Below are 72,089 nucleotides of genomic sequence, written 5' to 3'. Positions count from 1 at the left end.
TATATTTGTCGCGGATATTTTACGTGACATTTTGGCGATCCTGCCAGGGTAGTACTCATCGATCTTCGGGAAACTGACGACGCTTTTCTTAGAAAGAGATACTCAGGGTTACGTACTACACCAGAAGACAACAGTACTATCACGAGCGACCGAAGGAAGCGAGAAAACAGCGGATTCAATCAACCAATTACGGGGAATCACCGGTAACACACTGGCTTTGTTTCACAAGTATATAGAGAGAAGACCAAGCTTCTCAAGTCAAGACTCATCAGAGCAAAACTCGACGCACTCGTTAATAAACTCAAGTCCAACACAAAAAATGGAAAATCCTAATAGCACGTATTCAGGCTTACGAGCGATCCTAGACGCTATGCAAAAACAATGAACGACATGAAACTAGCATGAACGAATTAAAACGCATGATGTTAATGGTTAACGAGGAAAATAATCGGAGAGCCAAGGAGATAGAGATGCTGGGGAAAACATTAGCTAAATTGAAAGCACCTAGCAACAGCATACACACTTCGGAGTATACTAGCAATATCGTTACCGACGACGAAAGTGAGGCAACGGCCGTTCGAATGAATCAGAACGCAAGAGTCAACGAAAGAAGACTAGCTGAAGAAACCTCAGATAATTCGGAGAATGACGAGCAGGAAGAACCCAATAATCATCGTCACCCAGCAAAGCTATCGATCCAGTTCATACCTGTTCTACGAGGCAGGGACGACATAGGGGTCGAAGAATTTATTAAGAAAGTTCGAAAAGCTCGCCTAAGATGCAAAGAACAACCAGAACTACTAGATCTAATATTAGCCCAAAAGGTCACTGAGGATGCTGAAAGAAGCATACGCCACTTGGACATTGACAATTTCAATGATCTATGTGCAGTCTTAAGACAATTCGTGAGCATACCGACCACCGCTGATTTAGCACGAGACAGATTAAGACAGGTACGACAAGGTCTAACAGAAAGCGTACATAGTTACACAATCCGATTCAGAAGAACGTTGAACGAACTAATATACGCCTTACAATACGAACATAAAGACGCCATAGAAAGAAAAGTCACCATCGATTTAGAAAACAGACGTTCAGTTAAGACCTACATACTTAACCTTAAAGACGACATCGAAACAAGAGTCTCCGTAAGCTCGCCCAAAGATTTGGTCGAAGCTCGATTTTTAGTAGACTCGGGCTCAGGAATAAATTTAGAGAGACACTAAGACCGAACCTTGCGAAAAACGCGTATTTTTTATGGGAAACGACAAACATGAAGTTAACGAACGAACTAATATTAAACTTTACGGAAAACAAAACACGGTTCATATAGTAGAGTCAGACTTTCCGATAATAGAGGATGGAATTTTCGGACTGCCATTGCTCGAAAATTATAATTATTCGCTCACAAACGACTCATTACATTTAAATAATAACAAGCTTATGTTACAGAGAGAAAACACTTTACGGCCTGGAGAAACGAAAACTCATACCGTATACCTAGAATACCCGTATACCAATACGAATATGCTTCATCAATCCTTGTGAGCAAGATCATGTAATAACCAACGATATTTCAAATTCTCACGATTTCGAACAAATTTCTAATTTCAAGAAATTAATTAGGACACAACATATAGAAAAAGATTTGCGGGAACCTATCGAAAAGATATTATTACATTATCTTAATGTATTCAGCTTAGACACTAATTCCTTACCTTGCATAAACTTAACACAACACACTATAACAGTAAAAGAAGACAAAGTCGTCAACACAAAATCATACCGATCACCTGAATGCCATAAAGCGGAAATCAATAAACAAATGACCGATATGTTGAACAAGAAAATAATTGAAGAAGGTGACTCGCCTTATAACTCACCGGTTTGGGTAGTCCCAAAAAAATCCGACGCTTCAGGAAAGCAAAAGTGGAGAATTGTAATGGATTTCAGACAACTGATCGATTTGACAGACCAAGAAGCTTATCCCTTACCTGAGATAGACGACATCCTTTCACAACTAGGAAACTCCAAATATTTTTCAGCCCTAGACTTATCCTCTGGATTTCACCAAATTCCCATGGATCTTAAATCCAAGAAGTACATAGCATTTTCCACTCCTCAAGGACATTTTGAATTTAACCGTATGCCTTTCGGGCTCAAAAATGCACCCGCAACGTTCCAACGCATGATGGATACTGCGCTACGAGGATTAGTCAATAATCACTGTTTTGTCTACCTAGACGACATAATTATCTTCGGGCAATCAATAGAGCAACATAACAAAAATCTAGCCATAGTACTGCAAAGACTTCGAGAACTAGGATTGAAAATACAACCGGATAAGTGCGAATTTTTAATACCCGAATTGGAATACTTAGGGCACGTTGTCACATCAGAAGGAGTTAAACCCAATAGCAAAAAGATAGAAGCAGTAAAAAACTTTAGAATACCCAGAAACAGCACAGATGTAAAATCATTTTTAGGACTTTCAGGATACTACCGTAAATTTATACGAAACTTTTCAAAAATATCAAAAGCTTTAACAGAACTTACTAAGAAAGATATTGCATTCGACTGGACAGACAAAACTCAGAACAGTTTCGATTCTTTAAAACAAGCTCTATGCTCAGCACCAGTATTAAAATACCCCGACTTCTCAAAACAATTCACGTTAACCACAGACGCAAGCAACGAAGGATTAGGAGCTATACTATCACAAGAAGGTCACCCATGTTGTTACATCTCTAAAACTCTTAACCCGCCAGAAAAAAATTACTCAACCACAGAGAAAGAGCTTTGAGCCATTGTTTGGGCAGTTAAACGTTTGAGGCAATACCTACTGGGCGGGAAATTTTTAACACGTGCCGATCACCAAGCTTTAAAATGGCTGAATAATTGCAGAGACCTCTCATCACGACTTATTAGATGGAGACTTAGGCTAGAAGAATATGAATATGAAATAGAGTACACCAAAGGAAAAGACAATACGGCAGCCGATGCTTTATCTAGAGTTCACGCGATAACCAGTAACGAAGAATTTAAAGGCACAGTCCACATCAGTCATGAGATAAAATTTAACGAATGGGAAAAAGACAACAATAATTTACCTAAGAGACTTAAAATCAGACCAAATCGTTACTCATTTTTTTCAAATATCTATAGATTTGCTAGGTAACTTTGATAAGGCTAAATGGATAATCAAATTAGGACAAATAGATAAAAAATATGACAAGATAGGTGTTATTGCAGAACAATTTAATTTAATGGAAAGAAACGCAATCAAAAGAATTTTTATGTACTTTAACGATCAAGTGAAAAAGATTGTTTACGCGGAAGACTCAATTTCCGAATTTTCGGACTCAGAAATAGAAGAAATCCTTAAAGAAAACCACGACTTGATAGGACACCCCGGAATACAAAAAACGTATGATAGGATAAGATACAAGTACAAAATTCCTAAACTTTCAGAACTAATTGAGAACAGAATCAAAGAATGTGACATTTGCCAAAAGGAAAAACTAACGCGTATTAGAGGAAAAGAAGAACTCATAATTTCTGACGCACCCGAAAATCCTTGTTAGTGCACAGCACTAATGTTCTTTATGACACGAACGTGCCTAGCCGGCTGTTTTTGAGCTTAGGTTTTTTAATAACACCTGGTATGCATTTTTCCGAGAGTACGCATGCTCCATTGCTTGATTTTTGGGACTTTGCTTCTCTCGGCCTCGATGACCAGGACGTGTCATAAAAAAGGAACAGTTCCGAAGGGTCAGCCTGAGATTGTTTTATGACGGTGATGGCTGGAGGAATTTTCCTACCATTGCCGCTCCCACCTCCCATACACCAGCACCCTCCCAGAAAGACGCGTTAAGAGCGCAAAGGAAGGGTGTCTGCTTTAAAACAGACTCACTGATTGGCTATTGCCAAAAATCAAGGAAAAACAATCAGCGAGTATTAGAAATGCGTTAGAGGGGTAGCAGTCTATCACGAAGGAAAATATTCTCTAATGGAACGGAGTTGTAACAGAATTCGTAGAACTAAGACCTCCTGACCAAGGGTGTAGTGTAGTCGCGGGCTGAATACAAAACTTCAAGCAAAATCCGGTTCTTTATTTTTATATACAGTCCACATATATAGCGTAATAATTCGTCGTTATTACTGACGACGCTGTGACGCCCCAACAATCCCAATGATAAAATTTCCATGGACATCCTAGGCCCTTTATTTAAAACGAAAAAAGGAAACCAATATATCTTTTCAATACATGACGAACTGACGAAATATCTGTTGCTTGTCCCTTTAAAAAACCAACAAACGGAAACCATATGGAACCATATTCTCCACCCAAAAGAAAATTCTTACGGACCAAGGTCAAAACTTTATTAGTAACCTTATGCAAAAATATGAAACACATAAAGACCACTAGTTTTCACCCTCAAAGTAACGGTTCACTTGAAAGAACCCACGGGGTCGTTAAAGACATGCTTTGCACAGTCCAGAAAGAAAGAGGCGAAGAATGGGACGACATATTAAATTTTTATTGTTTAGCCTGTAACACGACAGTACACGAATCTACGGGATTCACGCCCTTCGAATTAACATTCGGTCATATTGCGAACCTACCCTCTTCAATCTCTTTAAAGTCACAACGTACTTACGCAGACGAAATGCAGTTCAGGAAACGCGAATGGTACTCGAACATAGAAAAGGCAAAAGAAACATTGCGAAAAAGTAAAGTACGTTATAAAAGAGATCAAAAACGACGAATAATCCGGTCACAAACCGGACAATGTTATTAATTCATAACGACCACAAACGAGACAAACTCGACAGTGAATGGTTAGGCCCATATATATATATATATAATATACACTCAGTACACACACCCTATTATGAAATTCTCGTCAGCGGACAGATAAAGAAAATACACGGTAGCAGGCTAAAACGTTATTTTCCAGGAAGATTGTCATCTTCGCCTACACATGGTACACCGCGCACAGTTAAACAATTGTACCCCTAAAAGAAAACTCAATTTTTCATGAGAAAGACGAAAAAGCCTACTTATATTCCAGTAAAATAGACATATTCATAGGATTAGATATGGAAAACGTATTGAATAAAACCGGAGAATTATACAGAAGTGTAGATGACATAAAAAACCTATGTAAAGACGATTGCAAATTAAAAGAAGAACTAAAAATCATAGACACGGTGAATGCTAACATAGACAAACTATTTGACGACAATAACAAACTAAAAACCATAATTTCTAACCAAACCGGCCTGATAAAGAAAATATTAGAATCCAGTAACCTGAAACAACTTAACTCTTTAGATGAAGAAACACAACGCCTAGATTCAAGAATAACCAAAGACGAATATTTAACGAAATTCGTGCTAAAATTAGAAGGAGCAATATACGATCTACACTTCGCACCAGACGAACTACTAAATGTAATCACGTTAGCAAAACAAGGAATAATTAGTACACAAATTATTGACCCAGACACATTTTTGAAGACATACAAAACCGTCGCTAAGGACTCTTTGTTGAATAAAGCCATTTCACCTAAGAAAGAAAATTTCAGATCATATTGGATATGTCAAATTTAAAAGTTTTCAGAATCAAGTACAAAATGATATTTAATACCAGACAAAGAATGGGATATAACACACCTTTACCCCATACCCACGAAGAAGAACAACGTTTATATGATACCCGCGATAGAACACCAAATTTACTTTGTTGACGGAAGCAAATACATCAATGTTGGCAACGACTACACTAACCAATATTGTAAAAGAAAAGCAGGTATTACCATGTGCAAGCAAATTCAGCCAATTCACGATAGATTTGCGCGACACAATTGTGTCTCAGAATTGATCAATTTTGATGAAAACATAGTATCATGTATGATAACGATCCTTAAGATCGAAGGCGTAATCTTTATACCGCTTAGAACTTCAAATCAATTCATAGCAATCCCTGCTTTACCCTTAAAAATAAACACAATCTGCGGAACATAACAAACTATGCTTTCATCTGTTATGTTGTAAATTTAAAACTAGCAAAATAGATAACCGATTCAACAATACGCAAGCCGCTCCATCAGCTCCAATCAATATACGCATAAAGAACCCAACGAGAAGCATCATCCCACAAACTACCGAACAAGAAGAAGAAACAGTGCTCTTCCAACCACGAAAAATCAAATTCCACAGATCCATCCTCAAGTAACTTGGAGGACAAAGTTTAGTCTAACAACGGGGGAGTGTAACGACCTAAATTCCGCCCATTCCCTATATGAATCACACCCCAAAAATAACCTGTGCTCCGGATATTGATAAGATATGAAATTAACATAAAAAGGCCAAATAACCCTCCTAGCAGTTAGTCATAAGTAAGCGTTGTACCGGGCGTTTAGAATACGCATATTAAAATCAGTATTGTACTCATTGTGTAATAATAAAGTGGATGTTGGGCTACGGCTCAACAATATTTTTTTTTTATATTTGTCGCGAATATTTTACGTGACATTGTCATGGACACATTTGGACTACTTCCAAAACCATCAATGGCAATCGCTACATTTTAACTATGCGAGACAATTTAAAAAAATATTGGTTAGCAGTTGCTTTATCAGATATTAAAGCCATGATAATAGCTGACGCGTCCGCGAGTCATTTCATTGCAATACGTGGGACACCAAAATCCATTTCGATAGATGAAAGCACTAGTTTCTTGGGAAACTAATGCTACATGTTGCCGAGATGGATCGTTAAAAGGAGCCATATATTGTATTAACAGAATATCTAAAACAATACATTGAGTCATATGAAGAATGGGACCTCTACTTACCAATTGCCATGATTTCATATGAATACCTCCGTTCAGGAAGCTACGAATTTCACACCCCACGAATTAATCTTCGGGAAATCCACAAAACAGTCAGTAGTGCGTTCCCCTCAGAAAACAATAAGCCGACTTTTGGATCTTATTTGATTACGTTACAAACTATATTACGATGAGTGAGCTAATCCGACTTAACTTATGGTGGAGTAATACGTCCATGTGTAAAAAGAACCTGAACAAGTAAATCTGATCCACGTTACATCGGGCCATACGAGATAGTAGATGTCGGATATAAATAATGCAATCTTAAAAACAGATGCGACCGGACACCTAATCGCGAAACATCAGGATAAATTAAAACATTCCTTCGTCTTCGATAGTTCGTCCGACACAAATTAAAAATTGGAATCACTTTCAGGATGAAGTAAATCCCGCTGATTATCCGGAGGTGCACGAGGATCTCTTAATATGCCAATGTATAAGGAAAATCCAACTCGTGTTTGAAGCTGAAGAATACAAATTGTGTGAAAAATGTTGATCTCGGGTGGCAGCAGAAGAAAGAGAATTATTTCCTGAAGGCTGCGGGAAACCACCTAAGTGAGGCAGATTTTCATTGTGAAGGATATGGTTCTGTAATCCTGGAAAAATCAAACGCTAGTCGATGCCGAGAATGCATTGAAGAATACATATTTCGGAATGTAACTGGAGGCATTACAGTAATTAAAAAATGGCAAGGCCATTGATGTGGTCACTCAGTGGTAGCATCATGACCGTTGACAGCAACACACGCACATATATAAAAAGAATAACACATATAATCCATAAATCATGATGATAAATAGTTAGAGCCAATTGAACGTAGTTTGAACAACCAACATTTATTACCAGAATGTTCACTGAGTCATCTACGCAAACGGAGATCTGCTAAGATTATTTAATTGAACATAATTTAACATAATATATTTAACATAACCATGACAGGAAGATGTATTTTTCTAAAAATTTCAAATCGGGATAAAAAAAAACATGTACGGGAAGAGCTAGCCAGACCAGGGTCGAAAAGACCAAAACCAAGAAATCCAAACAGAACCAGAGGAAACAGTGTCGAGAAAAAGGGTTGGATCGGCGGTGTAGTCGGAGATCTGCGATCACAACCTACAAGTAATCACGGACAAAAACATAACGGATAAGATAGGCGGATACGAAGGAAATTAGACCACATGTTGTAAGAATATAATAGTCTTAAAAATACATATACATAATGATAATAATAATAATAGTAGAATAGGATTATAATAAATACACTATACACATAACACGCATGCAATAGTTCCACATTCTACTCCATTTCAAAAATCTGTGTAAGGTGTACGCCCTCAGAAAGGACTGAAAGAATCATTTACATGTTTCATCTAAGGAGGGAGGGAGCATACACCCGCTGGCACCAGTCGGCGGGTTCGCTCTTTATATTGTGAGCAATGTACCTTTGAAGGAGTACGATGACGAATTTTCTGGGACCGAAGCAAATATGAACATCCCCATTACCATTTTTCAAAAAAAATTTTGGTATATAAAGCGCCCAAACGCGACCAAAAGCGGGCCAGTACGTATATCGTTACAAGGTTATAAGCCCTCCCCGACTCAGTGCGACAAAGTGAAGCGCGATCTAGAATCCGCGATACACTCACATACATGCAATTGTATATACCAAAGGCTTGTAATATACTAGCTTTTACCAGTCTCTATTTAGTTGTCAAATTCAATTATCCCCCACTTCCTGATTGAAAGCAGTAGTTGGTACAAACTTACATAGATATATAGTGACCCATAAAAATGTTCGTACACCTTTTAAAACGCAATTACTTTTTCAAAAGTGAACTGAATGACTTGAATTTTTTTTAGACGACAGAGAGATTAGTCTACTAGACGATGACTAAAAAGCTTTCTTTTAATTTTGAAAAGAAGACATTAAAAACGCTCGATCTTTAACTTTTTTATCTGAGCCTATAACGAAAATTTAGAAAATACCCTCTTGTAAATTTCGGTAACTTACATGCGTGCTGAAAATTTGATCGACATCGGTTAACCCAGAGTCGAGCTACAGGCGTTGTAAGATTTTGAAAACTGCAGATTTCATACAGTTCTTGGTGAAAATCGTGATAAAACTGCGATTTCTGCGATCTTTAATTTGTTGTAACTCGTAATTGATATTACGAGATCTACCAAAGGCATTTATTAAATTTTTGTTATGCTTATGTCGAGGTTAAATTTATTTTTCGAGTAAATTACTTTCAATCGAATATACGGCAAGACCGGTTGCTTCGGGTGATTTGACAATTGTTCCGCGGTACAATCAATTCATTTTCTATGCGTCGGACGACGATATTAAAAACTGATTCTGATAGCGATCTATCATTATTACTTTTTATATTCCTATCATTAAGGACCTGAGTGTTAAACACAAATGGTGTAACGGTTTTTAATTTCAATTTCTTCAACGTAAACTTATTACCGTTTACGCTAAGTATATCAATGTGTTTGGCCTTCGATTCGCCTCCGCATAAAGAAATCGCAATCTATAAGTGCGTTTCTTAAGCAACGCACTGGTAAAACATTATATTTAAATAAATACTTTAGATCACAACACCGTTGTACATACACAGACACGAATACATACATATAATTATCTTCATCATTTTTTTAAGTGTGTGCTGTCAAATAAATATTATCAAATATTTCAAGATTTAATGAAAAAGTATTTATTTAAATGTTTTACCAGTACTATATAAACAAGGATTCGGACCTGAACAAACTAATCTGGATCGTTGGTTTTCGAACAATTCTTTGCAAATATTATCTTTCATTTCTTTTTTAATTTATACAGTCTTACCAGGTTCTACAATTACAAAGGCCATCGGATTACCGATTTAGATTATATTTTGTATACTATAGGGACGAATATTCAATGCAGTTGTTTATAAGTCTTAAATGGCCACGTGTCAGAGTTCCTACGCGGTGAACTCGAGCTCTGATCCCGGCCGTATAAGAAAGAAACTTTTTTTCTTTTGTGTGCAATCTTTTTCAAATGTCCAATTATCATGAAATGTACTCAGATATACTGCAAATAATTAATTTATACAAGCAGGAGAGTCATCGGATGAAAGCTTTAATACTTTTGAAGAAATACTTCAATGTTTATTTCACGATGCGAAACCAACAACTTCTGATGAATTAAAATGTATGGAATTGTTAAATAAATACTATATGGGTCCCAGGTTAGCAAGATATGATAACATCAATATAAGATGATATTTGAAGTACGACAAATATTAATTATTGTCTTTTTATGAGAGCAATTCACATCCAATTTTTGAGCGAACCAGAATTAACATTCCCACACTGTACTTTTAAAACTGTAAACTTTTAGGATCCAAATTTTAATATTGACATGCCAATATTTTCCATTCACGGGAAAAATGACCATCCAAGTAAGAAATATAATATCAATAGTTTAAGTACAGTGATTTTTCAATATTGATTCAGCCATTAGTAATTATAATCAAAATTATAGGTTGTGGAATAAATGGGCCAAATGGACTTGTTGTCTGTGTCTGGTTTCATAAATTATTTTGGAAAATGGACAGCCACCCCTAAAATGATCATTCCTCCACTGATGATAAAAATGGGTAATACCCATGTTGCAATTTTTGGTTTAAGCTGCATGAACGATGATAAATTAACACGGATGTTGAACGATTTTAAGGTGAACTTATGAGATCCATATATGTATTGAGAGATATTTCCATTTTTTTTTAATGCAAATGATTTTCATTCATAGGTGAAATGCTTTAATGTGTTTGTTAAATAAATAAATTACGTGCACCATGTCTTAAACGTGGATATACTTTGGAAGCCCACCTTCCCTCTTTTGTTGACTTTGTCGTGTGGGGAGGGGAACAGGAATGTCGTATCACACACGTGTTTACCTCTAAAAGACAATACTACATTTCTCAAACAGATATATTTTTAGATTTACTTCTTAATTATGATGCGTGAAAAATAAGAAACTACTGCTTAAGAAACGCACTTAGAAAGAATAAATTGAAATTAAAAACCGTTGCACCATTTGTGTTTGACACTCAGGTCCTTAATGATACGAATATAAAAAAAAATAATGATAGATCGCTATCAGAATCAGTTTTTAATATCGTCGACCGACGCATGGAAAATGAATTGATTCCTAGTACCGCGGAACAATTGTCAAATCACCCGAAGCAACCGGTCTTGCCGTATATTCGATTGAAAGTAATTTACTTGAAAGATAAAGAACGGTTCGATTCGACCATGTAAGATTCTATTAGTATATTAATGAATACAAGTAATAAACGGAAATAAATAATATGTGTATTTTAGATTGGCACAGAAATATTGTGATAAAGTTGCTAATTCTCACGAATTAATTGTATTCTGTAAAACAAGAAGTTCCGGTAAGAAGCGATCGTCGTTTGATTTTGACGGTATTAGTGATTAACTCCAGGATACGGCTGACATTATGGACTATACTGAGGTAAACAAAAATTGCGATATTCTACAAGGTGCTCGAAGGTACAATTTGTTTGGTTTTTTAATTAGGAGAATTAAGGTTTTGTGGAAACCATATACAAGCAAAACTAAAAAGACACTTCAGTTTGGATGAAAATAAAAACCTATGAACAATACTAACAGTGAATGATCTAAATAAAGCATTAGGTAAATTTGTTAACAAAAATAACACTACCGCTTTTAATAACCTACACAGGTAAAGCATATACAATGTAATATTTCAAAATATTGATTTGCCATTATAAGCTCGATTGTATTGTTACTATTAATTCTTTACATATAGCCGTGAAATAAAAAAACTTGTGCCATGTTTGGAAACTAGTGAAACAACTGTAGATATTGCAAATATCAGGAAAGAAATTAAAAATTATTGTGATAAGAGAAAGGAGGAAGCACAAAAAGAAAAGACAGAAGTAAATGTATACTTGCAAACAAACTCATTTAAAAATGATAATATACTATTAGATTTGACAGATTGGATAATCGCATGCTATTTTTTATAGATGCAAACATTATTCGCTAATAGACCGGTAAAACCCTTTAATAATGACAAGATAATAGTTATTGACAGTAGTAGTAACGATGAAGAAGAAGCGGAAAAAAACAGATAAAGCTAATGGCAGTGGAGCATGTAACAAAAGCAAAGAAACCGATAAAAATAATGAAAATCATAAAAGTTCTGTTGCTGTAACATCTGAGAGGTAATTTACTTCAACTCAAAAACAGACAACAGCACAGGTACATCATCGAACTCTATTAAACGATTCACAGTTTATATGCTTATGTCTTTGATTTACTATTAACCATGACATTTTATCATCTGTTACAGGATCAAGCATCGGGCGGTGATGTAATAAAGAAAATAAATTGAGGAAAGCCTAATAAAATTCGGTTCCTAAGCAATTTCGATTCCAATTTAGATTGGTTTGTCCAGGTCCGAATCCTTATTTATACAGTACTTGTAAAACATTATATTAAATAAATACTTTTCATTAAATCTTGAAATATTTGATAATATGTGACATATATATTATATATAATTCGGACATTCAAGTTGCAACAAAAAAAAATACATAGTATAAACAAATCTTAAAGTCGTATACAATAGAGATTTAAAAACGACATCGATCTTAAATAAACACTAATGATAGAGGAACTAGTACAAGAACTAGTAAAATACCGTTTATCTGGACTGTGTTTATCCAACATAGTAACCCGTTACCAACAATTGGATGTCAGGAACGATTGCTCCTCTTATCCAACTCCAGTCTACGCGACATACCCATTATTCAACACACTGGTTTTGTTTCTTAGTTAGAAATCCTAGCATAGTCTTCCTGCATAGAATGTAAGATAAGTAACGATTTAATTCAGTTACTTGTATCTATGTGATTCGTCCAGAAACTATATTCTCATTACGTCTTCACAGAAATCAAACGAAAAGAGAAAACGAGTGGTGCTTTGTATTGAAGAAAAATTTGAAATTAATAGACGCTTCAGAAACAATTAATTCCTTGTCTCGTAAATATAACATTGGTAGATTTACTATATATATCATAAAAAAATTATAAAGATAACATATTAAAATGCAAAGAAGATGATGCAGCAAACACGAATAGAGGAATAAAAATGAATAACAGCTTCTAAAAGTGGGTGAAAGTAATTCATCCTTGCATGAAAGATCAGATAGCGAACAAACCGTAATCACAAAGTTATATGTATAACGTCGCAATGTGCATTTCGCACTGCGTAGAGTGCGATGTAGAAAATGTGATTAAAAATGATGGAAATGATAAAGGATTTAATATTCTTAACGACAATAAAATAATATCTCAAGTTATATAGGATCAATCTGAAGTGAATGTATAATCAGGTACGCTATACAGTATGTTATGCAATACTTACGTTAAACAATTTAAGAAATAGTTTCAGATATCTAGAAATAAAGAAATAAATAAAAGATATGCCCATAAAGCGATATTTTATTAGAAAATAAGCTTACATATTGCAAAGAAAATATATTAGGAACATCGTAAGAAAAGAGAGTGGAACGCAGTGTATAAAGAGGTGGGAAAAGGTGAGCACTTAAAATAAACCTAATTATATATGGCGAATAATTAGCCCAGCCGAGAAAAGGTGTCCGAGCCATCGAAATGTAAATGAAGAGATTCGTACTGATAATGAGACTAGTCTCCAAAGACCAACCCCGCCTCCTCGCGGCGGAGACTGGGCAACGCACATCTGTATGGGCGGCGAAATAGGGCAATGGCATCCCTCTGCGTTAGCGGCGAGCGCTTTGTTTGCTAGGACCTGCGCGCAGAGGAGTAACTTGTTAGAATTGGACATGGATCTCGTTATGTTCATGTGCGCGCTAACAGGTGACAAGAGAGGCAAGAGCAGGGGCCAATCAAAGATATAAACATGGTGGTGCATGGCATGATTACAATTGACTTCCCTACTACAGGTCTGTGACGCTGGGTCGACGCGGTGCTTGCGTGCGGCGCTTGGCGCCCGCTACCGTGGTCGACGGTATTTTTGCTACTATCACCCGCGGCCCTTGGGCTTGTCGGTGGTGTATTTCCTACCCGCGGCCTTCGGGCTTGTCTGGGTAGAATGCATTCGCAGCCTTTTGGTTTGTCGAGCGGTGCCAAATTACTCTTATGACACGGGCTGGCTGTGTTGGGTTCAACAGTAAGCTCTATAAATTATACAGGAGCAAATACGTAAATAGCCACCCGCTGGCCTAGCACGCTGTACTATTACTGTCGTGTGGCACTTTGGGGGTGGCAACACGGCAGGAAGGCCGTTGTAACGGTTGGCGTGCGGTGCCGAGCGCCCGCCACCGCGGTCGCCTAGCAGATCGACCAAATCACTACTTTCATATTATTATCGCCGGCATTATTGCCGGCGAAATACTTAAAGCAAACATACAACTCCTTGCAGCCGACAGATGAGTTAAGACCGAGTCTTCTGACTCCCCGGTCCAATGAACTTAACAGCGAGGGCGCGATGGATCTAAGTCCCGGTTCCTTCGCAGCCGTTCACCGCTGATTCAACATCGACGGTCATAAGTGTTATCACGCTTCGTACCGTCAGAGCAGGCTTCGGCCTCATGAATGCTCTCTTTAAATAGACATTAGCTGATAATGAGACTTACCGAAAAACCGATCAGAAATTCCCAGTTACGAATGCGGCTCCTGGCCGGTCACTAGTCTTGACATATCTTTTGAACGGTCGCTGCCAGTTGTTGCCAGCACTGTCCTTTATTATTTCGCCTGCTGTCCTATGGTCTTTAGCGGCTATCTTCCTTCATTCCGTATGAATTAATCTCGGCTCGAATTGTCACAGTTGCACTTATTTCTTCCAAACACCCAACGCTACGGTCTACGCGACAGTGATCCTCGTTCTCGGCAGACTCACGGCTCGGCACGACGCACAAACCCTACGCGCACTCGCCGTTGCTCAGGGCCGGCACCATTCGATTCAGCCCACGCTCCGAGCGTCCTAGATCTCGCGGCATAATTTCAAGAAATTTCAGTTTATGCAAATACGATGACCTCAATAAATGGAAAACCAAGAAAGGAATTGGTGGCCAGAACTTTAAAGGACAAACATCTCGAAATTGAAAACATTTGACATGCAGTGTTTTTTCTTCCAGCCGTAGAATTTTCTTCTTTTCTGATTTTGTCAAAAGACTTACGAATCACTTTGCAAATAAAGATAAAAAATACAAATATCATGCTTTCCAAAACAAAAAAATAAATTATTATATTCAAAAAACTCTATCAAATTGCAGAAAAACAGTCTAGACTGAGCCCTCTTATAGCAAACTACGTGTTACATTTAAGATTAAAGCTCATAAAATTTTCGAAGTTTAGTATTTACCTAGCACTCTTTACAGTGATTAGATCAGTGCACAGAGATTGACACATAGTAATTAGATGAGTGTGCAGATGATAACTAGAAAAAGCTCAGTAAATAGAACGCAGTAGTAAACTTTTCATTCTTACAAGGCACAGTAACTCGATCGAAAGCTACTATTTATATTTTGTTAAATATTTTATGTTCCTTATATATTTCAATTATAACAACCGGGATCAGAGCTCGAGTTCACCGCGTAGGAACTCTGACACGTGGCCATTTAAGATTTATAAACAACTGCATTGAATATTCGCTCCTATAGTATACAAAATATAATTTAAATCGGTAATCCGATGGCCTTTGTAATTGTAGAACCTTGTAAGACTGTATAAATTAAAAAAGAAATTATAATAAAATTCGTATTTATGTAAAAGACATCAACATATATTTTAAATGTTTTTTATGAAGTGCACCATAGATAAAGAAAACCATATAATTTATCGAAAACTTCAGACGCCACTTTAATGGGCACAGTAAGTGACATACTAATCCTATCTTGCTATCATACAGAACTGAAAATTAACAGTTATGGACCTATATACATAATATCGATTTAAAATGTCGGCATTCAACTATCACATTTCTCCTTGGTGCTCGAAGACATCGTCGCTACTCGGCAGTTATTTTGTGTGCGTTGAGTTTTTTGTTTCAGTTGATGTGTCAAACAGCGCGTTCTAGTCAGCCTGTCGCAGTTACATAAACGGATATAAAGGACATAAAATAGCACGTGTGCATACTTCGAATAAAATATCATTATTTAATTGGATACGCGGTATTGCTTTTTGTTTATTTCCATCATTAAACAATGGAACCTGTTTGATGAGAATTTTTGGATTCTCCATAATTCTTTCACGAACTTAAACCGATGTCATAATTGTTTTCAATCTCTGCTTTATGAAGGTATATTCAAGAATGTAAAAGTTTGAATCTTCAAAATTCTGGCAAAAGTTATCCGCAAATCTGTTCGTAGCCTTCATATAAAGATAAAGATAAAAGATGAAAATTATATTCAACGCCACGAATAAATACGCTTTGAATAAAAAATGTATGTATTGGAAATGGATGTAAAATGAAATGTGCGCTGATACTTTCTGGTAGAAAAATATCTTTACTTTGCCACATGTGAAGAAGCTCAAAGAAGAAGAAACTCAACGAGCTTCAGTGCCCGACGAATAGATAGCACACTTTAAAATTAACGTAATTTAGATTTATTTAAGGTAATAACCAAGATTCTAACACTATACAAATTTGTAAATTACTGTTATGAACATACACAAATAAAATAAAATTACGTTACGCCAGTTTAAACAATTTTCCCCCCCCGTGTCCGCTACCTTGTCGTGGTGGGGGGGGCTTCGTGCCCTAATGATCCGCAAGGCTGTGCCAGCGGGGAATTTATTCCCTGGCAGGTTCTACCTAGCTGGAGTGGCTTGAGGTGAGGGGCCTACTAAAGTCGGACACATACCGTAAACCTGTGGTCATGTTTTACAGGAACGGGGGTCTTGCCTTAGCCGGCCGGGCCGCGAGGATGACAACCTCTCTAAAAAATCCCTAACCCCAAGCAGTGTTGCGCGGAGAAGAGGGCGTAGCTGGAGTAAGCGCCAGCTATGGTTGGTGGGTGTACCAATCGTTAGCGGACAACCCCGGGGTACCTGGCGACCCCCCGGGCGTATTAGCCTTCCCCGGGTATGGCGGCTCTACCCGGGGTGACCTACTTTCCGACCACACTCGTGGGATCAGCTATGGATTCATTTACAAACAAAACTGGGGAGGGGGATAACGAGCGTGAGGGAGAGGCGTGCGAGGCTATCGTGCGCCTCGAGAGATATGTGGAGCCGGTGTCGCGGGGGCATTCTGCCACACGCGGCACAAAGAGGCCTGTGGCGGGCCTTGGCGATTGCGATGGGGGGGGGGAGGAGTCGGACTTCTCTGTCTCCTCCCACCACTCGACGCAGAGCGTCCCGGGCACCTCTTCTACAAGGAAGAGAGGCCGGCCACCGTCGACTGGTGTGTACGTTGGTCTCCGCGAGGCCAAACGTAAACAGGCTGAGGCTGAAAAAAGCCTTATCGCGGACATCTTCGACCCGGTTGCCCCGGGGCAGAGGCCCGCGAGATCTGGCGACCCGCTTCCCGATGAGGTGGAAGTCGCTGCGGATTTCCGCGGCCGCCCGACGCGGGACGTAGCGGCGGCAGTAATGGAGTGCCTGGGCGACGTGGCCAGGATCTCCATCTCTGCAATGGGTCGAAAGGCCAGTACGGTCAGGTCCCTGCGGACGGCGGCCCTGAACAGCCGGGTGGGTGTTGCGGAGCTGGCAATTAGGTCAGCTCCCAACGCTACCCGGCTGTCAGAGGCGGAAAACGCCCAATTGAAGGACCAGATGGCGGAGTTGCGGGCTGAGGTTGCCCGACTCCGTCAAGCGGTGGAGGCGGGGCCGGCTGTTTCCGGGATGCGACGTATAAGCCTTAGCTTCAAATCAATGCGAAACAAATGGTTTAGTTTCAAATTTTTGTGTTATACATGATTTAGCTTGAACTGCATGCGAAATAAACGAGTTAGCTTAAAATCCAAGCGAAACACATGATTTAGCTTCAAATCAATGCGAAGTAGAATTCTTAACTCCAAATCAATGCAAAACAAATGGTTTTGCTTCAAATACTTGCGATATACATGATATAGCTTCAAATGCAGGCGAAACAAACGAGTTAGCTTCAAATCCATGCGAAACACATGATTTAGCTTCAAATAAATGCGAAGTAGAAGGCTTAGCTTCAAATACATGAGAAACAAATGATTTATCTTCAGATAATTGCGATATACGTGATATAGCTTCAAATGCCGGCGAAACAATCGAGTTGATATGAGACGAACTTTTCTATTTTTAACATCGGAAGTACATTGTACACATTTTTGTCCGATGTCGCGTTCAGTGATGGTTCGTGAAAGAAATTATTCGTAATGAAACTTAATTCTGTTTGTACTATGCACAGTATTAAACTATAAGAATTACACATATATCTGTTTGAACTGTTCAAACGAACACGGTAACATAAAGCGTATTTATATGCATTATAAAAAGTTTGCTCGAAAAAATTTGAACGCAAATTGTTATATTAAGTTTAATGTACTACACTACAATTCATAACGCCTACTATCGAATAGTTTAAAGCTAACGAGAAGACTTGTGCGACGTTCGTGTCCGCATTGTGTATAGTCGCCTTCTCGTCAAGTCTGAATAATGCATATAGCGGCTTGAGTACGAATCATGCATAATTAAAGTGTGGATAGTAAAGTATTACTATACTACTTTCATGCACGCTATAGCGTAGACAACCTGCAAAATTGACATCACTTTTTTCATCACTTTTTTAAATCGCGAGTTTAAACATCAATATAGAGTATTATCAGAATCTGAATCATAATAATGTTTTATGTGAAATATCTTATATTAGAATGAACCATCTACATCTCACAGTTGTATGTATTTACGTAACCGGAGGATGAAGTTTTGGAAATATGTAGTAGTAGTATCCACGGTCGCGGTGTGAGGACCTATTTATTTCGTTGTGAATATTGAAAACTAAGCAGCACTGAACGTTCGTTACAGTGCACGGGGGCAATGCCCTAATGAACAACGTTGCATGGGAAACGACGGAAAATAGATAATTGATTTGATATTGGGATTATTGGAAGAATAGTCTACGTGATGAATACATTGCAACGATACAAACAGAAGACTGTTTGATGTGTTTAGTGCGGGTTGTCTACCTGGACCGGCGTCGAGCTCGAACAGCTGAGCTCGACTTACTGTAAAAAAACAAACGTCGCGCTAGAGTTCTTATGCATCGATCCAAGTGATACCAGTAAAGTGGAGGTAATGGACTGGCGATCTAAAATTGATTGATTTGATTTTAGACATCGGGGCCATTTTCTTCAATGTACTGAATCTGTATTGGAAAATTTATAGTTGGGTCGGGTTGTTGCTTGACAAATTTCCAATATTCGGAATCGGCAATGCGGAATCGCCAACATCTAATTTCACCACAAATGCATTAAATGGAACATTCAGATTGAGAATACTCAATTTTTTTATTACTGCAGAGCTGTGCATTCTTGGTCTGCACCCCCGAAATAACTAAATGTTTTTCAGTAATGGTTATAATATGGAGGAAGAAAAGCAGTGTAACACCCACTCTTATGTTATTCATCGAAACCAAATTATTGGAAATGCATTAATGATACTACTGCAGCTTGGTTTCAGTAGTCGAAGACAAATATGGCTCGATACGACAACGATACTTACCGAAGTATTAATTACAGGCAAATATAGCCATTTTCAATGAATGATAAGTTAACTTTACAACTATCGACTTCAATTTCCAAAGTATTTCGGAATAATTGCTGATTTATTCAGGGTTACAAAATTTCAAATAGTGTACATAACAAGAAAAATAATCCGCAGTGGTTACATTCTTGGTAAACTGGCAACAAATATTAATCACATAATGAAAAATAGCAAGAATGCACGATTCCCAGTTAATATTGAAGTGAAAATACAGAAAGCAGGAATTTTCTTGCTTGATGATTTACGGTTTTTATCGTCAACAAAAACGGATTGGATCAACATGGAAGTTGAGTGATGCGATTTACATGTCAAAATTCACTTCAGTGTTCAGCAGATATCCAGAGGACTGGTTCCTCAGCTTGAGACTTTGTATGAGGCTATTGCGGAAGTAACCAACAAGAAAAGTAAGAGTACATTGATCTGAATTTCGATGTACTTTTGGAGCAAGGATTTGAGGATTGCTTTTGGATCTTTCATACCAGACTTTCCTGAATTTGGTTAACAGTCTGAAACATTTACTTCTCGGTGAGAACAGGACCGGAAGTGTTTCTCCGAAGCCGTATATTATCTACGAATCAAATTGTGCATTAATGGTACCAAGAGTCATTGAAATCGGATCGGTAATTTTTATTTACTCGTCATTATTTGCTATTGCCTTCCATTAATTAAAAACTTGCAATCATATTTGGATAACAAGCAATACAGCTTCAGAGGATTGATTGCCTTGCTACTTATTTCTACATTCAAATCCTACTGCCACTAGAGATATTGCTTTCTTAAGTACGTTGATCAATTTACTATGTGCTTCCTATTCTGACACGATTGAATCAAATACTCTAGATTTATAATAATCCATGTTTAAAATGATGAATTTGGAACATTCATTCGATGAAATTGATAACGCAGATTGTCTAGTTGTAGCAACTTTTGCGTGGACAAAACCTTGTTGTTGTCTATTAAGTAAGCTGCAAAGTTAAAAAGTAGGTGCGTCGAATCTTTTCAAGCAAACTCAAGCATTTATAGTATTGCAGAGTTAATGCAATTAATAAACTTATTTCTGAGGTTTTTCATAGTAGAGTCATTGCTTTAAACAGGTCTATGATTTATATCGGACAGTATTTATCGCAGTTATTCTTGTGAAATGGAATCGCGTTGTATATTATGTACTTGAGTACTAATGCTGTTTGTACCTGCAATTTGGTACTCTCACTGATTGTGAGACACTGTATCGGTTTAGGTTGAAGTACGGAAAAGATTCGTTCAGGAAAGTAATTTTTCATTCTTATTGAAGGTTTTGTAAACGTTTTTAAAAAAGATAGAAATGGTAAATGGTTATATATTGTTCATATAACAGTGCAATACGTTTTTTGCAATATTTTGGGTCGTAACATTCCAATTTCAAAAAATCCTTGTCGCTAACATTGTTTTTATGTGAATTGATGTTATTTGCATAATTTGGTCTTGATCGAGTTTCGGAAATGCGTTCGAGATTAGTTTCGGAATGACAATGTTTTTTAAGTAATTTTGACATTCTTCAGCTTCGGGAGTTGGGATGCGTAGATTATCTTCTCTTTGAAGCAAGGACGTTTCTTCCATCCTTGTCCTTTTTATTACTGGATCGAATATCGGCGAGATCTCTGACGAGACAGAAGATGCTTTCCTTTTTCCTAATAATAGGTTGTATCTGGAATATCCATCGTTCGTTGTCTCTAGGTCGATGTAGTCGTCTTCTTTTTTCCTAACTACGTCTCGGATCCAAGAGTCTTCTGCTCTTGTCGATGGTATAGTTCCCTTTTTATTTTCTACAATCGTCGGTTGTATAGGTAAGCACAGTTTTGGTGGATTTCTGGATAGAGCATCTGCATTAATGTTGGCTTTGCCCCTTTTATATTCTATCTCGTACTCATATTCCGCTAATTTCGACTTCCATTTCCACAATCTGGATATATGATCTTTAATCGAGTGTAGCTATATTAAAGGTTTATGCTCTGTGATGATTCTAAATTTTTGTCTATACAAATACGGTCGAAAATAAGAAGTACAATACACAATAGCTAAGCATTCTTTCTCTATGGAAGAGTATTTTTGTTCTGCAAAATTTAATACGCGAGAGGTATATGCAATAGGCAAGTCCTTTCCAACAGTTCCTTGATTAAGTATTCCAGCAATGGCAAATCTTGATGCGTCGGTTTTTAAATTAAAAGGTTCATTGAAATTTGGGTATTGCAATATGTGTTATGAAATAAGTGCTTCTTTAAGTGTATGAAATGATCGTTCCTGGTGTTCCGACCAGATATATTTATTATCCTTTTAGGGTAAATCAGTGAGTGGCTTTGCTATTGCTGCAAATTTCGGAATGAATCGTCTAATCCTAATCTGGCTAATCCTAAGAACTGTTTTTATTTGCGTTTGGTTTATGGGTGTTGAATTCCTTTTCAGTATCGAATCGATATTGGTAAAGATTTGTTCCAAATGAAATTTGTTTTTTCCAATCGCTTTAACTTATTTAACACTTTTCGACATTGCGAGTTCCGAATTCATAAAAATAATTGTTGAATCAAATTATAAACTTGATTCCTGTACTCTCTACTGGGGCACGATGGGTTTTAGAATAATCGAAGCGAAATACAAAATGGTACCGAACACGCTAAGTGAAGCTACACGTGCACGACGACGTATTTGATTTTTATTCGTTTTACTTTCAATGAATCGATGCCCCAATAGAAAATACGTGCTCAATCTTTATATTTAAGATGTAGAAATGATAACGACTATTGTGTGATTCTTCATCAATGTAAACATGTGTATTAGAATAATTATGCAAACCACGTTTCACTAATTCATATTACAAATATATATTATAACATTACGCGAACCGCTTACAAGGACGTGAGGAAACGAAGTGTGTAGAAAATATCCGACGCTCCTGCGACTTCCTCTAAAGATTGGCGGCGCTAGTGTCGATGCTCTAGTAATTTTCGTAGTTACACAATTTATAAACAATTTAACTTAACATTATATGACGCCGTTATTTTCGAACTTGATCGATAATAATATACTAATTATTATTTATAATAACAATTTCTTAATTAGATTTATTTTGATATCAACGACTGCACATACCAGTGTGAAATTGTAAAATATAAGAATATAAGATAGTCCGGTTTCGTTAAATAAACTAATTTCCGTTTTTGATGTCTGTATTCTAGTCGATTGGACGAATCGGATGATAGATATATTGTTTCTCCGGTAAATGTCTGTCTTTGTCGGATGCATTGAAATGTTGATGGGGGGAGGGGGGTAAGAGGAGTTTGTTGTACTTTGTCGAACTTGTAGCTCCTGCAGTGGTTGTTGCTGTTGGTGACGTGGAGAACTTCAATGTTGAGTATTCTGTTAAGCAGAGGGAGTATACAAAATCTGCGTGTATGGGCTATAATTGCTGCAGTTTGTTGATTAAGGTGTCGGTGCAGTGCATTCAGTCGCGCAGGAAATTTGCTATATGAGTTGTTGACGTTGTGCGGTGAGTGGTGGTGGTGCTGTGAGTGAAGTCGATACTGCAGTAGTGGAGTGTCCTGGTAAGCTGAAGCGAGATAGAAGCTCCAGTGAGTGTTGCATTGGGAGTGCTGCAATTTGACTGTAAGTGTTGGCTGCGGGTAGCAGAGCATGCGAAAGACTATAAACAGGAATGGTAAAGGTGGTGGATTGGTCAAGCCAAGTTTCAGAGATTAGGACTACGTGTATTTGAAGGACGGAGTTGGCGTTCCAAATTATTTTTTTAAAGAATTTAATTAGTCTAGTGTAGGGAGAACTTGAAGATTGTCTTGGAGATTTTCCGCGTTGGAGTTGCATGTTCGAAATAACTTGTTGAGATGAGTGATGATGGATAACAAGTGCTGAACATTAGATAACTGTTTGAGTTCTTGAATGGCGAAGACTAAGTTAGAAAGATCGTTTAAATCTGCGGAATTGTTGGGAATATTGGAATTAGTAGGTAGCTGAGGTGGGTGTTGGGAAGAAGCTTACAGAGTGGCGGATGTTATCTGAGCGTATGATACACGATGAGAAGATCGAGGGGGTTGTCCGGTGGCAGACAGATCCGGCCGACAAAAGGGTTTGACCTGAGGTGCATGATGTAGGTTGGGGCCCCTGATGTATGCCGTATCGGAAATGACGCCCACTTTTTCCCCCTAATATTTCCATCAGAGAGCCAGGTTTAACCGTCCTGGGAACGTTGTGTGGCTGCTTTGGACCCATAGACTGAGTAGGTATCGTTTTTTATCAAGGTATTTTGCCAAGGCATAGCACTCGCAAAAGTTAGCCGTGTGAGGGCCATTACGGTTGAAGCATTTAGGGGTGACTTCATATGGTTTGGAATAATCTTTGGAGAGATGACGCCCTGCGCATTTAACACATGCCGGGGGCAGATTGCAATTAGAAGAATAATGGCCAAAAGGTTGGCATCTGTAGTACTGAGTGTGCTTGATCCTGGACATGTACTTGTCCCTGGCCCTGAATAGGAATTTAATTTTGTAAATATCCTGGTTTGAGGTGCCCATTGAGAAGTTGACTCTGTAGGCGGTTGAGTCTTTAATGAGAAAGCAGGCTATGGGATTTATTCCTTGCAAAATAATGTGTTGGATTATTTCCTCAGGAGTGCAGTTTGGTAGACCTTTGAGGACCATTGCCAATGCTTTTTCGTTCTCGATTGTGAATATGTAGAAGGTGATATTTTTAGCTTGAAGACCTAATTTTAGTTCTTTGAAATCTTTGGTGGTTGAAAGCTAAATGCGGACATTCTTTCTATTCTACTTTAGTGAAAAACTGTTACCATAAGAGACAGTTAATTCTTTTTTGAATCTTACAGCTGAATATTTGAAGTTGTAAATAAAAATGGGAGGTGGTTTTTGTGTTGTAGCCTCCGGATTGGCAACAATCTTTTGTCTAGAATCGTTTGAAGTTTTGCAAGGTGTTGTCGAGGCGTTTGGCTTAGCAACAGCAGATGTAATGACCAGTGGGCTTGTTGTTGAAAGAGCTAGCATTACTGGAGTCGTTTGGATTGCCGAACGCGGTAAAAAACGCGAAACGGTTATGAACAGGAATGTTAGGAAGAACGGGGAAGTTAATGTTGATATCATTTGAATCTTGATCGGTATTATTACGTGCTGGTTTGAATTTAGTCCTGGATTCAGCTATAATATAGTACGTGTTTTTTTTAGAATTTTTGAGTTTGATGTTAGCGAGAGATTTTTTATTAAAAGTCTCGATTGGTTTGATTTTTACTATCTCAGATGTTCCATCCTTCAACGAAATTTTCGTGCTGCATCCATCTAACTTTCTCCGGGACGAATGACCTTTTCCTTTTATCCCTAAAAAACCGTTATTAACGAGAAATCTTCGGCTCAGCAAGACAAATTGACAGTCCTTCAACGAATGACGTGCAATCAACAGAGGGTCACGTTCGTTGGACTTTCAATTTCGTAAAGCCATAGTCTTCTTCCTTGACATTTCTAAATTTATCACTTTCGAGCCATATTCTTTCCGGCAATGAAGTCATTTCTGCTTTTTTGAACAATGCACACCTTCATCGGCAGCATTTTTTATGACAGGGTTGCTAGCACGCACCGCTTCGGTCGCCCGTCCAGGGTTTCTTGCTACCTGCGGCACTGCGTGCTACGTCACTCTACATCCCCTTCCATCGCGTCACTGACCAACGAATTTCGAGTCTTCTATCCACCAAACTGTATAAAAACTGGACACCGATTCTTCTCTCGATCAGTTGTCACTTGTCAGTTCATTGTCAATAGTCTTTAGTCATTCGTCCGTCTTCGATCAGTCAGTGTCAGTTCAACTCAATTCATTTTAAACCAAATACAATTAGTCACCTAAGCGTTAAAATCATTTGTACATCAACATATCATCCGCATCACTCGAAAGAGTCATACGGAATCACGCAGATTCGGTGTTATATCAATTTGAATAGGAGACTTACGACCTCCGTAGATCAAACAGTCTCACTGTTTGATCTCACCGAGAAAACGTGAAAAAACATCAGAGTTTAGGGATACCTGGGAATTAGGAGATTTGTAGACTAGAGGTTTAGTTGAATTTTGTAGAGCATGACTGCTCTTGAGGCGAGGATTCTAGTTGCGGCATACTGGGTTCATTGGTATGCAGATTAGTGAGATTGTTAAGAAGAACGGTCGTATCGAGAAACAATCGAAGTGTTAACATTGATACAGAACAATGTATCAAGTTACAGTGCTTACCATTATGCGACAGGAACTTCGTTCCTCCCGAAGTAATTTCGAGGTCCTAGTTAATTCTTTCATATCATTTGTAGTGCTTTATTGAAATTTTCACCGTTAAATGTTTCATCAAATAATTCTTTCAACCTTTTGAACTCGACAAATGACCAACAAAGATCTTTTTCCTGGCAAAATATAACGTAATCCGATAATGGTTTCCAAACATCCATGGTTAACACTGTAACTTGATACACTGTTCTGTGTCAAAACTTCGATTGTTTCTTCCACCATTAACGAGTCTACTCACGATATTATCGAAAGTCTTAAATTTTAATTCATTAATTCTTCTACAGCATTCCAATGTTCTAGATATTGTAAGAATAATACCTATTTCCTCCACTATTGCGGTCTTTAGAACAGCTCGAACCTGTGCAGAAACAAGAATGCCAATGAAATGAATAGTAATAAAGTATATAACATAATAGGAAACAATTTTACCGAGGATGTCATTGTCAAAGCCGGATCTCGTACAAAGAATTTTCCATGATCCGATGTAGGTGGAAATTCACCAGAAATAGCATATTTCGATGCCTTCAATGATGGTCGTTCTCCCGGTGCCATTTGGACTATAAATAACTATCACCGTTCGAGAAAATCTAATCATAACTTCATCTTCTTCATCACCAAAATACACCGCGAAGAAAGTTTTCCAACGCTCGACATTATTTCCATTGAAACAATTGAACTTAGGTGAAAACAAAACAACTCCATACGGAACATTCGTGCAGTATTTTAGCTGCCATCTGTAGTAATTAGAAAATTTTGACAAACTAAAATTCAATCTAGCGGTTTAGAAGCGGTAAGTCAATTTCTGAATTTTTGAGCCAGCTAGAATGTATTTGGTCGATTTTTAAAAAACTGTCATTGTGAAAGAGAAGAAATTTATCGAAGACGCCCCCCGAAAAGTCCCGATACCTGTGAAATTTCTTCGGCCCAATTGTCGAGTGCGACAGCGACGCGACACCTTCCAGTGTTTTTGAAGGGGTGGGGATTTCTTCCTTATACGCAGAGACATCTTAAACGCAAATTTTGCTAACCGAAGATTTTGCTAATCGCTTTTCTACCGATCTCGACGAGTGACACGCCACGGCCGAGGAATACGCGGGACTAGCGAACGAAAGACGGTGTCGGCTGCGGAAAAATCGTCGTCGTTTTGGCTGCTCGCGCTTCGAGCCTTATCCTCGAATTTCAGGCGTCCCTCGCAACGAATCCGAAGCCACCTCTTCGAATCTCGCGGCTATTTTGAAACAGGCCACTCACCTGCGTATTTATATCCTCGCTCCTCGTTCTTTCGTTGGTACTGATTTCGTTGGTTGGTGCTGCAATGTTTCCATGCTCGCGTCTCGAAAATGAATGCCTCTCGACTTTCCCGTTCGGATCTTCCACCCTTCGAATCTCCTTCGCCCTTTCTTCCTATTCGTTGCATTTTCATAACAAACTTCCCACTCTCCCACAGACTTTGTTCCACTCTCACACATTTTCTCAAAACACTGTCCCCCTACACTCTACCACTCTGTCGGCATTCATACAATCCTCGTTCGGTAACTTAAGACGCTCGCTCTTAATCGTTCCGCCTTTCGTTCCCGGAATATGTATTTCTAGAAAACTGTCACGTTAATGCTATACATCTATCGCAGCTGATCGAACGGCCGGATTCGGAAAATAAACCAGCGAACGTCTCGCGTTTCAATTTCAGTCAAAAATTTAACTCGAACGAAGGATCAGCCTGCGCAAAGCTCTCGGTTATCGCAAACATATCGGTTGACACCCGTCCGGCTTCGATGTCCAAGTCAAAGGAACTGGACCAATTACAAGTTTCGTGGGATCGCAAAGTTCAAAGGTCGAGTGAACTTTAGCAACGTATTTCGCACCGCAGGATTGCTACGTCGGCAATCACCGGGTGCAGATATCGTCGACTTTCGATAAATTATCGGCGATTTCGAAAGCTGCAGCGGTTTCGCTACGGTCCTGAATGGAGAGGTACGAAGCAGTTTCCATGGACGTAGGTGTCACGGTCGATTCCGTTTCTTCGCGGAACACGGGAGGGGAGAGGTAGCTGATGTATTGAATTTTCACTGTATCCCCTGAGTTGAGACAGCTGAGAACAACTGGTCCTTGTGGCTATTAGTGGTAGAACCCAGGAAGCGGAACTCATGGTCAGCACAGACGAAGGCGGTTCCGTAGTCGTAGTAGAAGGTTGGGCAAGTGCTTCGTTGTGACGGGAAACGCCTCAAAGCTGTCAAAAAGGTGGTTGTACTGCCGTCAGAAACTAATTCCAAGTAGACGGTCCGCGTTGCCAGTTAGATGAAGACCACGATGAACCCCTTGGAGCAGCTCTGATCTCTTCCCGTGCTGTAACGCACCATCACTAGACAGGCGTAGTCGACACTCGATCTCAGGAAAGATTGAGTGTAACGCGGTCCCTTGGCAGCCTGTCCATGAGCTCTGCTTCTGTATCGCCCAGTCATCGGGCGCACTGCAGGCAGTTGTGAATACAAGACTAGCGCATGGCCCCAAAGAATCCACACCTCCTGTCGGAGGGTGGCAAGGGTGAGTTGCGTTTATCTGTGAAAAGTAGGCTGATGGCCCAGATATGTGCTAACCTCAACTCGACTGACAGGATGAACGGCAGCACACCATCGGCGTCGAGGATGTGCGATAGCCGCAACAGCCTGACGCTAAAAGTCGCCCCAGCTGAAGGTTCTGTAGATCGTCGGGGAGCGCCTGCAGCTGGGCAGTCTGCTAAATCGAATAAATGAAAAAAGAATTTCTTATACCATTTTAAGCTTTTTCTGGTAGAATTTAGAGTGTCAACCGTCACCATTGTTTTATTATAATCAAGTATGCATTGTGGTTTTACTATTTTTTCTTTTGTTACGTAGTTTATCTTGTCGGTCTCAATCATATTGGGACAATGATAGATGGACATCATCCACACTTCCCTTTTCTCCATCCATTTCAACGCTAATACATTGTTCACTGAACGAAATATGTATTCTCCTTTGTTTATCTTTTTATCTAATTCCGACCTATTTTTTCCCAATCTGTTTTTTCTTACTGTTCCATATGCGTTGGTTAAGTTTTTATGTAACAGTAAGAACAAACTCGGACTGCTGTACCAATTATCGGTCACGAGTGTATGACCTTTTCAGAGATACGATTCTAGTAGCGTCATTACTATCTGGCCAGACTTTTCTATCAATGTTGACGGTACATCTTCTTGAATATAGCCTGTCTGGCTATCGCATAAGACAAAGGATTTGATCCCAAACCTGTTTCTTTTTGACGGTATATATTGTTTAAAATAACATCTTCCTTTGAACAATAGCAAACTTTCATCTATGCATACCTTTTCAAATGGATAAAATGCTGCTTTGAAGGATGTTTTTAATTTTTCAAGGATTGGACGTATTTTCTTAATTGGATCATCATTTTCAATGTTATTGTCACAAAAATACAGGATCTTTAAGAAAAATATATATCGATCCCTTGACATTATTTCACCAAATGATTCTGTTCTTATCAGCTTGTCCTTACTCCAATAATCTGATAAAGATACTTTACGTACTCGTGACATTAGCATAGTAACGGCCAAAAAATTATATATTTCGGGAACTGTAATTGCCACAAAATTATGTACATTGCTTCTTGTTCCATTTTCATCATATTTATTACTAAGTTCAACAATGAATTCTACAAGCCCTTCCGAAATGAAAATTTCAAAAATATCAAGAATAGATGATTTACTGTTTATATTTGCTTTCTATTCTTGTTATTAAATTTGTGAATTACAGGTTTGAAAACTTTCTGGGTCCAGGAAAATTCATTTTTACGTTTCGATTGCTTTGGTTCTGGTACAGCTACTGTGCTCACTATTGATTCTAATGAAGAGGATATGACACGACATTTTTTATGCATACACTTGTACAAAGGAACTTCAGAATCACTAGTTTCCTCAGAATCAGAACATGAATCATTTATTAAATCATGCTTGCATGTACTTTTATTGGCGATTTCTTCACTTCTTTTTCTTTTATTATCCCTCTTGTTCATTTTAAGGATTAAGGAGAAAAATAACTGAAAAGAATCATATTACTTAACTTGATCGTAATATTTAAATAATATATGACTAACGGAATATGTAATTGTTAAATTAACATTCACTTACGTCTGTTTCAAATGAGATTTATTACAATTATGATAGATAAAATTTCGATAGCTCCTATAGATGCCTCTCGTGGCTGTGAATCAAAATAGGTTAATCGAAATAGGTAATCTACATTACCATGAAAGGTTTACATTACCATAAGAGCAATTATAAAATTTAAAAATGGGCGAAACAGACGAAATTTGATCTGGACGCCAATAGGCGCCTACAGTACCGGGAAGCCAACATGTTTCGGATGCAAATAGGCGCCAACTGTAGTGAAAGGGTTAAAAGCGGACATTCGCATATTCGGGGAGTAGTAGCAGCTTATTAGTATTGAGTCGTCAAGCTGGATTGCGACGTAGCCATCCATGCTGGACAGTAGTTTTATGAATCGCAATCTCCCGATGGCCCTATCTGTGACCTATATAGCAGCTTTTTTATCCTTAGCTCCGAACCAATGTTTTGGAATATACCAGGGTTCGCAAACCATGACAACATCAATGTCCAGTTCTATTGCGTTCTGTTGCAATATGTCATGCGCTAGCCTAAAATTGTTTAGTTCAATTTGGAGGATGTTATATGCTCGTTATTAGCTCGATGATCTTTCCTGTTAAATCTTTTGTTAATTCTCGAATTCTTATTCGAAAGCATGTGCATATATAATTATCCATTTTGAATAGTTAATAAATAAAGTAAATAAATAAAGGTATTTCAGTCCAAATAAGTCTCGATATTTTCAGGCTTCTTAGGTACTATCTATTATTCTTCAAGGGTTTTAGGTGTTCCCTGGGAGTGCCTTCGTGAAATAGTTAGAGACCAACATTACTCTAGAGTCATGTGTTAATCTATATGATCGGACTTGTAGGCGTCGTCAGTCTATGAGAATCAACAACGTCAGAGGATGACAACGGGTCCTTGCTACAGCCAACACTCGTTGGAGGTGAGCTTACGTTAATAACTCCATCTGCGTCGTTTGCATTCTGTTTGTGTGTTTTGGCCATTTTACCAAATGTAGCCGTTTTCACTTTGTGTTCCTCCTACTTGCTACCGTCTACGGGTAGTTTTGCTTTGGGCTTTTTTTTGTATTTTCTCGCGTGCTTCCTTAAAGGCTTTGCAGTAAATAGGGCATCTAAGACTCCCATTTCTATGGCCTTGGACTTTGCAATTTATGCATTTCTCAATGTTATTTTAGGTTTTTCAGAGTGTTCGAGATCCCCATACCTGCGACAGCGTTTTGACCTGTCTTTGTTCTTGCAGGTGGTGCTAAGATGCCCGTATTCCTGACATTTATAGCATTGAACAACCTCAATCCTCTTGAAAATGCGGCATAGACCCCACCCCACTCTGATCTTCTTAATCTTGAGAAGCTTTTCTGCGTTATCGTCAGAAGTAATAATAGCGGTGTTTTGGCTGCCCGCGTACACCGGTCATCTACATTGTTCTCATATCACTTTTCACATTCTTGAAAACTATTACATTCGAATACCTAAGTTTTACACCATAGTCACAATTACGTCGCATTTACAGCCGTACGTTGCATAATAATAGGACTGATATTGTTTTCTGTAGCGCATAACAACATTCGCAAATATTCTGTGTATATATTTATATGATCACTTTTGTCTATATTAACATTTACAAGGATTGTGTGTAATGACTACATGATACAACTATTGAATAAAAAATGAAACGATAACTTGGAAGTAATTTATAGATTTCGGATCACCGAATCACAAGTTTCCCTTGTGTTTTTCCCTTTAGAATTCTGTGTAATTTTGTCCTATCATGTCATTAGATTTTTATGGCATGTAACAGTATTAGTATTACCCTTCTTATTCATTATGAAGATCTTATTAAATTTATTATGGTACATTGGTACAAGGTAAATTTCAGTTCATGTTTCTATTTATGCAACGACTCACAAACGGAATTAATTATTTTTTTTATTTTCTAATATATACATATTGTATATAACTCTTTGATCAGAGATCCATTACGATATAATTTCGATTATGTACAGTTATTTAGTCAATATTTAATATGAAATACTATATAAGTAATAAATATATAAGTAAAATTATAAATTATATATAAAATTATTTTAAAATTATTATCAACATTAAATATATATAACATTAAAATCTTCAACGACATAGTGTATCTATAGTGTATCCATCGCTATCTTCTAACAATTCAACTAAAAAAGAAAAATTAATTTGTAAATAATTCATATTTTCAAATTGGTTGAAAAATGTTTACCATTATATGAATAGGTATGTACTTACCTATATGGTTATTGCACCCTCCTCATGATAAATGATATGATAGTCCGTATGATGTATTGTATGTGAGGTGGTGCGGTTGGAATAATCAGCTTCCAAATATATTGGGTTTGGCCGACTGGAGAAGTTAGCAGGATTAATTAGATTATTCCACGTATCCCGAATATAATCTCCAATATTTGATATCCAGGTAGATGTTAAGTTGTCGGTGCAGTTTTTCAAGGTGTAATTGGAATGAAATTCATTTATTCCTCCGTTATACCTTAAAACTCGTTTCAAGAGTTTGTAACGGAAAATTCTTTTAGTTTTCCCCATAATTCCCCGTTCCATTAGTTGAAGAACTGACGTTGAATTGGTCGGTAGATATACTATTTTAACGTTTTCATCTTCTGGTACCGGAATTTTGTGGGCTTCGGAATCGTCCAACAACAGAATTACTCTACCCGGTATTCTTCTTGGCTCTTGATATTTTCTTATAAATGGTTTGAAGTCAGTTACAAACCAATTTAAGAATAATGTTTTAGTCATACGTGCGTTCGGTTCTGATTTAAAAAATGCAGGTAAGAAAATGTGCCTGCTGCATTTGCACATAAACCAATTGTAATTCTTTCTGTTGTTAGGAACTGTTCGCCAAGAGAATTTTCACTAGTTCCAGTCGATGTCTTTTTTGGAAGTGTGTCCCACAGAAGGGCGCTTTCGTCCATAGTGTAAACATTTTCCAAACTGATACGTTCTTCCTCCAACATTTTTTTTAAATTAACTGCAAATTCATCAGCTACATCCTGATGAACGTACATGTTCGCCAAGCATATGCCGTGACGTTTTTTAAATTTTAATAGCCAATCACGACTAGCTTCAAATCGCGAACACGATGGCAAATTGTCTCTCTGTTCCCTCGCCTTTTTTAATATGAGATTGTTTGTTACGGTCTCTCCACGTGTCCTTCTTTCTACTATACACAACAATAATTCAGTGTCTATTTCGTCGTACTGTGGCGTAATTATTCTTCATCTAAGTTTGGATGTACTTCTGTTTGCAAGTCCAGTGATTCTTGATGCACCCCTTACCATACGAAGGACCGTTCTCAGACCAGCGGTACCGTTCCTTCTAGTTTGTCGAGTCGGCAGTCCTGCTCTTCGCAAATTCCTCAATGCATCCAAGCATTGTTGTCTGTCCGATGTCCTTCTTGGTGCCATAATTCTCACTATTTATATATCACTGTTTATCCTCACCGATAGCAACACTTAACAGTAGACACGAATAATACTCGTAAGAAACTATAACGATGTGTTTCGACGAGAGTTAGAACTGCGGAATTTCAAATGTATATGCCTATTCGCAACGACAGTTGAAACCCAAATTCTTACTTTTCCTTTTTTGGCCGGCTTTTATACAAATTTGGTGACCGAAACGAACACCAATGAACGAGTAGCATTTTTCGCTATGGTAAAATGAGTCGGTACTGAGTTTTGCTGGGGGCAGAGGGGATGGGGGTTGCGCTGGCGGATAACGATAGGCCAAGTGCGCCCTTTACCTGATCTTATACCTGCTTCCTCAAGGCTATTGTCCCATGTTTTCGTGGAATTTTTCTGAACAGAGCCATCGAGACAAATTAACATTTACTTCGTTATTGGTTTTATTGCTTCACGAACATTACCGTTAGTACGCCGTAAGTAATAACGATTCGGGCAATAGCGATGTGTCGATTCTTGTTCTCACAGGTAAACGAGGCTTCGGATCCAACCCTTGTTCTTCGTCGTCACATCTGCAACCCATTTCTTGTGCTATCGACGCGGAATTTCAAAAATCTCGTATCTAAACGGTGTCGTTCTTCCTTGCCGTTCAGTAGGTAAATATATACAGTTCTTCCATCATGGGCGAGGGGAAGGCTGAAACCGGGGGGGGGGGGGGTAAAGGGAAGGAAGCGTCATCGTGAGCGTCACGCGTCGTGTGGAGGGGAAGGAAGTCACCGATAAGGAGTTTTGCGGTTTTGCATCCGGAGAGGCTCTCGGATGCTTTACCCGGAAGTTGCTTATCTTGCGAATCGATATCGGGATTTTGGTCTCGTTTATTAGATTTATTAAAGTAACGTTTTTTATCTCGGTATAATATTGCAGAGAGCGAGAAAGGGGATGCTGCGGTTGTTCTCTCTCTCTCTCTCTCTCTCTCTCTCTCATGCAAACGATGTATCTCGCGCGCGTTGAGGAAGTATTAGGCGCGACACATTTATAGAAGTTTGTGGTTTTGTATCCGGAGAGACTCGCGGATGCTTTACCCGGGAATTTTGGTCTCATTAAGATTTATTAAAGTAACGTTTTTTACCTCGGTATAATATTGTAGAGAGCGAGAGAGAGGGGATACAGTGGTTGTTCTCTCTCTTGCAAACGATGTATCTCGCACGCGTTGAGGAAGTGTTTTGAAGAGAGGTGGTATAATATTGTAGAGAGCGAGAGAGAGAGAGAGGCGATGCATTGCAGCGGTTGTTTTTTCTCTCTCTTGCAAAAGATGCGGACAGAGAGATGTATTTTTCCACCTTGCAACGGTTTGTTGTCATATCCTTTCCATGATTAGTGATTTTTGGAAGTCTCCTTATCCCCGGTTTTTTCTTTGCAGTTACGATGCGGACAGAGGGAGAGAGAGATGTTTTTTTTCTCTCTTTTACTGTTGTTGCATATTTGCTTTTCCCTCTGCAGCGAACGTTTTATTCGCTACTGAGTTGGGGAATTGATATGGAAGTTGGTTCGTTGAACGTGCCATTGTTGCAATCGTTCGCAACGTCTAAGAAGTTTGTGGTTTTGTATCCGGAGAGACTGGCGGATGCTTTACCCGGCGAATTTTGGTCTCATTAAGATTGATTAAAGTAAGGTTTTTTATCTCGGTATAATATTGTAGAGAGAGAGCGAGAGAGAGAGAGAGAGAGAGGGATGCGTTGCAGCAATTTTTCTCTTGCACTGCATTCTCTTTTTGCAGCAGTTTCTCTCTCTTGCAACGATGTTGGTGGAGAGAGATGTATTTTTTAGCTTTATCGTTTTTTGGAGAGAGAGATGCATTATAACGATGTGAGAGAAGTGCATGTGTGCATGTTAATGAATAGACGAAGCATAATGCGGAGCAAATCAAATCGTTGTCGTAAAAAAAAAGTGAGCGTGAACTCCCAGTGAGAGTGAAAAAACATAAAAACTTTTATTAAAAATATTGCATCATGTCGCAAATTGATTTCATTATTGATATGGACGGTTTCAATGTAAACAAAAAATTTGTATGCAAAGAATTGGCGATTGTGAATGTGCACACAGGCTTCGCATCTCTGTATGAATTTGAACTAGACGTCCAATACAGCGATTTGAGTGAAGCTGATAAAAAGTCTGCATGGTACGTCTCGAATTTTATACATGGGATTCCTTACAGAAATTTTTCCGGACAAAAAAATTACAAGCAAAAAGATATTTGGTTACTAATTAAACTTTTTATTCGCGGCTACAAGGATCCCATAATCGCGTATAAGGGGGGCCATGTAGAAAGGGATTTATTGCGCGAAATTGGCGTTCACCATGTAACTTTAGAAACTTTTGGTTGCCTTAAATTCAAATTATTAATCGCGGACCCGAAATATGGGTCAATAGACCCGCCATGCAGGCTTCATTGTTGGACACCTAATTCAACCTCGAAGCGGAGGGTACAGCAGTACCATTGTGCCCTCAGCGAGATACGAATCTTCCGGATGTGGTACCTGGAAGGTAAATTTTTTTTTTTAATAGAAAATTTATTTTAATATTTTTCATTTATGTTTAGCGCACAATGTCTCTATTGTTCCACCAATGTTCCGGCCGAATCGCGGACCGCGGGTCAACGCACGTTCGACTTTCGATGTACGCCGTCTCGCCGTTTTTGTCGAATAAACGGCGAGGCGGCAAGACAATAACACGATCGACGTGCGTTGGCCCGACCGTCAAACGCTCGCCTCGGCCTAAAGGTATACGCGGTGTTTTTGCCTTAGGAGGCAATGACCGGCCTTCGACGCCTGACGATGCTTCTCCTTGAACATCGGCCAGGTGTCTATATATACTGCCGCAAATTTGATAACGGGGGATTCTCCAAGATATCGTTATCGCTTATAGTCAAGTTTAATTTAGCGCCCCTTGCGCCTATACGAAGCCGTGCTTCAATTTTATACTTCTTTCGAAGCCGTGCTTCAAATCATACGTCGAACGGAGCCGTGCTCCAAAGATTGTAAACCAAAGGACTGTGGAGTCCGAATCAATAAATCGTGTCGTTTCCTCACGACTGCCGGCGCTTTAATTTTGTGCCGTGCGCAACATTTCTGGTCCTTCGAGCCGGATCTGGAGACGATACAGGAGAGATAATCCATCTCCATCAGCAGCGTCGATCACGCAGTCGATCGACGCATACGAGTCCGCTATAAGAGCTGCTGGTCAAAATGGAGCAACTCATTAAGGAGCAAGAGCTCACCATCGGGGGACTTTGCCGGATCCTGCCCAATTTCAAGCGCCTGGGAAAGGCGAAATTCACAGAAGCCGCCGCCGAAGAGCGCCTCCGCCGCCTGCGGGCCGAGTGGGACGCGTGCCGACGCCTCCACCTCCAGTTGGAGCTGAAGGCCACTGCCGAAGAACGGGAAACCCGCGAGTACTTCAAGCAGGGGTACTTCGAGCGGGCCGAAGCAGAGTTCGAGCAGGCGAGTGATTTCTTCGTTGAACTGATCGCTTCATTTAGGAGCGGGGCGTCTGCGCTGGCTGACGCGAGCCAGACAAGGGAGCCCGAGTCCTGTAGCGCGCCCGTGGCGCAGCTACCGCGACTCCCATTGCCGAGGTTCGCCGGCTGCTACACGGAGTGGCCAAGCTTCTCGGACCAGTTTGAGTCGCTGGTCGTGAAGAACCGGACTCTTCACGACGTCCAGCGACTACAGTACCTCAAGGGTGCTTTAGAGGGAGAAGCAGCGTCCGAGATTGCTCACTACTCCGTGACAGCGGCGAACTTCGGCATCGCGTGGGCGGCCTTGGTCAGGAGGTATGACCGGAAGCGACTGGTCGTCAGTGCGCTCCTGTCGAGCTTCCTGACCCTTGCGCCGCAGACCCGCGATCGCGACGGTAGCGGTCTCGCCTTGCTGCGTCGTCGCACTAACGAGGCGTTGGCCCAGCTGCGAAATTTGGGGCAGCCGGCGGACCACTGAGACGACCTGCTGGTCCACCTAACGGTGGAAAAACTCGACCCGAAGTCGAGAGAGGCGTGGGTCCACGAAATCCGCGCCGCCGTTGATCCACCCACGTACGCCAGTCTCGACGAGTTCCTGGAGTATCGGGCCGGGTCCTTCGCGGAGCTTAGGATGGCTCCGGAGCCCTCGGCTACCTCCGCGGAGCGTAGGCCGGCCCGACCTCCACCACCGGTACGCTCCCACGCGATGGTGACGACGACGGCGAGCCGTTGCCGGAAGTGCGGCGACAACCACCCGCTGTTCCGGTGCCCTGCGTTCAGGGGCATGGCGCTCAACCTGCGCCGGGATTTCGTTAGGGCGCGCGGTTGCTGCTTCAACTGCCTCCGTTCGGGACACCCCGCGACATCGTGTCCCTCCGCGTCGCGCTGCTCCGTTTGTAACGGTTCGCACCACATCCTGATTCACCAGGATTCCGGGGTTGGTGGCGGGCCAGAGTCAACCGCGGTAGAACCCGGGCGGGAAACAGCGACGAATATCTCCGCATCGTCCGTGGTCCACAACTGCGTCATACGCTGGAGCGGGAGCAGGGCCGTACTGCTCGCGACCGCTCTAGTATGGGTAGAGACACGCGCCGGGGGTGGGGGGTAAGGCCGGTGAGAGCCTTGTTGGACCAGGGATCGGAGGCGACCTTCGTCTCCGAATCCCTCGTCCAGGCCCTCCGCATTCCTAAGCGGCTCGCGGCTATCACCGTGACGGGTGCGGCGGACGCGCCGGTGGGTCGCGTGACTTCGCGGGTCGATCTGGTCTTACGGTTGACCGGGCGCGGGAACGCTTCTATGCCGCTTTCCGCGTTCGTCCTCCGGAGACTTACCGGGTACGCGCCCAAGACGACCGTCGACATTCGCGTATACCCGCATCTGCAGGACCTCGTTTTAGCGGACCCTGATCCGACTAGAGATCTCCCTGTAGATCTCTTAATCGGGGCCGATCGTTACGGTGATGTGATCGGTCCCGGCCTGCGCCCCGGAACACCCGGCCAGCCAATCGCGCAGGTACCGTATTCGGTTGGGTCGTCTCGGGCGCCGCGTCGACACCCGCGAACGATCCCGATCCCTCCGTGGCGTCCCTGCACTGTCGCGCGGAGGAGAAGTTGGAGCAGCAACTGCGATTGTTCTGGGAGCTCGAGGAGGCGAGTCCCAAATCTGCCCTTTCCCCTGACGAGTCGAGGTGCGAGGAACATTTCGTCAACACCGTCTCACGGCGGGCGGGCGGACGATACGTGGTTCGGTTGCCCCTGCGTACCGAACCACCCCTCGCTCTCGGTTCGTCAAAGGGCCGTGCCCTAGCCATGCTGCGTGGAGTCGAGCGGCGACTCAGGGGCGACAGTCAGTTGGAGACCGCGTACCGGGACTTTCTGGCCGAATATGAGGCCCTCGAGCACATGGAGGAGGCCCCTCAGGCACCGCGGGATGGCGCGGTGTTTCTTCCGCATCACCCAGTGGTCAAGCGTGGTGTGGACGGAGCGCCGCGCGTCCGCGTTGTTTTCAACGCCTCTAGCCCCACTTTCAACGGACTGTCGCTCAACGATCACTTACTGACGGGGCCGAAGTTGCAGCGAGACATCTTCTCGGTACTGTTGCGCTGGCGAGTCCCGCGATTCGCCCTCAAAGCCGACATCGAGAAGATGTTTCGGCAGATCCGCGTGCACGAGGAGGACGCGGATCTGCAACGGATTTCATGGCGGCGTGGGCCCGACCAAGAGCCTCGCGAATTCCGGCTCACCACCGTCACATACGGAACGGCCTGCGCCCCATACCTGGCTCAGCGCGTCTTACTGCGGCTCGCCGAGGACGAGGGAGCGCACTTCCCTCGTGCACGAGCGATAATGCGCTCGAATTTCTATGTGGATGACGTTCTCTCCGGCGCTGACGGGATGGAGGAAACCATAGCCTGCCGTGACCAGCTCACACGCCTCCTAGGGCGTGGGGGCTTCAGGTTAGGGAAATGGGCAGCCAACACCCCTCTGGTGTTGGCGAATAGCCAGAAGTCGGCGGCGGTGGACCTCAGGGGGGCTGCCCAACAGCACCATCCCGTGTTGGGGGTGGATTGGAGTCCGGACTCCGACTCCTTCGGGTTCACCGTCGTCCCAGACTCCGCTCCGTCGGTTACGAAGAGAGCGGTGCTATCGGTGATCGCGCGCTTGTACGACCCGCTGGGCTGGGCGGCACCGGCAGTAATCAGAGCAAAAATATTGCTGCAGGAGTTATGGTCGGGGGGTGCGGATTGGGACGCTCCGCTCCCGGACGAGCTCAACCAGACGTGGTGCGAACACGTCGCCGAGTTACCGCTCTTAAGCGCCGCACGTGTGCCACGCTGGTTTGGCACCATTCAATCCCCGCGCGGGGGGAAGCGATGCGAGTTGCATGGTTTCGCGGACGCGTCTTCGCGCGCGTATGGTGCGGTGATGTACCTGCTAGCGCGACCGTTCCCGAGCGAACCCTCGGGAACCCAGGTGACCCTCGTCGCCTCGCGAACCAAGGTTGCTCCCGTCAGGACCGTCAGCATTCCGCGTTTGGAGCTTTGCGCGGCGGCTCTCTTGGCCGAACTATTGCGACGCGTCGCCGGCGAGATCCTCGAGGATCGCCTAGAGACCCACGCGTGGACCGATTCACGCGTGGTGCTCGCGTGGTTGGCCCGGACTCCCTCTACGTGGACCGTCTTTGTGACCAATCGCGTGGGCCGCATTCATGAACTATTACCGGGCACCCCGTGGCGTCACGTGCCCACACGCGACAATCCCGCGGATTGTGCGTCCCGAGGACTGCTTGCCGGCGAGTTGGTCAACCACCCCCTGTGGTGGACGGGACCCCGGTGGCTATCGGGGCCGCGGTCCGGCTGGCCGCAGCCGTCGTGCGAAGCTCCCCCGAGCATCGATCAGGAGCTACGCGTCCAGACGGCTCGCGTAAGTGGCGAGGAGGAGACCTCCCTGGCTCCCCTCGCGTCCAGCGTTTCGTCCTGGGCGAGGCTCCTGCGCGTCACCGCAAACTGCTACCGGTTTGTCGCGGCCCTTCGTCGAAGGAGGAATAGTCCCTCGGATTGCGAGACGCCGATGCGGCGGGCGAGGATCTTTGGCTCCGTTGGCTGCAGGGTGGCGCCTTCGCATCGGAGATACGCGCCGTCCGAAAGTCCCAATTCGTCGGGCGATCGTTGCCCTTGCGGCGGTTGAGCCCATTTCTTGACGAGGCAGGATTGCTCCGCGTGGGGGGACGTCTAGACAACTCGTCCCGCGCGTACGACGAGAAACACCCCATCCTCCTCCCGAAGCACCCAGTGGTGGATTTGCTGGTGGAGGCTGTGCACCTCACGGCCCTCCACAGTGGACCCCAGCTCACCTTGAGCGTGCTGAGGAGGACGTATTGGCTTCTGGGTGCCCGAGACACGGTCAGAAGAGTGACCTGGAGGTGCGTAGCTTGCGCAAGGCATCGCACATCTCCAGCGTCCCAACTCATGGGCACGTTGCCCTTATCACGGGTAAACCCTTCGCGGCCCTTCTTGCACGTGGGCGTCGACTATGCGGGCCCCCTCTGGACCCGCATGGGGAAGGGCCGGGGTTATCGGGCCTAGAAGTCATACATCGGGGTGTTCGTGTGCTTCGCGACCCGCGCGATCCACCTCGAGCTGGTGAGCGACTGCACCACGGCGGGCTTCTTGTCTGCACTGCGGAGGTTCGTCTCCCGTCGGGGTAGGCCCTCTGCTATTTATTCCGACAACGGAACGAACTTCCGCGGGGCCGCACGGGAGCCCGCAGCGATGGTTCGGGCGGTCCGCGACTCAGCCGAGGTATCGGCCTTTCTCGGAGAGGCCGACATCGTGTGGCATTTCTCCCCACCCGGAGCCCCGCATTTCGGCGGTTTATGGGAGGCGGGGGTTAAGGCAGTAAAACGCCACTTAGCACGGGTGGTTGGCCAGCACACCCTCACCTTTGAGGAGATGTGCACCCTGTTGTGCACCGTCGAGGCATGCCTTAATTCCCGCCTCCTAACACCGATGTCAAGCGATCCGACGGACTACGCGGCCCTTACACCAGGGCATTTCTTGACGTAATTAAATAAAGCGAGCGCAAGGTAGTCGGACAGAGAGGAAATGCGCTTATAGAAAACTAGACTGGCAAAGCGAGCTGTTCGCTCCCTGCCGAATTTCATATCTACAATTTTACGAATTGCTTGCTAGTTGCGTCTTTCCTCTGCAGTTAAGAAAAATGTAACACTGAGGTTCGCGTCGATGAAGGCGAAAAAAAAGCGTTATTTTTCCCAATATATAAACTTTATTCAAACTCTATCTTAACTTATCGGTGGACGAATTAACAATTAAAATCTATTATTATAAACAAATATTTCGGTGAGATTTCGAGGTCTAAACAACACAATTAAATTAATCTGTAATCGAAAATAACAAACTCAAATAATCTTTAAAAAATTAACAAAAATAAATTATCCTCTTCTATGTAGGTATCGTTAAAAGCCTGTTCCATTTGCATCATCAAATCGCTTAGTTAACATCACGTGCTTGCAATTCCCGTTTTTAACATGATGGATCCTTTCAAACAGTGGAGAAGTTGATGATAAAATGATCGAAATATTTTCAAATTTGGCTAAAATTGTCGCCATATCTCGAGCATTATATGCGCTCCAATAATTATTTGTGCATTTCTTGTGCAGCTCAAGGAAGAAATAACTGTTTCCACTATTAAATGATTTAGATGAATTTTAGGTGTTTTCACAAGCAGAAAAATCAAGAGCGAGCTCGTGGATTATAAAATTAATTGCTCCTTTAACCAATTGTTTTGGCAAAGATTGCTACGGCCTGCATGTTTGCTGTGCTTCTTCAATTTCACGTTTTTGAACTATAAAAGGAATTACTTGTACCACTTCTTCTATGTTCTTGCTATTTCTCGGGCTATCAAGATATTCTCTAGCTGTCACACTTACTTCTCTTTTATCTAGAAGATCCTAGAGCTTGTTGCTATTTCTACTACCTCCTTTGCTCTTACTCTGATTACTAGTACACTTCCGGGTTTTTCTCTTAGGATCACTTTGTTGTGAACTATCCCAATCTTGTCTTTGGCCCGTTTCTACTAGATATGCTAATCAGATAAATGGCTTAGATTGGTTATTCTATCTTCTACACCAATATTCTGCTCAACTAAGAAAGAAAAGGGGCTTTTTTAATTTTTTTTACTGTTTTATATAGTATATTAAGTATCGCATTCGGCGAGCTATTTTTTATAAGATTATTTAAATAATCTGTTTTATTTCCTGCCTTATCAAAGCAAAGACCATGCAACTTTTCAAAAGTATGGCAAGTACCAAGTCCTCCTCCATATAAAATCTTACATAAATCCTTTGGCATAAAAAGCTCTTTCTCAGCTAAGAAATGATTTAAACAATTTTCTTTATTAAAACAAGATTTATGGAAATTTCTTAAAATGGAAGTAGCATTATCTTCTGTCATGGATAATATGTTAGATAAATTGCATGGCATAAAGCCTGCTTTATGGAAATCATTTAAAAGTTGTGTTTTGTTTCCATTCTCATTAAAACAAATATCATGAAAATCTTTTAAAGCAGTACAAATCTTAGTTGCTGCTCCGTGCAATATTTTAGATAAATTTTTTGGTGTAAAACCTTTCTTCTCAATTAAGAAACGATTCAAATACTTTTTTGTTTCGTTTATAAAACAAAAATCATGAAATTCTTTTAAACTATTCGCTGCTGCACTCAATATACCACATAAATCGCACGGCCTAAAATCCACATTGTAAAAATCCTTTAAAAGCTGTGTTTTCCTTCTTTTCTTATTGAAAGAAATATTATGCAGTTGTTTTAAAGTAAAAGAAGCACGAGCTCCTGTTCCACAAAGTACAGAGGATAAGTTACTTGGTCTAAAACCTGCGTTGTAGAAGTCCTCTAAAAGCTCTGTTCTTTGTCCTTTGCTATTAAAACAAACACTGTGCAACTCTTGAAAAGCACCTTTAGCATTGCCTCCTGCTCTACTTAATATGCTAGATAAGTTATGCAATGTAAAGTTACTTCCCTCATCTTCGCCTTCAATAAAATGTTTTAAACGCTGTGTTTTATTTCCTCTTGCATCAAATCAAGAGTCACATAAATCTTTAAAAGCTTTTGCAGCGTTAGCTCCTGTCACATGCAAAATACTCGACATAGTAGCTAAATTTATTCTTTCCTTCTTTAGTAGCTCCAGACATATTTTTCCTTCTCCCATAATTGAGAAACTTAAAAATTGATAAAATGCAGATATTCCTTCTCTGCCAACTACACTTCTAGCAAATTTGATTTCTTCATCAATATTTTCGACAGTTTCCTGATAACTAGACCTATTATTTTTTATATCTTCCAAAAGTTTTTCCATTATTCCCTTAGTAATAGGGCCAAATTCATGAGATTCTAACCAACGTAACGCTATTTCATGTAATTCTTCGCAATTATACGGAACATTACCCTCTTCTATCTCATTTCTAATAACACTGTTCAATTCTTCCTTGTCACACTGATTAACTGCAAGTATTAGTCTATCTAAAAATTTCTCTTTTATTTCTTTTTCACTCTCGCCAGAAAGTCTTCCATCTTCTTTTCCTTTCTGCCAAAAAGGTGGCAGCTTTAACAAATTTAAAAGTCTTGTCATTTCTTCTTGCGAAAATTGATAAAGATCATTCTCATTTATACAAAAACAATCTTTTAAAATCTTATATCCTTTTTTTAAATATTTATGTTATTAAATTGTAAAGGATAAAAATTTTTAGATCGTTCATATTTGAATTTCTTTTCTGCTGTAAGATTTAGGTCTGCATTAGTATAGATGACAAAATATTTTATGTTTTCATCCTTTTCTAATTTTTCAATGAAAAGAGTGAAGCACTTATTCACAGAAAATGTATTCTTTTTCTCCTGCCGTTTAGAAGGAAATAACTGATAATAACCAATACTATTATTTGTATTGTGAGGCTTTATACAAGTAATGCTATCTTTATAATTGATAGTGACGTCAACAGATATGCCATAGTTTTTTTCCTCAAAATTGATGAAAAAGATGTTTTTACGCAAGAACATATTGTGTAAGAAGGACATTAATAAATTGGATCCATATGTAATTTCAAATATATAACTTCCAAGTTTTCCATCTTTTTCTAAAGTTATTAAATCACGTAATACAATTTTTTGTAATGCTACATAACCGTCGTGAACTTTACTATTTTTTTCCATTTCACTTTTGATAATGCTGTTCAATTCTTCTCTATTAGGTTGATTAACTGCAAATACTAATTTATCCAAAAATGCTTCTTTTATTTCTTTCTAGGAATATTTTCTACCTTTTATTACTGTCCGCATAGTAGACGAAAATTCTAGTCTCTTTAAAAGTTCTTCTCTTATTATTTTATCTCGCGCAAATTGATAAAAACCACGCCCTTGTATATTATCATTTGTAAACAAAAAGTCTCTTAATATGATATCACATTCTTCCATGCTATCAATTTTAAAAGGATAAAAGTTTTTAAATCGTCCTCTTTTTAATCTTTTTCCTTTCGCAAGATTCAAGCCTGAATTAGTATAGGTAACAAGGTATTCTATATCATTTGATAAATCATCTGTCTTAGAGATTAGATGTTTAACAAAACTGTTAAGGTAACTATTAATGGAAAAACTTCGATTTTCTTTAGTAAATAATCTAGCATAACTAATATTATTATCTGTATAATATTTGTCTACATTTTCAATTTGTAGATAAATAGACTTCTTTTCTCGTAGCAAAGAACAATTTTACTAAACTTATCAATATCAGACTCTTCAAACGCTAACGATAATGAAATGAAGGATATTAATGTTTATATATGGACTTCCTTAGTAAGCAAAGAATCGACAAGTCTAATTGATACATAAGTCCAATCAATTGATGAGGAATACGTTGATAAGCATTACTCAATCCATCCCGTCTAGATCCATCTTGTAAATCATTAAGAAATTCCGAATCCTCATTGCTAGTATCATTTATATCAATGTGTCCCCATTTTGGTACCTTACTATCTTTGTCCTTAACAGTATGTTTATGTTTTTTAGAGCTTGTACCAATTTCACGATTTTCCTTACTTGTACTCCTTGAATGACCACTTTGTTTGTGTGAGTTATTTTTAATATCTCATAGTTGCATAGAAATGTAAGATTGGGAAATATTGTTCGAGTATGAATCTATCACATTACCACGAGCTTTCTCTCTAGAAACTTTCATGCTTCTCTTTATATCTTCTTCAATATTACTAAGATGTGGTACAAAATGGTTCCTGTAATTCATCATATAAATAATATTACACCTGGATCTACCTTACCTAATTTTTGCGCCATACTTTTCATATATCATTTTTCCTTCAATTTCAGGTCTTCCGCATAGAACATTTTTCAACATTAGATTTCTTATTTCTGGACCGGAAGCCATATTTTCAATATCTTCTGCAGTAAATTCAATGTGTGAAATATATTCACAAAGTTTTCATATTCTCCTCTTAAAACATTACCCAAACACGAGCCTTTCTTTGACTGATTAACTTGTTGCGCATATTGCTTGCAACTGTCCTGTAAAGACTTTATACTGAATCCTCTACTACCTGTAATCAGATCCTCAAAAAAAACAATCTACTTTTCCCACAGCAGCTCCTATCTAAAGTCTTCAGGCAATTTCTTTCTTAATGTTTCCAAAGGTTGATTAAGCTTCTCTCTTTTCTGTTTATCCTTTACATTTTTCATCTAACTAAAAATGAAAATAGTTTCTCTAATAACAAATCATTTTAGAGCAGCAGCATCAGATGGTAGATCTGGTAATCCATTTAATCCAAACATATCAAATCTACTATATTAACCAGCAGGAAAAATGATTAAAGATTATAATTAAAGACATTATTTTATGTCGAATAATATCACTTTAATTAGTATATACTTTCATATTGAGGAGGTGGGATCGGCGACGGGAAGAAAGAATCGAACCCGGTTACAATCGGACTACTTTTATTTGCAATGACGCCGGTACAAAACTCGCGATGCTCGCGTACCGTTCCCGACGAGGGTTCTTACCGAACTATCCCATTCGCTCACCGATGCATCCCATCCAGATCATTCTTTCTCATTCTCACGGTTCGCTTTCACTCTATTCTGACTAGACGCATTCATTCTACGGGACACTCAAACCAATCGTCTAGACATTCGCTCGACGCTAACGCACAGCATGCAGCCCGGTCCATTCGTCCAAACATTCTTTCGCCTTAAAACTAAACACATGGCGGAGACGTGGCGCCGGCTTGTCGCCGCCACAATATATTTTATCATTAAATTAAGAATATGGTTACTTTTGTTTAAATCAAAACAACTACTGTGAGAACTGTTTCTAGATCAAGATTTAGAAAGGTTTCAACTACTTGTATTATTCTGCCTCTATTGCTCTCTCTTTCGATGATTAGAGGAACTTGCCAGACAAATATTATCTGAAGCAGAACTACATACTAAAGGAGATGATAAAGATTATTCCAATGGCGAGGGAGAAAGAGTACTGAGAAATTTCTTTGAAATTCTTTTTAATCTCTTTGAAGTAGATTTGGATCTGAAAGTCTACCAAATGCTCAAAGAGAAGATCGAAACAAACCTGATTGCTGTAACAATGAAGTTTTTGCATGATAGGCTTAAGAAATTAATCAAAAAGATTTCCAAATATGATGATTTGTGTTGGGACAAAAGGTTGGACAGAAGAGGAGGTTGCAAGACCAAGATTGCAGAATCTATAGCCTACGTCAACGTTAGAAAAATAATATACGTTGCGCGGTTTTTGGAGTGTGAAAGGGGGATAGACGCATCGATACGGTTTCTCTCTCTCTCTTCCGCTTGGTCCGCTATGAACGAAGCGCGGTTTTTGGGAGTGAGAGAGAGATGGGGGATAGATGCGTCGCAACGGTTTCCGTCGCACACGACGAATGCATCGCATTTGTAACGAGCCTGGAGACGATTTCTAAGCGGTCTTCTTGTCTTATTGAATTTAATCATGTGACGTTCTTTTATCACGCTTGCATTTTTACATTGTAGGTAATGTTTTGGAGTGAGAGAGCGAGAGAGAGAGGGGTAGATTAGAGAGGGGGCGCTTGCATTTTTACGACGTTGTGGAGAGTGAAGAGCGCGTGCGTGCACTTCTGAATATGAATTATTTGAATTCGAATTGTGCGTTCGCTACATGGATTTATCCAGAAGCGATCAGAAGTCTGCATGGCATGTCTCGAATTTCGTGCACCGGATTCCATTAAAAAATTTCCAGGGAAAAAGTATTATCAACAAGAGGACATTGGCATTATTATAAAAAATTTCGTTCGAGACTACAAAGATCCCGTCGTCGCGCACAAAGGTGGACATATTGATAAGGATATTTTAAATAAAATAGGAGTTTGCAGTTTCAATTTGGAATATCTCGGCTGTCCGAAATTCAATTCATTTATCGCGGAACCGATGTATCAAGAATACCACGTACCATGCAGGCTTCATTGCTGGACGCGAACTTGGAAAGAGAAGATTCAATATCATTGTTATTTGAGCGAAGTTCGTGTATTTTGGATGTGGCTAATGAAATCGAAAGGTAACACATTTTTTTTCTTTTTTTTTAGTTACAATTATTTTTTATTTCTATCGTGCTTTTTTGTAGAGAGAGAGAGAGAGAGAGAGAGAGAGAACGTAGGAACGTAGGAACGTATTGATTATCGGTGCGAAGAGGACAGGCATCGCAACTTATCTGATAGAGGATGATTTCGTGGAATGCTTCGCGTGCGGCATAGAACTCTATTGTCTATTTAATAGAGCACATGAGGCCGTGGCCTGCTCTTGACTGTACGAAGCGTGATATCGCTTATGACAGTCGATGTTGAATCAGCATAAATCCTAATTGACTTAAAGTTGATAAAGCAATAATTTTTTTAATATTCATCTCAAAATTAGCTATTATTCCAGATATAAATATTGTAAAACTAAAAATTATAAATATATTGTTACGAATTACTACACTTCTCCCGCGTCGCGGCATTTTATTTACAATAGAGAACACGAACTATAATACAACTGAATTAGATTATGTTAGAGATCTTTGAATTAGATGGTGTTGATCGCTCGACGGTCCGATCCCGACTCTTCGATTGTCCGTTGATAAAACACCTCCGTGGCAACCCCTCTCTTCTATTTTTCTTTATGGAGTTGCTCACAACAGGGCAGTTTCACATTACAGCGACTTGATTTGGACAAGTCGCCGTAACAATATATATTATTAAATTACTATTATTAAAAAAAACTATTAAAGCGAATAAATAAATATGTAATGTGCAAGCTGTAACTAATGTAGAAGAATGAACTAAAGATGAAATAGGAGTAGGAGCAGTTATTGCGGCCGGTAATCATGAAGGAAATGGTAACTGAGCTCTTTTAGTAATAATTGCTAATAACAACATAAACAAATATAAAAATCTTAACCTATATAATAATAAATGTCAAGGACCATAAATAGAACTAATACCAATTGATACTAAAATTCCTACATCACCCACCCGATTGTTTAAAATGGTTAAAGTTCCAGAATTTAAACTATTTTTATTTTGATAATAAATTACTAAACAATATGAAATAAATCCCAATCCATCCCAACCTAATATAACTCTTAATATTCTAGGACTTAAAATTATTAAACACATTGATAAAATAAATAATAATAATAAATAAATAAAACGAAGTAAATAAATATCTATTTCTATATAATTTACTGAATAAAGTATAATAAAACCTGAAATAAATAAAACGATTCTACTATATATTAACCCAATTCAATCCAAATATAATAAATAACTAAATTTTGTAGAAACTAAATTATTAATCACTCACATTCACACAAATAATATTATAAATTTAAATATTTCCATGAATATTCTAATTAAAAATAATAAAAAACTTAATATAAATATAATTAACCTAAAAATAATTAAAAGATTTATAATTTGAAATATATACATATTTCTTTGAATTCACAATTCAAAATTTTTATTATAAACTATTTAAATAAAATAAATCCAAATTTAAAAATATTAAATTCAAAGGAATTCAATGTAAAACTAAAACTAAATAATCAATATATTTCCCACCCTTAATTTTTATATAATAATTTATTTCCCCATGTTGGCTATAATAATAAATATATAAAGAATATGAAAATCTAAAAAAACGTAACAATATTAACAATATGATTAAACAATTACTTCATATAATTAATCCTATTAATATTAAAATTTCACTAACTAAATTCAATAAAATTGGGCTTGCTATATTTGAAGAACAAAATAAATATCACATCAACCGTATTTTAGGTATATAATTTAATATCCCCTTATTAATTACTATCAAACGTCTATTACTTCCTTTATAATTTACATTAACTAAATAAAATAAACCAGAGAAGAACATAAACCATGCCCCACTATTATAATATAATAACCTTTCATTCTCTCCAAATGAAATGTTAATATCCTACTAACTAATAAGCCTATATGAACAACTGAAGAATATGCAACTAAAAGTTTTATATCAAATTGCCGTAAACAAATTAATCTTAAAATGATTGAACCTACTAATCTATAAATAATAATTCACACACCACAAATTTCTAATCAAAAATCAAAAACTGTTAACATACGTAATATCCCATAAGTTCCTATTTTTAATAAAATTAAAGCCAAAATTATGGACCCAAACACTAACTATAATATATAAACACTATAATTATAAACCCAATCATCCATGAAACATGAATAAAGGAATTTTAATTAAAAATGATATAAAAAATATATATATAACATTTCATTAACATCATCTTCCAATCAAATAAATTCTAAAAAATCTATTGATATAGTTATCATTCCATCATCAACTACAAATATAAAAATTAATAAAGGTAAAGAAAAATATAAAGTATAAAATATTATATAATAAGAGGCTTCTAACCGACTAATCCCATGCCCTCATTTTACAATTAAATAAAAAATTAATAATAGTCTAATTTCAAACCTTAGATAAAAAAAATATTAATTTAATGAAAAAAAATATATTATTAACCTCATTGACAACATTAATAATAAAAGTATACAAACATTTAATTTTTCACAGTCTAGAAATAAAAAAATAATTCAAAAAATTCATAATCTTATAACGACTAAAACAAAAGATTATTCATGAAGCCCAAATGTAAAATACATAAAAGAATAATTAAAAAAATAATTAAAACCAAATAACAATAAAAGCCTTAATAATACTAAAAAATTTCCAAAATAAACTATTATTGATTTTTGTATTTTCATAATATTCTTAAATTTAAAATTTTTAATCTTTGATTACCTTTCTCATAAATCAATCTAATTAATAATGTAATACCCACAACTCTCTCACAAACCCCTACTACTAATAAATAAAGAAATAAATAATCATTCCCTTCAATTGATTCAATCATAAACCTTATTATTAATAAATATATTAAAATAAAGTCATATCTAATTAATAATATAAAAAATCTTTCCTTAAAATTATATAAAATTGAAAGTGTTTAAAAAAATATAATTAAATTAAATCTTGTTAAAACTTGTGTATTTCATCCAAAGCGACGTGCGGCATTCTCCATTGAATTTTATACAAATCCAGGACAGGTTTCGCATTGTCGGACCAGCTTCATAACGCGTTAGCGTCGTTGCGCGTACGAATCAAAATCAATCCGTGCCGAGCATTTATTACAACGCGTTTGTAATCTTCGCAGAAGCCTAGCAATGTGTTCATAGGCACGCAAAAGTTGAAATGTAGCAAATTCGTAGGCGTTGCGGTGAGAGTTTCCCTCCGTTGATCATCGTTTCTCTATGTTGAAATTTGCTAATTGTTTATTTACTAATAATACAATACAAATATGATACAGTGTTTAATAAAGCATCTAGCGGATATAAAATGTACTTTGTGTGAAGAAAAGTGACTGTATGTGAAGTCGCGGAGATACTGTCTGACAGATCGTCTTCTAGGCTGACGAACGCCTCTGTAGTTCTATGGGAAGTAGCTTGTCGCACTGGAACGTGCGGTCCTTTTATACTATTCCTTCAGAAGGTTGGGCTTGTACCTGCATTTATGAACCTCGGGGTTGTACCTTTATTTATTGCCCCTGTAGACATGTGTATGTGTATGTGTGCGAGTATCGTTGTATATACCGACACCCTTCCTCAACGATAATCACACCAGCCGTAATTTATTGATTGATTAAACCACATTTTTCAGACATATTCTTTAACTTTATTCTATTTAAGGCCTTGGTTAACATGTCCGCTGGCATCTGGTCTGTGGGACAATATCTGTAGTCGACAATTTCTTGATTCGTCAAATCCTTTATGAAGTGAAACTTCGTGTCGATATGTTTTGTCCTGTGGCTGAATTTCTTATTAAATGTGAGCTTAAGGCAGCTCTGATTGTCCTCATATATAATCATTTTTTCTTGATTGTTCCCTAAAAAGTCTTTCAGCAATCGATCTATCCATAGCCTTTCTCCAGTAGTTTTTATTGGATCCAGCTAAAGCCTCCATTATGCTCCTTGGTTCATTATCTTCAGCTTTCACCATGTTTAATGTAGCCATGTATCGGTCTGGCGGTACACCCCTATTTGATCTCTCGGAACGTCTGCATTGATCGAGTTTCATGATCAATCTGTCCACTGTATGTAGTATCGGTCTCATCGATAGACTCTATACTTGATTGCGTATCTGATGCTTCTGATTCTTCTTGGTGATGTTGTACTTGTTGTATCTCTTTATGAAAATCTGTATTTCCTGAAAGAATTACTTCATCACAAGCTGTATGAGTTGGAGATTCTTTTTCGGTTGTTTTATCGAGAAAAGTTACATCTCTCTCTCTCTCTCTCTCTCTCTCTCTCGACTGGTTTTCACTCGATTTGTCTTTAAATCTAAAAGCCTATATGCTATAGATTCTTCCGAGTAACCAACGAATGTATATTTCTCGGCCTTATCATCCAACTTTTTTCTTTGTTCTTTATGCACAAGAACATATGCATCGCAACCAAAAATATGTAAGTTGCTTACATCGGGCTTCTTTGAGTGCCATAACTCATATGGGGTTTTTTCTTTTGCTTTTGTCGGCAATCTGTTTTGTAAGTAGTTAGCTGTATTTACAGCTTCACCCCAATATTTTTTTTCGAGATTTGCATCGAGTAGCATGCACCGTGCCATTTCAATCAATGATCTGTTTTTTCTTTCTGCTACTCCATTTTGCTGTAGTGAATAAGGAGCCGTATACTGCATCTTGATACCTTCATTGTTTAAATACATCGTTAAGTCCTCATTGATGTATTCCCTTCCTCGATCAGATCGTATTATTTTTGGCTTCCTTTCAAACTGCGTCTTTACCGTCTCAATAAACTGTTTAATGAAGGACGCGGCTTCATTCTTTTGACTCATAAAATAAACTGTCGTATACCTGGAATAATCATCTATAAGAGTCAATAAATACCTTTTCTGACCTGGTGTTACTGTCTGCATAGGTCCACAAACATCTGTATGTATTAAATCTAATACTGCACGTGATTTATTGCTGGATTCTTTGGGAAAAGGTTGACGTGCCATTTTTCCCTTTATACAGCATTCACAATTTTCCCTTTTTCCACAGTCTCTTACCTGGATACCTGTGGCTAATCCTTTTGTAGCCAAATCCTTAATTGCATTTAGCTCTCGGTGCCCGAAGCGCCTGTGCCACACATGTTGGCAATTGTCCCCATGCTTCGTTTTTATGGCTTCATTTGCTGCGCAGGCCCTTTCAGCTGTCTGTACCTGGTATAATTCCGGGGAAAGCCTTGCTATTGCCTGTAATTCCCCATTTTTGGTTATCTGGCACTCATTTTCTTCAAATACAAGTTTATAGCCTTCTTTTGTCAGCTTTTTCACCGACAATAAATTAGACCCTAGGCCCGGTACGTACAGGACATCGCGCACATTCATTTCAAAGATTTTTCCGTTACCAACTGCACACTTTATGACACCTGAACCGATGCCTTTCACTTCAGCGATATTTTCATCGTCGGCGAGCCATACATTGCCCTTTTTCTTCGGATCTATATGACTGAAAAAATGCATGGTTTTTACCATATGACTCGTAGCACCCGAGTCGACAAACCATATATTTTCTTTATTTTCTGCAGCTTTCACACGGAAACACGTTTCACCAGATATTTTTTCATCTTTCACTAAAATGCAGTAATCTTGAGAATGATTCTCTGAATTTTCGTGTGACACTTTATTTGCTTTCTCTTGTTTCTTCTGCCAAGCCTTGTATTTTATGCATTCAGGTTTGAAATGCCCAGGTTTCTTACAGAAAAAGCAACTCTTCTTGTTCTGCGTCGCACTTCCATTTCCTTTATGTATTGTCTCCATGGCTGTATCGTTACTCCGGTAACTCTCTTTTACGTCTTTAGCTCCACGACGTCTTTTGTACTCGTCGATCAGCTTACTCTTCACGAATTGAGATGTTAAGTCCTTTTCAGGCCTACTCTCTAATGCTGTGACAAGTGTATCGTATGACTCCGGAAGACTTCCTAGTAATATTGCCGCGATGAGCTCATCTGGCAAATCTAGTCCAAGAGCTATCAACTGGTTTATATTATTTGACATTGAAGTGATATGCGCCTCCATATCACCGTCTTCTTTTAGCACAGCTCTACATATTCGTTTGAGTAACAATACCTTGCTTGTCAATGTTGCCTTTTGGTGGTATCCTTTAAGTGCGTCCCATGTCTCTCGTGCTGTCTTGGCGTTCCTTATGTGCAACAGCTGATAGTCTTCTACGAGAAGTCCGATCGTTGCACGTGCCTGATCATCCTTTTGAGACCATGCTGCATCCACCGGCGTAGGCATTTCTTCCTTGAATTGAACAACTTCCCACAATTTTTCTTTAATCAGCAGGAGTACCACCTTATAACTCCATACTGCGTAATTTTCTCCGTTGAGCTTCTGGATGGCAAATCGAAATCCTGTACCGTCTGCCATTGTAGAATAAACTTTATCATTTCACCTTTTCTTCACGAAAAAAATTGGTTGTTTCACACCTTTTTGTATTATCCTTATTACACTTTATTCACACTAGAGACTGGGCCCATTACCTGTTGGAATTTGCTAATTGTTTATTTACTAATAATACAATACAAATATGATACAGTGTTTAATAAAGCATCTAGCGGATATAAAATGTACTTTGTGTGAAGAAAAGTGACTGTATGTGAAGTCGCGGAGATACTGTCTGACAGATCGTCTTCTAGGCTGACGAACGCCTCTGTAATTCTATGGGAAGTAGCTTGTCGCACTGGAACGTGCGGTCCTTTTATACTATTCCTTCAGAAGGTCGGGCTTGTACCTGCATTTATGAACCTCGGGGTTGTACCTTTATTTATTGCCCCTGTAGACATGTGTGTGTGTATGTGTGCAAGTATCGTTGTATATACCGACACTGTATATCCAGCCCGCGTTGGACAGCGCGTTGCTCTTCGTAATGTTCAGACTGATGTAATTCTTCAAGGTCGTCGTTGTACCGGGATTTCTGGACCGATCGATTTCCACTCCGATCAGTTCGTAACGTATCTCGTCGAACATAAACGCTACCGCATTGTTCTCTAGAGCCACCGTGACGTTGGTCGATCCTCCCGGTAGGCTGAGTCTTCCATCCACGTATAGGAAGCTTTTACACGGAAGAGTGTACAAGTCTTGATGTTGAATGGGTCTTCTTATCTCACCACTGTGAGGAGGTGGGATCGGCAACGGGAAGAAAGAATCGAACCCGGTTACATAGTCTCTAGTGATTTTACGTGCAGCACCTGCCCAAAGGCTTATCCACATGGCCCCCAAGGGCGCGGAATTGAGATACGCTCAATAAGCGCGCTCCCACATGCCAAGCCATGCAGGAGCTACCAGTTACTACGAGGACGCGGACTCTCGTCAGCAGACAACTGGTGGTGCCGAGCCCTTTCTATGCTCTACCGGCTCAGCAGGTCGGTTCCCGAGCTGAATGCCGCAGCTCACCCTCGAGGCCCCCAACAACTTTAGGGTGAGACATAACGAGGAGGGAGGGAAGAGGTAAGGAAAGGAAGGGAAGGAGCCTCTGGCCAACTTTAGCCGTTTACCACTGCCCCCTCGATGGACCTACCCACTGCCGGCCCGAGGTATCCCGGGCCAGATGGCCGGGACCTCGTGGGCACGCCGACACCCGAGGTACCAGTATTTAGAAGGCCGACTGGTAGGACCAGTCGTAGCTACGCTACTACCATGTTCGGAGACACCGCATCTCCAGCACTGGTCGGCTAGCGCTTCGGGGTCGTGTAGTCGCTACTCTACAACGCCTAGTACTTAAGGAATCAGCAGAATAGGACCCGGCAAGCCGTATCCTACCCGCCTTTCTGCCTGTGTTCAGCGCCCTGCGCCACGAACCCGGTTATAATCGGACTACTTTTATTTACAATGACGCCGGAACAAAACTCGCGATGCTCGCGTACCGTTCCCGACGAGGGTTCTTACTGAACTAGCCTTTCGCTCACCGATGCATCCCATCCAGATCATTCTTTCTCATTCTCACGGTTCGCTTTCACTCCATCCTGACTAGACGCATTCATTCTACGCGACACTCAAACCAATCGTCTAGACATTCGCTCGACGCTAACGCACAGCATGCAGCCCGGTCCATTCGTCCAAACATTCTTTCGCCTTAAAACTAAACACATGGCGGGGACGTGGCGCCGGTTTGTCGCCGCCACAACTGTTTCCAAACGTTGTGTTGGCGTACGGATTGTAGGTGTGCAGATCGATCGTAGTTATTCGATTGTCGAAGATTGGTGTCTCAGAGATGTTCAAAACGTCGTCGGACATGGCAGTGAAGCGAGTTCGATTACTTGGTAACGATGAATCCCAAAGATCGCAGATATTCCACGTTTCGGTTAGATTCCTCGTCTTCTTCTTCTCCTTATTGTTGTTGTTATTTCGAAACGACGCGCCGTTTTTTATGTTCGACGTATATTCGATATCGTATTATTATTATTATGAATTAACATAACGGCTATGTCAAGGTTATGAGACGATTCGACGAACGTGCAGCCGTACCGTGATTTCTTCGTTTCGAAAATCAATCAAACGTCCAGACTGGTCCACGATGCGAATCGTTAAATCATCCATTGATCGTATAACGATTGGAAGGTAAATGACTCGTGCTGGCGATTCCGATATTTTATACCCCGGCGACATGTTAGGCGCGAATTCGAGTATCGTGTGAATCAGTTTCCCGTTATCGTACGAACGGGTGGTTACGTTGCATTCTATTCGAATAATATTCGTGTTAACGATATTCACGGAAGTGTGCGATACATGCCACGTGTTCGGTGATAGAATACGATTCCTAGAGAATCCTAGGATTGGACCCACGGTGTCGGGTTTCGTAAAATCTATCTTATATGCTCTTTTAATTTCGCTTTTCATAGTGTTGTTGATCGCTTGTAGGATCAGCGGATATTCTACATGGTTGTTATCTTTTGCTGGAGAAGGATACCGCGCGCTTATCTCACGCCTCAAGTAAGCGTTGATTGCCTCCAGTTCGTACGAGCCGTCCGGGATGATTATCTCCTCACCCTCGTCGCCGAAATAGAATTTATTGTTTCCGATTGTTGAAAAAGAAACTTTAGCCTCGGACAAAAATTAATCTATAGTTTACTTAGGACTGAGATTCGAAAATATCAGATTACGTTTCCGCCGGTTTCGTCAGCGCGCACCGACGGTGATGTAAAATGTATATCAAAGATACCGCCATATACCATCGCCGGTGTCGTTAGAACACATCGTGCTCTGACCGTTAGTGATCCCAGTACCGCGTATACAATGTAAGACGCGATGAATGACCGTCTCTGATTGGTGGAGAAGACCACACAAAAAAGGTATATAAGCAGGCGATTTTCAGTTGTCGGTCTCTCAGTTGATTTTGGTCGCTCAGTCAGTTGGTACATATACCTTCTCTGAAATAAAAGTAAAAATAAAGCTTTTTAAGAAAAAGAATTAATATCATATTTATTTAAAAATAATCCAAGCCATAATCCCAATACCGATATTTGAACTGATGTTTGGTATCGTGTAATAAGTTTGCAAATCGAGCAGGCGGGAAGTACTTGGATGATAACACGCTACTTCTTCCCGATAACGTTAACGTGTATGACATACTTGCGACGGACTATATTAGAGTTCCTCGCAGAAATTTCACTCTCAATTGCCCGCGCACGCTTTCGTTGTAACTTTGATCAATCTTGTGATTGTACGTGATGGTCGGAAATAACGAATCAATTCGATCAGTGGTCGAAGATCTCCAAAACTATCGAAGTAACTGACTCGCGAATCATGCTTTATATACGCGACCCAGTGCGTTCCTGAACCATGACCGCAATCCAGATTCACTATTCCTCGTTCGTTTACCCATATTTGTTTCGGCAATTCATCGCGCATGAAAACTCGGCGAAAATGCGGTAATTTTTTACAGACGATTTTCAATTCAACGTCCGTCGTCGAGTTATCTTTTTTCCTTTCTTTTGACTTTTTTTTCTTCTTCATTTCTTTTCCACGTTTGTACGGCGCGAGATACACTCCGCGACCCTCCATAGCGCGATTGTGTCGTCGCTCTTCTTCAAATTGTTTCTTCGCAGCTTTCGCATCGTTTATTGTTTTGATCACCCCAGCAGCGCCATCTGTCAACGCTTCCAAAGCTCCCAAAGCGGGTAATAACAGCGGTAGAAAACCGCCTCGTTTGGCGATAGGTAGAATTCTTTCGATACTGTTTCTACCTTCTTTCTCTTTCCTTTGACCGTTCGTCGGTCCTCCTCCTTCTTCGTATTTTTCTTCAGACCCATACCTAATCTCATCAGAGCTGTTTTTACCAGTCTGTAACGAGATACAGAACTGTTTTTACCAGTGTGTAACGGTATACAGAGCTGTTTTTACCAGTCTGTAAATGGTATATGGAGCTGTTATGCCAAGGTTTGTTTTATTTTTCTGTTGATTATGAAAAAAGAAAAAAATATACGTACGTCAATTTACATGGAGGTGCGCTCTATCATTGGAATACGGGGAGACTGATATCTACAGTTTCGTACGACAGTCATTGAATATCCGGGTTCCGACCTGCCGCACGTTCGACGATCACGATGAGATATTTCGGAAACACGGATCATTGCTACAGAGTACTATACGGTGCGTAATAAGCGGCCCGCGAGGATGTGGTAAAACGAATGTTATAATTAGTCTGTTGGAAAGTCCGAATTGGCTGCGATTCGCAAACGTGTACGTGTATTCGAAATCGCTGCGTCAACCACAGTATCAATACTTGAGCAACTTGTTCTCATCCGTGGGGGAGGTAGGTTATTTTGCCTACTCGGATAACGCGGACGTGATTCCCCAGGCAGATGCTCGGCCGAATTCGATATTTATCTTTGACGATGTTGCTTGCGACGAACAGGATGTCATGAGAGAATATTTCGTGATAGGCAGACATTCGCACGTCGATTGTTTCTATCTATCGCAATCGTACGCGAGAATACCCAAACATTTGATTCACGACAATGCGAATCTAGTGAGTCTATTCAATCAAGATATCACGAATCATGTGAATACAGATATGTCGTTCGAAACGTTCAACGCACTTTGTACGAGGTGTTGGCGAAACAAGTACGGATTCCTTGTAATCGACAAAGACAGCCCTGCGAATCGTGGTCGTTACAGGCGCGGTTTAGCGAATTCGTCGTGCTGTGATCGGGGCTCATTTGGACTGCAAGAGTCGTTGAAGTCGCATCGTACCGCCCGATATGCGTCGGTCTAAGGAAAACCGGCGAGCCGCGATCGCCAAAGAAATAGCCAAGACCAGTGACGTCATACGTAAAAAGAGTTTAGCTCTGAAGGTTGGGAAAATGAATACGGAGTCGAACATTGAGACGAATTTACGCCCGATCAAGGAGCCGTTGAAACAGCTGGTTCAAAATACAGCTACGGAAGCGAACGATAATATGCCGACCGCGGATCGGCCGTTGGATCCGTGAACGCAGTCACTGTTCTCTATGAAGAAAGTGGAGAGAAAATGGAACAAGAAGAAGAAGAAGAAGAGGAAGCATGACGAAGCACCTTTAACGCCAAGGATGCATTTGAAGAAGAAAAATAAAATATATTCCCCTGTCCCTACCAACGATGATGTTGTACGACGACGACGACGACGACGACAACAACGACAGTGGCAACAGTGACGATAACGAGGCGGGTAGCAATAAGGCGCTCGAACCGATACCTACGATACTTTCGGCGCAACAGGAGAAAGCTTTCGAATCGTCTCCAATGGCTACAACATCGTTGGAATTATCGGTGCGAAACATTTTGAAAAGTCCTGAAACGCACCGCGATGAATACGAACATTTGTTCAACAATCTTGGATCTTTAGCGAGCAAATACTTGCACAATTTCTTTAGCGGACCACCGAAAAATTTGGACAACGTGTACGGAGTGTATTTTCACAATGACAAACTGACACTTGGAAACACCACGTTTGATGTTGAAAACAACGACGATATCGTTATCAATAAAATTAGGTACGAGGGAACTCCAGGTCTCTACGAATTGATATTCAAAAGAATACCCGACGAGAACCTGTACATCGAGCCGCGATCGCCAAAGAAATAGCCAAGACCAGTGACGTCATACGTAAAAAGAGTTTAGCTCTGAAGGTTGGGAAAATGAATACGGAGTCGAACACAATTCTGTTCATTTCATTGTAGCTTGTATCAGTCATAATAGAAGAGGCAATTACAGTATTTCGGTGAAAATTATTTGCGATACACTGCCCCATAATATTAAAAACAAGGAATATATTTTATGATAGTGATAGCGAAAGTGACTTTGAGAAATCTGAAAAAGAATTGTTTAGTGATTCTGAAATTGACAATTACAATGAAATACAAAGGGAAGGTGATGAAGACGATATTGAAATAGAAAATGATGACAATTTTAATATAATATCAAGGTTTCGAAGACGCACAAGACGTTTATCGATCAGTGATAGTGAATTTTCTCGTGAACCAGTATCAGAGGAATGGATTTGGGAGGAAGAAGAAAATGTAGCCGATATAAAAAGTTTTTCTGAAATATCTGGAATTAATCCTTTGAGCCTGCGTAGACTAGGTGGTAATCCTACGCCTTTAGATGTTTTGAAAGAAGTCTTGAATGAAGATTTTTGGAACACTATAGTAGAAGAGACGAATTTATATGCCAGACAAGTGATAGAAAAAGAAGGTTGTGTAACAAAAAAAACCAAAGGGGGTTTCCTGTAAGTTCTGATGAAATGAAAGCTTATATTGCATTATGCATCTTGATGTCGCAAATGAAGAAGCCGAAAATGCATATGTATTGGTCAAAAAGATATGCAATAAGTACTCCAATTTTTGCCAGCGCTATGCCACGCGATACGTTTTTTGATATTTCAGGCTTTCTACATTTTGCGGATAATGAAAAGGAAAATAAAGATGACAGAATAAGAAAGATTAGAAACATAGTGGATTACCTAAATACTAAATTTTGTTACCTTTGTTACGTCCTCCGACGTATTGAATTAGTCGCATAAGAATATATATATATATATATATATATATATATATATATATATATATATATATATATATATATATATATATATATATATATATATATATATATATATATATATATATATATATATATATATATATACCCGAATAGCAATAAGTAGTAATAGTAAGACCATATTATACGAAACACGTAGAGAATAAGTTAGCGATATCGAGTATAGCATATAACCACGTTAACATAAGATAGTATAATCGTACCTCTCGAATCTACTGTATAGAACGAATTATTCTAAGTCCGAAATTCCGCGCGAGCGCGTCAAACACGCGCTCCTAGTTCTGACGTCACCCGCTCAACGCGGCCGCCCCACTCCGGCGACCGACCCACCACAACGACTCCCCACCAGAACCTACCGGCAACATGGCCGCCGAGGACCGGAGGAGCTCAGAGCGGCCGCACAACCGATCAGACTCGTTCCGGGCTCTAGCGAGGGAAGTCGTCCCCTCCTGCAAGCCATTCCCTTAATTCAATTTAAGTTTCTTTCTATTTCCAAGTCTTATTCAAACTCAAATCACCGCGTTAGTAACTAAGTTCTTGTATCGTTAACCCCTTCCCGTACTTTAGCGAGTCAGACTCGCGATGAAGATTTTTGCCCAAGCATGAATATAGCGAGTCAGACTCGCGAACAGATACTTGGGCCAAACATAAATATCGCGAGTCTGACTCTCGCGACCAGATACTTGGACCAAACATAAATATCGCGAGTCTGAGTCGCGAACAGATACTTGGGCCAAACGTAAACATAACAAGCCGAGCTCGCGGACTGATTTTTTGCCCGTTACGCTCGTGAATGAATGTTAGTTCCTCTCAGTACCTCCGAACAGTTAGTCACGATTCTTATCGTTGCTGTTACGAAGCAGTTCAATTATTAAAAGTTAAGAAACCCCTTCAAAATGCAAGGTACAAAAGTGTTTAGTGAAGGCCGTGATAACGAATCTTCTGATAGTGACGTGTTGATGCCAGTTGCAAGCGAATAAGGCATATGATTATAGATGATAGTAGTGAAGAGGAAGGTACGACAGAACAACCATGGATTTGGCGAAAAGTAGAAAACACCAATAGTTTGGAAGTATTCTGAACATCATGGAATAAAGGCGTCTGTCTTAAATAATTTAAGCGACAATCCAACAATACTAGACCTATTCTTTATTACATTTGATAAGAAGTTTTGGGAAAGCCTGGTTACGGAAAGAAATCGCTTCGCAGATCAAACAATACACGACGAGCGATAAAAACGATGTATAGACGACACTTGGTATCCTGTCACTTTAGACAAAATCAAGGCCTATTTTGCACTATGTATTTTGATGGGTCAAGTAAAAAAATCAAGTATTCAACTTTACTGGACTAAAAGAGCTGTATTAGGAACGCCAATATTTAGAGAAACGATGCCATTTAAGATATTTCGTCAAATTTCGAGATTTTTACATTTCTCCGATAATGAAACTGGTGATAGTAAAGACCGACTTCGCAAGATAAGACCGGTCATTGATTTTTGGAATCAAAAATTTAAAGAAATTTACACACTCAATGAATATGTTAGCATAGATGAATCCTTGATGAAATATAAAGGGCGTTTAGGGTATAAACAATTCAATTCGTCAAAAAGAGCTCGGTTTGGAATAAAAATTTACAAATTGTGCGAGGCAACTACCGGTTTCTGCCATGAATTTAAAATATATACCGGCCAGGACAGAACTAATCGACACGAGAGTGCGTCGGAGAATGTTGTTATCGAGTTGTCAAAATCTATAATAAATAAAGGGTACACTTTATCCCTGGATAACTGGTACTCTTCGCCCAACCTGTTTCTAAAATTACACCGTCAAAAGACAAACGGACGGTCCAAGCCGATATGGGCGCAAGCCTCGGGTGCGGCCGGGTCGACTCTCGACCCATGGACCACAGCAAACTGTCCCTATATAGGGGTCTCCAAAGTCCAACCCCGCCTCCACGCGGCGGAGACCGGGCAACGCAAGTCTGTATTTGCGGCAAAAAGGGCTATGGCACCCGCCCTGCCAAGTCCCATCCTTTCCCATCACAAATTCATCCCCAACTCTGGTCTGTGGAGCTGAAACCGCGGTGCGGGACTCACACCGCCCGCTGCCGCGGGCAACGGCATCGCTACGCCCGTCCAGTCCGTCCAAAATGATTGAGCACACTTATTACTCCCCACCCCCCGCTCCAACAGCACGGTCTGGCTGCCTAGGTCTCGGCAGTCAGGTCTTTATGCATGTTGGTAGCACACAGAAGAACTATCACCTGGCCGTGGCACGCTGCAACTCGCTGTCGTGTGGCACCTAGTGACACAGCCCCGAAACCCAAATCCCGACCCTAAATTTACCCGATCCAGCAGCACGGGCTGGCTGCCTAGGTCTCGGCAGTCAGGTCTTTATACATGCTGGAAGCAAATAATAGAATCGTCACTCGCCTACCTAGCACGCTGCAACTTGCTGTCGTGTAGCACTGGGAGTGAATACAGTCGGCGAATGCCGTCTGAGCGACGGTGGCGTGCGGTGCCGAGCACCCGCCACGCGATTTCAGCGAAACACACCATCCACAATCCCTACAAAAAATAGTTGGAGTAGGTAGCACGACCTACCCAACATAAAATAAACTCGAACACTCCTTACACGGACACGAGAGTTAAGACTGGGTCTTCCGTACCCAGCCTAATGAACGAGGAGCGAAGGCGGCGATTTACCCACGTTCGGACCCCTCGTAGGTGTTCCGTCGGGGGGTGGATAACCATTTTTTGTGTATGCCAAATTTGGCGAGGTAACATATCTGCGCCACCTTCGCGGTGGCCAGATTCACAATAAACTGTCCCTATATAGGGGCGGGAGTAGCTAATGTATCCCTTTTCTCGTGGAAGCGGACCGCCAAGACGGCCAGTACGTTGAAGCCAGACAAAGGGGTGCATGGCTAGCAAGCAGCGACCTCTCCGTGGTTCCCGCTATGAGTACCTCGAGGTGCATGGGCCGGGTTTAATAAGTGGCTCCAATCACTCATAATCCTCGGGGGAAACTAATGCTGCCACTGCGAAGGACTGGGGCCTGACTGTGTGTCTACGCTTGAGGGTCGGCGACCTCACCTCCCAGAGCCAAGTAGGGTGTTTGTAGGGCCTAGGCCAGGTGATATCGGGCCTAAGAGAGCCCAAGGGCAGGGTGGAGCCCCGAAATAAAAAGAAAGAAAGGGCAATAACGCCCAAAAATAAAAAGGGGAGTAGTGCCCCAACTGGGTAACAATACCCAGAAGAAAACAAAGGGTTCGAAAGGTCGGACGGGCCCAGCGGAGCGAAAGACAAAGACAAAAACAAAACATAATGGAGCGAAAGACAAGAGGAAAAAATCGCCAGCCGAAAGCCGTACATACACATTCGACCAATGCTATTCTAACGGATACGAAAACGGAAACGAACAGGAAAGGACGCAGGCGGGTAGTAACTCTAAAACCAATAATGCCAGACAGACAAAATAAAGCTAGGGCCTCGGACACAGGGACTCCCGTCCCTGGGGTCCCTGTGGCGGAATTAACAGCTATGGATAGGAGGGACACTGGCAACGACCTAGGCAATACAATAGGACTAGATTCGGGTATACGTTTGGACGGGATCGGTCATCGCGCCGTCCGCGTCCACCTCGTAAGGTGCGACGCCACGAATATAGGGAATAATAGGAAAAACAACCCCCGCGTCCCCCCAACCCCAACGCGAAACCGCGGCCCCGCGATCGCGAATGTAGCCACGGGAATTAGGATCCTACAGCTGAACATGCGACGTTCAGCTGTAGTAACGGGCGAAATCAGGGGGCTAATAGCGTAAAAGCGACTGGACGTCCTGCTCCTGCAGGAACTAAACGTCAGAAAGCAAGGCGCAGAATATCGAGTAAACGGACTAGGGACCGAAGTGAGAGTGGCGGCGGTGAAAACCCACTCCCCGTGGGCCGCTGTCGCCATCCCCAACCCTCACTTTGAGGTCACTTTCATCTCGCAGCTCAGTAACCCGCACTGCGCATGTGCGGAAGTGCTGACCCCCGGCTTCTCCTTCTACGCGGTATCCCATTACTTCCAATACTAAGACGAGATAGAGAAGCACCTCAAGCACTTGGAGACGGTACTCCTGGCATTGAGGGGGAAGAGAGTGATAATTTCTGTCGACGCGAACGCGCAATCCTCGCTCTGGAGCCCGCACAGCACAGACGAGAGGGGAGCGCAGTTAGAAAGATTAGTTTCCGCGTTTAGAATAATTATAGCTAACGACGCTAGTCAACCACCCACCTTCTGGACGCCAACAGGATCGTCATACATCGACGTTACCTTGGCATCCCCCTCCATGGCCCCCTATATTAAAGAATGGAGGATAAGAAGCGAATGGGCGACTAGCGATCATAACGCCATCGACATCCGGCTGCGGGCACCTAGGGCCGCGACGGGAAATCAGGGAACAGCGAACTCTCGGTTCGACACTCGTCGAGCGGATTGGGAGCGGTTCTCGTTGGCCCTGTCCAACCACTCACGGTCGAGGCTCGAAGTCCTGAGTTTGGGGTCGGTGGAAGATGTAAGTAGGATGGCAGAGACGCTCACAGCCGTCATCACTGACGTCTGCATCGCGTCAATGCCTAGGAAGAGGAAATTTAGAAAGTCCAACCCGTGGTGGACAAAAGAGCTAACGAAGCTCAAAAAGGCCGTGTACAGGCAGAGGCGTGCCTTCCAGAAGACGATTGACGGACCCTCCCGCCTCCAAAAACTGCAGGAGTACCGTACTTCGTTGCGGAACTACAGCAGGAACGTGAAGAGGGCGAAACGGGAAAGCTGGCAAAACTTCGTGACGTCGAACGGGAACACGGAGCCCTGGGGCAACGTATACAAGCTCCAGGCAAATAAACTCCGTGTAGAGAAAGTAATAAGCACACTCCGGCGCAACGATAAAAGCACAACCGGTGCTTTGGAAACCGCCAGCGAGCTTCTGGAAGCCCACGTCCCTGACGATCGACCTGAACTCGACTCGCCGACACAAAGGGTTCTCCGGGAAGAGGCGCAAATTGCCCCGAATACCGCCGACGCCTCGCCCTTTTCCTTGGTGGAGGTGGCCGGAGCAATTCGTTCCTTCGGAAATAGAAAGGCGCCAGGACCGGACCTCATTGAGGTACAGGTCCTGAAGGCCTCCGCGAAAACGATCCTCGGGGAACTCACGCGATTATTCAATGGGTGCCTTCAATGGGGCGTCTTCCCCTCCGCCTGGAAGGTGGGCTCTGTGAGAATCCTCCTGAAAGGCGAAGGAAAGGACGAGAAGGACCCAAAGTCCTACCGACCGATATGCCTCCTCTCCGTGATCGGGAAAACGTTAGAGAAGCTCCTTAAGAGCAGATTAGAGCAGACGGCGATGGCGACGGGACGCATCTCCAGCAGACAGTACGGGTTTACGCGCGGAAAGTCGACTGAAGATGCAATTGTCGAGTTCCGCCGCATGGTTGATGACACCGAACATCGGCATGTGATCGCACTACTCTTCGACATTTCCGGAGCCTTCGACAACGTCTGGTGGCCCCTAGTGTTAGGTAGTCTTAGGAATCGAGACTGTCGCGCAACGTCTTCGAGGTAATCTCCAATTACTTCGAGGACCGCAAGGTCAGTCTCACGGTAGGAACAGAAAGGATGTCCAAGCGCGCGACAAGAGGATGCCCGCAAGGTTCCGTCCTCGGCTCCGCGTGCTGGAACCTTATATTCGACGGTCTCCTGAGGTTACTCGAAACCTCAGTTGAGAATAGGTTTGTAGCATACGCGGACGACCTCATCGTCCTCCTGGGGGGAAACAGCCGCAGAAACTTAGAGATCGAGGGTCAACGCGTTGTCGACCAGATCCTAGGTTGGTGCAGGACAGCTAGGTTAGAGATATCCGATTCGAAATCGGAAGCGATCGTACTCCGGAATGGGTACGTAGACAGGGAAAAAATAGGCCGACGGGGAGGATCGCGTCCCGATAGAAAAAGAAAAGCAGTCCGCGTATCGAAAGTAGATTTTCAGAAGAGATCGCCGGTCATTCGGATCGGAGCGAGGTCAATTAAATTCAAGAATACAGTTAGATACCTAGGCGTCCACTTAGATAGGGACATGGGTGTCCGATCCCATTGTCAATATATCAGCGACAAAGTCGGGTCGCTTTTCGCGAAACTTGGCAGGTTGGCGAGACGAGGATGGGGGCTCGGTTTCAGAGCACTCTCGGCTGTGTACCGCGGGATCTTCATCCCGGTAGCGACTTATGCAGCTGCCGGATGGGCCGGAGGGTGCACGGCAGGGGAGCTGCGAATACTCGGAGCCGCTCAGCGCCGTGCTCTCATTGCGGTGACTGGTGCATACCGCTGGTCATCGTGGGATAGCATGTGCGTGGTGGCCGGTACCCCCCCCCCCTATCGGACTTGAGCTACAACAGGCCAAAGCCCTTTACCAGGTTAGGAGAAATATGGACGCCAGGATCGGCAACATCGTGGTCCCAGCGGGAACCAACGATGCGAAAATTAGGATCGTGGCTGAGGTGAAAAGGGTGTGGCAATCCATGTGGGACTCCTCCCACAAAGGCCGCACAACTTTCACCTTCTTCAGCAGTATCGAGAGAAGGATGGCGGCCGGGTGGATGGTACCGAACCACTTCACCACACAAGTCCTCACTGGACATGGGAATTTCCGTTCGCGCCTCTTCGCGTACGGGGTTGCCGACAGCGAGGCGTGTGGGTGTGGTCACGGGTCGGACACGGTAGACCACTTCCTTCTCCGCTGCAAAGACTTCAACCCGCAGAGAGAAGCTCTACGGGACATCACCCCTAGCGGAAACTGGAAATGGCCTGAAGCGGCACAACACTTTGTGTCGTCGGAAAAGGTCTTCCAGGTTTTCGCATCCTTCTGCCGGGAAGCCCTTTGGCTAAAGGGCTTCCGGTAGGAAAAATCCTGATTCCAACACCCATCCCGATTTCCTAGGTCTTCGTTTAGTGGACGCGAGGCGTCGCGTCACGAGTTCGCCTCCCCGTGGTTCCCCGTGGGCGCCAGCAGATGGATGAAAACTGAAATTCGCTGGCGGCTAAAGAACTCGTCCATTGTATACGTCTCAATGGCACGTGCGGATTTTTCCTCGGCCCTTTCCCTTGAACGTGGGGCCGCTGGAAGTAGATGGAAATTTAGCTGTGTATGTCCGAACGGGCGAGGAAGCATATCCGCGTCACCTTCGTGGTGGCCGGATTCACACTAAATGTCCCTATATAGGCCCCCCGTGGTTCGTACCTTGTCGTGGTGGGGGGGGGGGGGCTTGCGAGCCTCGATGATCCTCAAGGCTGTGCCGGCGGGGAACTTGATTCCCTGGCAGGTCTAACCTAGCCTGAGTGGCTTGAGGTGAGAGGCCAGACTAAAATTGATCCTCATACCGTAAGCCCGTGGTCATGTTTCACGGGCCCGGGGGTCTTGCCTTAACCGGCCGGACCGCGAGGTTGGCAACCTCTCTAAAAAATCCCTAATCCTAAGCTATGGTGCGCGGTGATGGGGTACACCCTGATCGATGGCATCGGGGTGTGGCTGGTGGGTGCACCAGTCACTAGCGACCAACTACTGGATACCTGGCGACCTCCAATAGTATATAGCCCTGCCCTGGTATGGCGGCTCTGCCTGGGTCGACATATTTTCCGACCCTACTCGTGGCAACCACTATGGATCTAAAAAACAAAATCAAACACAAAACTATGCAGCGGAAACGTTCACAAAGCGAGAATAGGGAGTCTACAATGGTAGAGGAAGAAGATATGCAAGCACTTACCAGAACTAGTTCCGTTTCATCGGTGCAGTCTTATGGAAGTGACTTCAGGGAACCTGGAACATCGAAGGTGCCGAAGAAAAGAAAGAAAAGCAAAGATGAAACGCATGAACTTGATAAAGATGATGAACCAAGAACAGCTTTACAGATGGTGAGAGAAGAAAGAGAGAAATTAGAGAATTTTCTATTTGACGATTCCAACAAAATTGTAAAACCCTCGATACGGTTTATACTAGAAAAATGGCTAGTCCTTGAATCAGCATTGCAAAAAGAAATAATTGAAAACGAAAAGTTGAGAGCTATACAACAAGTTAAAGAAATACCTGAGAGAACATCATATGCTCAGATTGTGGCGGCAGCTGGAAAAGCGCTTGCTCCGGGGGTACCTGGAAAAGGAAAAGAAAAGAAAATAGTTAGAAAAGAGAAATATGACGTTCTGTTAATTAAACCTGAAAAAGAAGAGAATAAAAGAAATAATGAACAGATAAAGTCTGACTTAATGCAGAAACTAAACCATGTAAGAACTAAACTAAAAGTTAAAAATGTGAGACAGATGAGGAACCGAGGTGTTGTTATGGAGGTTAAAGATATTGAGGATGTTAATTTAATAAAGGCAAGCAATCTAGAAACAGCTGGACTAAAAATCGAAAGTCCCAGAAAGATTAATCCGTCTATTGTAATTTATGATGTAGAGAAGTGCTATAAATCTGAAGAACTGAAGGAAGATTTTATATGCAAAAATTTTAGAAATATATCCACAAAAGAAACTCAAGAATTACATAATGAGGTAAGTTTTGTACATAGCTTCAAAGTAAAAGACAACAAAGTTAATTGGATCGTTCAAATACCTGGAAAATACCTTGAAGACCTAGTTGATAATGGCAGAATATTCATGTTTTGGCGTTCGTATAAGATCAAAGAATACATAAATGTAACTAGATGTTACAAATGTCATGGCTGTGGTCATATAGCCAAGGTCTGTGGAGTACTTGACCAACTCTGTGAAACTTGCGGATCAAAGGATCATATGAAAAATGAATGTCCAGGAAAAGAAAAACCGAAATGTATAAATTGTATAAGGATAAAAAGACGTGACGTTAACCACACCGTTCGAAGCAGGGATTGCCCGGAATATATAAGAAATGTGGAACTTTATCGTAGCCGATTAAAATGTCAATAAAAATAGGACAGATAAATTCACAAAGATCGATTGCTGCTGCTGCCAATCTGGAGATGATAATAAAAGAACAAAATTTAGATATTCTTTGTCTTCAAGAGCCCTATAGTTTTAAAGGCAATGTGAGAGGTTATAACTCTATAGGAATGAGAATTATTCAACCCTCAGTTGAATCTCCCTGGGTGGCAGCAGTAGTGAACGGAGATAGAATACAAATCCTGCAGGACATAGTATATCAGGATGAACATGTAATGTGCTCCGAAGTAACCACCCAATACTTTGATGTATATATAATCAATGTCTATTGTCAACCATCTCTGCCAATAGAACCTTTTCTAAAAAAGATGGAAAAAATTATACACAACCTTGACAGCCCTTCTAATATAGTAATTACAATGGACGCAAATGCTAAATCTCAATTGTGGCACTTACAAATTACAGATGACCGAGGAGGGCTAATCGAGGAGTTGATAGTTTCAAATAACCTGTATATTCTAAATGAACCAAATAACCCTGCTACTTTTTCTTCCACAAGAGGAGACACAAATATAGATTTAACTCTAGTCAATAACAATATGATAAATGCAACAACTAATTGGAAAGTACAGGAAACGATTACCACTAGTGACCATAATTTAATTACGTTTACTATAGCAAAAATAGCCTTCCGAAGAAGAATCTGGACGAGAGAAAAGGGCTTTTGTTTGAAGAGGGCAAATTGGGATAAGTTTGAAGAACATATAAATCTAGAATTCACGGATGAAACACTTCAAGAATTAAGTCTAACTGAACCGAATAAAACTGTTCGAAGTTTTAATAGAATTTTAAATAAGTGCTGCACTCAGTCCATTCCCAGGCAGGGAAAATGTCAGAGAGCTGTTCCATGGTGGAATAGAAACCTAAGTAACTTAAGGTCTAAACTCAATGCAGCAAAAAAGCAATTATCAAGAGCTCGTAGACTTTGTTTCATTGAAATGTTGGACGACTATGAAGAAACATATCGATCAATTAGAAATAAATACGTGGCCGCCATAAGGAAAAGTAAAAAAGAAACGTGGCATAACTTTGTTAAAGTAGAAGCAAACAAGGACCCGTGGAGTATTGTATATAAAATAATTAGAGAAAAAATTCAAATACCAACACCTTTAAGTGCAATTTTACTACCCTCTGGCAGTAGGGCGAAGACTTATGTGGAAACTATTGATGCAATTTTAAATAAATGTGTTCCTAGTTCTGACGACACGAATTAATCTTAGGAAATACAGAATATTAAGAAAAAGATACAAAAATACGAAAACAGTAATATGGAACAAGACATTACTGTAGAAGAAATAAGGCTGGCTATTAAGAAAACAAAACGGAAGAAAGCTCCTGGCTTGGACAACGTTAATATTGAAATTATTAATCAGCTTTAGCGAATTAATAAATGTATAATTCTAAATTTATTTAATAATTGCCTAAGAAGAGGAATCTTTCCACAAGAGTGGAAAATTGCTGAAATTAAAATAATTCTGAAAGATCAAACAAAAGATAGAAAATTAATTAATTCATATAGGCCCATAGCTCTGCTCCCAGTTATGGGGAAAATATTTGAACGTATGGTAATTAATAGAATCAACATTATTTATCAAGAGAAAGGTATGGAAAATTGCAAACAGTATGGT

The sequence above is a fragment of the Megalopta genalis genome, unplaced genomic scaffold, assembly GCF_051020955.1.
Source record: "Megalopta genalis isolate 19385.01 unplaced genomic scaffold, iyMegGena1_principal scaffold0046, whole genome shotgun sequence".
NCBI classification, from domain to species: domain Eukaryota; kingdom Metazoa; phylum Arthropoda; class Insecta; order Hymenoptera; family Halictidae; genus Megalopta; species Megalopta genalis.
The sequence above is the reverse complement of the archived record's forward strand: the minus strand, read 5'-3'. Positions refer to the sequence as shown.